General features: G+C 38.7%; 2 protein-coding genes and 1 long non-coding RNA gene across 3 annotated transcripts; all 3 read right to left on the bottom strand.

Moving 5' to 3' along the window:
* Window positions 1–16,354: 16,354 nt before the first annotated feature.
* Window positions 16,355–20,810, bottom strand: LOC116329764 (cell surface glycoprotein MUC18-like). The gene is made up of 6 exons (XM_039609886.1): window positions 20,681–20,810; window positions 20,022–20,101; window positions 18,228–18,263; window positions 17,754–18,020; window positions 16,997–17,260; window positions 16,355–16,874 (listed from the first exon to the last, which is right to left on the bottom strand). The coding sequence occupies exons 2-6, from the start codon at window positions 20,056–20,058 to the stop codon at window positions 16,534–16,536; spliced, it is 945 nt and encodes a 314-aa protein (XP_039465820.1). The 5' UTR covers window positions 20,059–20,101; window positions 20,681–20,810; the 3' UTR covers window positions 16,355–16,533.
* Window positions 20,811–31,628: 10,818 nt separating this feature from the next.
* On the bottom strand, window positions 31,629–37,851 carry LOC116329788. The gene is made up of 10 exons (XM_039609899.1): window positions 37,735–37,851; window positions 36,182–36,463; window positions 35,263–35,376; window positions 35,111–35,126; window positions 34,917–34,996; window positions 34,695–34,745; window positions 33,757–33,816; window positions 33,319–33,378; window positions 33,105–33,170; window positions 31,629–32,968 (listed from the first exon to the last, which is right to left on the bottom strand). Exons 1-10 carry the CDS (start codon window positions 37,808–37,810, stop codon window positions 32,964–32,966), a joined length of 810 nt encoding a protein of 269 aa, XP_039465833.1. The 5' UTR covers window positions 37,811–37,851; the 3' UTR covers window positions 31,629–32,963.
* A 1,886-nt stretch (window positions 37,852–39,737) lies between these two features.
* On the bottom strand, window positions 39,738–42,817 carry LOC116329773. Its single transcript, XR_005612418.1, has 4 exons — window positions 42,278–42,817; window positions 41,307–41,386; window positions 40,267–40,302; window positions 39,738–40,047 (listed from the first exon to the last, which is right to left on the bottom strand). It is a non-coding gene; the product is annotated as an uncharacterized LOC116329773 (long non-coding RNA).
* Window positions 42,818–65,495: the final 22,678 nt, after the last annotated feature.

Genomic DNA, 65,495 nt, shown 5'->3' with positions numbered 1-65,495 from the left:
CTGCTTCAGTTTAATGTTTCCTCTGCGTTATGGATTCAGCCAGACACCTCCAGAAAGACCCTTTATATTGGTTCTGATTAGTATTAAGCATGATTAACTATCAGAACCCTACTTAATATCATTTATTCTATTTAAATTCATACATGATAATGATACACAGACTTCCACACTCTTATCTTCACCACATTCCTGCAGCCAGTCTCACACACAGAGACTAATCTGCTGAAAATGAAGGTGAATGATGGCAACGCACACAAAATCTGGACATTAAAACAATTTTCAGTGATCAAACTAGGTTTTCTTATTCATCCTATTAATTAGGGTCATACTTCGATTAGAATTAAGCATGATTAATTATCTGGAGAATAGCATATAGATAAACATATAGATGTTAAATCCTCATACTCCACTTTTGACAGTGTCTTTTACATACCTTGTTAAGTCTTTGTCTCTGTGGTAGGTGTTCGTTACTTCCTGTTTTATTTTGGTAACCTTTTTCTTATATGTTAGTGGTCAGCTTTACTTTCCCCATCATTTCCCCAGTTAGTCCCAGCTGTTCTTCCACCTGTTTCCTCTTCCTATGTTACCTTTTATGCATTCATTGTTTGAGTCTCCCCTTGTTTCTCACCGCATTCACCCGTCTTTGGTTGTGTCTTCTGTTTAAGTTTGTTCTGTGAGTCACTGAGAAACTAAGAATAAAATCAAGTTTTTGTTTGTTTTTTTTAAGTTTATTACGATGTTCTGCATTTAAGGTCCTGCTCTGTCTGCCACACAGTCATCATATGACAGAAACAGAGTGAACAGATTGTTCTCTTTCTTTAAAAAATGGTATAAAAAAACTAATTTTGAATTATTACGAAACACAGATTTGAATAATGAGAAACCTGATTAAAATGAACATTTACAATAAAATTAAAATATTTACAATATAAGAAATTTTTAAAATGACAGGAGAAAGGAGTATGTACAGTTATTTGAAGTTATCTGAAGGATTAACTTGAGTGACCTATTCCAGGACTAGTTCTTTAAACAGTCATACAAGAGCTCTGGTGTTTGCCTGAATGGGAAGTCTCTGGCAGTGTCACTTTATCTGACATGGATGGAGTGCTGCAAGAGTTTGTCTTTTGGCAAGTGCAGCATCACACAGGGTGGTCTGCAGGTGGTTCTTGTGGAGTCTTCTTTCTTTTCCATTAAATAAATTTTCGGTGCTGGCTCAATCGACAATCGAAAAACAGCTGAAGAGCTGCTGTCAAGATTTTAGAGCTGTGCCTGAATTTGGATTGACATCATTGTAGTCAGAGCTCTCCTCTGGGTCACCACGTTGCCCTGTTGAGGTGATCAAATGAAAGCATTTCATGTGTAATTATTAATGATGATAATTATCAAGGTATTTTCTCATGGTCATCATCTCACATTTTGTGCACTCACTTGTCTTGTTAATGACTTTGAGCTGAATCACAGATGTGACATTGGTGTAATCACCTTCTGCTGGACCTGAAATAATAATCTGATTGACTTTCATGTTAAACACAGTTATTGTATAATCATCCAGCTTCCACAAGCTCTATATTAATGAAAGTGTAAACTTTACCATTTTCAGTGTTTTCACATCTTCTGACTGTCTCATAGACACAACGATCACCTGCAGGTCAGAGAAAATCAGTCACCTCATGTCTGTGATACTAATTTAAACACAAATATTCTTGCAAATAACATTTATATTAAAAGCTGCAGCAGATGTAATAAGTACAGTCTTGTTGCAAATAGCATCAGAATATTTAAAACTACATGAAAAACTAACCATGAAGAAGAGAGGAGTACACTTGCTGCTGATCTTCATCCTGACTCAGCGTCTGCTCATTAGCAGCATCTTTATTAAAAATTATTAAAAATGTTATTCTTGTGAACAGTTTGCATTTTATGACTTAATGCTGCATCTGTGTATTTAATCATTTAAGATATACAATATGTAATATTAGAAGTAAAAAGAAATATGAAAATCTCACCTTTGAACTTTTTACAGCAATACAACAAGAGCAGGATGAAAATAAAAGTAATAAAAGTAATTCCAGAAATTGCTCCAATGATCATCAGAACAGGAAATGGAGAGATTTCAGGACTCTGGACATCTACTGTGGATAAGAAACATAAGTTTAAAACTGAACTTAATTCATAAGTTAAAAAAAAAGTTCAATAAAATATTAAAAACTCACCCTTTTGATCAATCCTGACTGACTGGCTGTCCTCTGTGTAGTAAACTGGGTTTCCTCTTCCTCCTCTGCACCTGTAGAGTCCTTCCTGTGAGACACTGATTTGTCCATTTGAGTGGAAAACTGCATCTTGTGTGGTCAGGGCTTCAGAGGAGTTCTCATCTCTGTACCAGTAGTATTTCCATCCAGATGATGATGATGGGTTCACAGAGCAGATCAGGGTCACACTGCCCCCTACTGGAATGTCTGTCCTATCAGAAGTTATTTGGGCCTTTGGTTGATCTGCTGTTGAGTTTAAACAAAGACAGAAAGAAAATATGAATGTATACCCCACACACAGGCTGGGATTACACCGGGGTTTAAACTCCTCTCCAGTTTCCAACAACACATAGGAAGAAATAAGACCAAACTGAAATGGTATGAGTGCTCTTACAGATGCCTATAATGCATTTTATTCTTTTAGTGTTTATTTATTTTTTTCTGTTTCATTATGATTCTTCTCTGGATTTATAAAATAATACCACAACAGAAGACACAGAACTTCTTCCCAATGGAAGTTTATAATTCCCAGATCATGTAGCTGCACAGAGAAATTGAAATAGAAACACTTTATTTATGAGATTTTTAATTTCAGACTTTCATAAAGCATTTTCATTTGTTTAGATTATTTGTTCATGGTAAGTTTGCTTTGATTAGGGAAAAGTCTTCTTCCTACATGATCAGAAGAAACACATCAACATATGTCTCTTTATCTATAAACGTCCTGTTGAAAACATACACACTAATATCAAAAACTCACAAATCACTGTTCGTTCCATCAATACAACAGAATGCAATGATTTATCTACCACTGCTCATGCAAAGTTCTTAAATAAAGTCTTTGAAAGCATCAATTTCCTGACGAAAAAAGAAAGAAGAAAAATCTTCACACAGTTCACTTCGGTTGGCAAAACAAACCAAAAAGTCAGTCACTAAAAATGTTGATTGATGTCACCAAGTCACTCTCTCTCTAGGATGCCTCATCCCACAATAATACAACTGAACAAGGAAAATATTGCATTACTTCTTGTAACTCTATTAATCACAAAGACAACCAGTAATTTAAAAAAAACATCAATCTTACTATCTATTTAAAAAAGGATAATATAATATCGCTGATATACTACATCGTCAGCCCACACATTCTGTCCACTTTGTATTTCCGCAGAAATCACCTCAGTGTTTGTTTGTAATAATAATTTTTCCACCTTGTCAGTTTTTTCTGTTTTTGTATTTGTGTCATTATTGTCGTCAGGTGATGGAGCAGCAGGTCAGCATTGGCGTCTCTATACCAGCTGAAAGTTGATGACACAAAGTGGTGACAAACTGTCTACAATGAGGCTACTATCAGCTGCAGCTCTTTGTCTGACTAACAATGGAACATGCTTTGTAGACCATTGAATTCATCCTGTGCTGACCATTATGACATTTGTCAAATGGAGATCACACAACAAACATGACTTACTTGATCCTGACAATGTGAAGGCTTCACTCCACTCTGTTGAAGAATATGAGTCATCTCTCGCCGACTCTCTCACACATGTAGTCTCCACTGCTGGACTCAGAAACTCTGAATGTCACATCATTATTGTGTGTCCACTGTGTGGGTGTCCTGGGTCCTCTCCATTCATACTCCCACTCAGTGGTTTCACCTCCTTCCTGCACCTCACATGTCAGAGTGATCGTCTCACCTCTGAATATCTGAGGCCAGTTGGGTTGTTGTTTTACAACAACTTTATTGGAAACTGTTTACACATATTAACAGTTGAGATACAAATAGAAACATGAAATCAACACAGAAAACTTCACATTGTATGTTTGATAATCATGAGTGAATGTATATTTCAAACTAAATGACTGAACTCACAGGTTATCTCAATGGTGACATCATCACTTATATCAGTGTAGTAAACTGGGTTTCCTCTTGTTCCTCTGCAGCTGTAGATTCCTCCTTGAGATACTCTGATATCTCTGTTTTGTTGATCTCTGATTTTACCTTCATATGTTCTTTGGGTTCGTCTGAACCACTCATATTTCCATCCATCAGAGCTCTGCACAGAGCAGGTCAATGTCACACTGCCCCCTACTGGTAATATTGTTGTTCCTGCTGTCAGCCCTGGCTGTTATGAAAAACAAGGAAAAGAAAAAAAAACACATGTTGAACATATATTTTAAAATGTTTTAATTTGATACAAATCCCTGCTAAAATTAATGTACTTTTCCCATTTAAAGTTTAAGATAATTTGAAACTATAACTAAGGATATGCCTAGTTTTAGGTTCAGATAACATAATTCTATGAAGCATTTGATCCTTCCTCTTTTCATTATTTAAATTTTATTTCACAATTATTCATGTTACACATTAAAACATGCATGTGCTGTAATGACAATAAACAGATTCTGTCACTATTTTGGTTGTAGTGTGTACTGTGAACAAGGTAAGGTAAAATCAAATGGTCTTGGTTAAAGTTTAAGTGCATCACAAATAAAATAGCTTCAATGAAACATTAATTAATCACAATCTTTTTTTTATACTTCAGATGAGCATTTCCACATTAATCATCACATTATTGGTCACTGAGGACTTACTGAATACAGTTATAGAGGCAGTGTTACTCCTCTTTGTATAAGGGGACCACTTCCAGCTGCCAGTGCACTGATATTTACCACTGTAACCTGTAGATGAAATTTGAAATGTATAATCGTTGTAATCGCTGAAGCGGATAAATTCTCGACCATCCTTGTTAAATTGGTATTCCCAGTCAGTATCTTCTCCTCCATTCATGTCACATTTGAAGGTAACAAACTCTCCAATGAAAAAATTGGACCAGTTGGGTTCAATAGTTAGCACAGCATCTAGAATCCAACACAATCAGACCATTAGCAATCTGAAACACTTTAATATACTCAAAGCAAAATCTGTTCATAAAATGAAAATATATTGTTAAATAAATAAATGGAAATAGAAATGGGATGTGCTGAACAGTGATGAACTACCCTGAGAATAATCTTTACTGAATAAAAGAAATTTAAGGGAAAACGTTTCAGTCACCTCGAGCGTGTCCAGTGCAGAGGAGCGTACAGAGCACTATAATAAAGACAGAAACTTCAGACATGATCAAAATAAAAACACTCAAATCTAAAGTAAATCAAAGACTTGTGGTTGTACCAGTGGCTGCTATGATTTGTATGCATCAAATTATCACTGATGGAGAAACAAACCTTTCTTAGATAAACTAAACCAGCTCCACTCTGATCTGAGTCAGTGCACTAAAATCTAATCCAGTCTACAAACAACCATGTTGGTAACAAACATGAGAGTCCTCTGATCACATGACCTGAAATGGTACAAATGACTGATGCTCTGTTCTTCTTACTAAAACATGTTTATGGATCAGTATGAATCAAACAATAGAAGTCAGTGATGTACTCACAGAATAGGCCCAGCTCACAGAGCAAAGTGGCTCCCATCCTCACATCCAGCAGTGACACGTCTGAAAACTTCTACAACTTTCTGTAAAGAGAGAGAGTGAAGCAGCAGCACAGCAGATACCAAAGAGCTGTGAAGGAAACAAAGAGTTTTTTTTAACAACTTCTCTCTGCTTCCTTCCTTTTACAGAGAAATTATCAGGCAGAGTTTTTATCAAAAGCCCTGTAAAACAAATATACTGAGACTAAACAATAATAGACAGTTACAAAGTTCTGTTACATAGATGTGAGTTTCACTGAGTGCCCAAAGAGGCAAAATAATTAGACACAAGTCCAAGACAAGTTTAGTTTACTTTACAAGAACAAGAAACTCCAAAGGAGACAGAAAAAAGATCAGCAAATATATCTAAATATTAAAACCAAACTACCCTCTGACTGCATGCTGTTAAACTACTGGAACTAGTAAAAGCTGTTTATGTCCCTGGGAATTTATTTGAACACTCTGGGGCATGGAGAACAGAAAGAAGTACGTTTGTTTTTATTTTACTATTTACTTATCAGTCTTCAGATTGCTAACAAATATCTATATAACATTACATAATACATTTTCAGGTTAGTAATAAATCTTTCATGGTTGCTTAGAGGGCCCTCTATAGACTTTTTATAAATTCTGTAATAACTACATTAGAAGACCTTAAATCAATGCATTAAAATTTGACTGAGGTCTGACAACAACAGGGCCGGGCATTGTGGTCCCTTTGTCTGGTGCTCGTATGGTTGATTTGGTTGATAGGAGCTTTATCACCAGTAAACACTACATGCATACAGCATTCAAATGGATTTAAACTGCAGCTGCATAAATGAAGACCACTGATCAAACACTAGCAAGAGAATAAACTGTTACTGTTTCCTTCCTGTCACCGATGTAGTCATTGAGTTTGCTGCTGCTCCTTTGCAACGAGCTACTGATACACTAAAGACTGATCCATAAAATCTATACACTGCTTCAAATATACATTAAATACATTTGGTATGAAGCCCCGTATCAGCTGATGAACACAAATTTCATACTTACTGATGTTCATGTAAATGTTCACAGCAAGTGCTGGTAATCCATGTACTTTCACAGCAGTGAAATAATTAACCCTTTAAGACCTACCATAGAACCAAGTCCGAAAGAGCTTATATTATATTTTTACATGCTGTAGTGCCAATTTTGGGAGCATTTCAAGTTGATATACATCAATACAACCATTACAGCCCAAATTTTAATAATATGTATGCATTAAGTGCATAGTAATTACATAAATTGCAAAAAGTGCAATAAACTACAAAAAAAAATTGAAAATCGTTTTTGTTTTTTTTAACATATATTTCTAGTTAGAGAAATTTAAGAGGCTTATCCTCAAAACTGTAAATACAAAAAGTTGCACAAACTAGTTTCCCACCACAGGAAATTTATTTGAAGTGTCTTCATAGTTTTACTTTTGAAATACACCAATTTTTATATACTGCAGGAAAAACGAAAATAAATATTATAGTGCAAATTTGCAAAAAAAGCAGCATATGCATCAAAATAAACTATTTCCAGCAGTGCAATTTGAGTTCTAAGCATCCCAGAAACGACACAGAAAGTCATAAAGTCAAAGATAACTTTTAAAAACACCAGTATAGGCTCTGAGGCCCTGACAGTAAAAAACTACATTTCCGCGAAATGACGTCACTTCCGGTTTCGGGCAGGTAATGGCGGACATGCGAAAGTTCGCGCTGGACGTCTATTCCAACGTAGGAAGTGTTATGAACAGCTGATCGGGTCGGCAAAGCGTGTTTCTGGAATATTATGTTTTTGTTGCTGCAAGCGCTTTTTATGCAGTTTTTGCAAAGCTATATGTGGAAGAAAACCTTGACCTAGGACAAGCTGATGGCATAAGATGTAAGTACAACTTATCCGGTTTCATATGCAAAAAAAATTATTGCGCTAGCTTACGTGGTTGCAGTGATACAGGGATTTAAAAATAGATACGCAAATTGTAGCGGGGCGCTACGCTCGGCTCTAAAGGGTTAACTAAAAATACTTTTACATTGTAATAAACAAAGCTGAGTGTATCTAATTCAAAGTATCTCATTAAACTAATGCAGACTCCTTTAACATATCTTTCCCTTACGCTGAAATTTTAGTTTGGTCACAAGTTCACTCACAGGAAGTAAGACCGCTCGAGTTAAAAAGGAAATGGTGTCCTTAACAGGGGCGGATCTAGAAGGGTGGCATGGGGTGGCAAGTGCCACCCTAAAATGATCCCTTGCCACCCCAAGTGCCACCCCAGTTTTGCATATGACAGTGTTGTTTATTAAAATAAGATAGCATTAACAGTTTGAGCGTAGTTACAGTCAGCAGTGAATATAAATGCTAAAACTGAATATATTGCATAGTGTTCCCCCCCTCCACCATTAACAAATGGTTCACCGGCTTTTTTCTTGTTTTCAGTAGCAAGCGATGCTTATGATTGTACCAGAGCACAGTTTGAACAACACCATGGGAATTTTGGATTTTAACCTGGAAATGGAAGGAAGGTGAGTGTTATTAACCCTCTGTGGTCCACGGACACGCTGCACCTCCAAATCACATGATTGATTTAAGCTAACATAGCAACAAGCTGCAGCCACGCCGAGTCTGTATTTCAGCCCACATTTAAAGTTCGGACTTCAAAGTTTTTACATTTTAATTACAGGTCAGTAAATCCAGAGTTATGATAATATATATTAGCCACGCTTTTTTCTAAATACTGTCGTCACGTTTGTGTGTGTGTGTTTTAAGCGTTTTCTAAGGAAAGCGCGAAAACAGTCAAGAAAGGGAAAAAAGCCACCTCTTTCCTATCGGTGGAAAAATGCACCATGTCGACCAATTAAAAAAAAAAGTCAACAGGTAGGATTTGGTTGTTTAGGAAGAGGGGAGAGTTTTGGGAGTGACGGTAACGGCAGAGAGACGAGCGAGCGAGAGAGAGAGAGAGAGAGAGAGAGAGAGAGAGAGTTTTTAGATGTGGGAGATTTGTGACGTTTAGTGTGGAGTGTATACTTAGTGTGTTGTGTTGTCTTGTGTAGCTGTTCTGTTGTGTAGTCGTTTTGTTTTGTGTGTCAGTGAGGGCACTAATGAATGTCACAAAGGCACATTTGCAATGTAAACACTGTCACTAAGTAGAAAACCAGCGGAGTGATACACCTGCTGTTGTCAGGCCTGCAGGTTTATCCCTGTGCTGTTCTGTCTTTTGGTGGACAAGCTTTTTTTTTTTTTTACTGGCACACATCAATTGTGGGGCATCTTATTGCGACACCTGATTGTTCTCTCATTTTAGTTTTAGTAATATTTTTAAATGGTTGTACAAAATGCAAAAAAACTGCAGGTGTATTGGCTGCATTTTTAGATAAATAGTTGTATATGTTGTTTACAAAATGTACATTTTATATTTGCTCAACATGTCTGTGGGGTTTTTTACAGTAAAAAAATACTAATAGGATTTTAAGTTCTTTGTGTGATTTCAGATCAGTAATACTAATGCAGTATGTCAGTGAAAAAAAACAACTAAATTCACTTGAGCTGAAAAGAATGATACCAAACAAGGCAAGGGGGGAAAAATAAAATAAAACAATTTGAGGGTGAAATACAAACATAAACTAAAAAGGAGTCAAAAATGGACGGTTGTATTTCAGACCTCAGTGGGTTAATCCAACAAATCATGAAAAATTAGGTTTAAATTTTTGTTCATGACAGTGCAGATTTCTGACATTTTGTGTAATTTAAGCTGTAACAATGTGATTGTTTTCTAACAAACAACAGTGTGAAACTTAAGTTAGACTTGTGTTTGTAAATGAACCGCCCCGTGTTGTGTAGCTTTCTGGATTTTATACTTATTGGGCTACATATTTATTTATTATACAGGCTATACAGCACATAACATCAAAACTCACATGTTTTATGTAACTAAAGTGTTTAATTATGTGAGCTACAGACAATAATTAAGTTATAGACTATATTTATATGAAAAACATGTATACTTACTGCATTTGAATTATTTTAACCATATGTAACCACCTGCATATGTGTTTGAAAAAAAAAAAGGCTTCGGTTTTGCCACAACATTTGATTTCTTTGCCCCCCTAAGAAAATTTCTCTAGATCCGCCCCTGGTCCTTAACCAGAAGTGACTGTGAGACGAGATGAAGTCCTGCCCCCTCTCTCAGCTCCTTTCTGTTTTCTTACAAGTATTTGTAACTACTGTATTAATAAATAATGAAATTGTTTTGCAGTATTCAGTAACTCAGTAATGTTGCTCAGATTGTCTAACTTTATAATGACAGTCTGTTCAAACTTCAGGAGATAATCATTTAGTTAAAAAACAGAAAGAAACTCAACGACAAAAATCTGATTAAAGACATTTACAAACATTTCACTCTTGTATAAACGGTTTTCAGTGAGATCAGCTGAAGTAAATTCAGATGATGAAACTCAGTTACACAGCTACATTTTTGGATTGCAGAGCGCAGCTGCAAACACAGCAGCTGTTTATAGACTTGAATGTGTCTTACAGAATTATAGGTATAAGTATCACAGATCAAATAAAGGAAGCAATACGAGGAAGCAAGGCAGAGTTGCCATGGAAATCTGATAACGTGCAATTACTAGTGAAATACAGTTGCGCTTACTTCCCTCCTTGCTTCATAAGATGGTGGACTCCAGCTCATACTGAGGTGATTTGCCACAGAGTGTCAAGAGGAGGGAATGAGAATCAGCACCTCCAGCTCCGAGCTGTGATTTTCAGCAGAGAAACGATGAAGTTCTAACTGTGGTTTAGGGATGAGTTGTGGCCCAAACACAGGTGAGAATGGATTGAGAGATTGGCAGCAGGATTGTGTGAAACTGGATGATATACAGTGATGGACAATTTGGACACAGATTTAAATATTATAAGAGAGATTTATATAAAAGAACTGTCATGAAAAAAACAAATAATTCTATGACCTAAAACTCATTTTGAACCTTTTAAAAAGATGATTAAAAACATTTACAATAAAATTTGAATATTTATAAAAACTCAAACAAAATGACAGAAGAAAGAGTATGTACAGTTATTTACACTGCAGGATTAACCTGGTCCTGGACTAGTTCTTTTAAACAGTCATACAAGACATCTGATGTTTGCCTGAATAGGAAGTCTCAGGCAGTGTCACTTCACATAACATGGATGAAGTGTTGCACAAGATTGTCTTTTGGCAAGTGGAGAATCACACAGGGTGGTCTGCAGGTGGTTCTTATGGAGTCTTGGTTTTTTTCTTCTTTTTTTTTCTTCTTTTTTTCCATTAAATGGATTTTCGTGGCTGGGTTAATCAACCACTAATTTGGGTTTCACCCAGGACTGCATAGGCATTGGTTGAAAAGCTGTTACCTTGGAGTGTCGGTCAGAACAAGGTTATTCCTTCTTTACTGTCATTCTTTGGCACAACAACACAGTAATGCAACCACAGGCTTATGGAGTGGTGTACAAGAACTGGTAGGTATGGGCGTGAGGGGGTGTGGTCTGTGAACAGAACATATACAAAATGCTGAATATAATAAACATTCAAGTCATGAATTACGATTCATTAACTTTCTTCCGATCTAACCAGAAATACAAATGAAGATTCCCATATGATCATCCTTGTGCACAAGTTTCATACACTACTCACCAAGCCTTACAGTACATTATATTAATTGCCAATACAGCCAATAATGCTATATCACAGAACACCAAAGCTAACAAGTGTGTAACATAACAACATGAACATAACAGCTGTTTTGACTAGCCACATAGCAAACAGACATTGCATTTCTACATACACCAAAACCCTGAATGGCATAAAAGGCTCAAGACTGTCCTTTCCAGGCAGGGCTCAATGTCTACTCACAGTTCATTAGCGACACAGTCAGTCTGCAAGGTGGCTCTTACTATATGCTAGTTAAAACTCTGTGCTCTGGACCATATACCATATGCTCAATAATGCAACGGCGCTCTCTCGCCACAAAGGGGATCTCCCACACAGTTGACAGCCTTTCCAACAATTTCATTGATACATATGAAATGAAAATACACATTTGTGCTAAAAGTTCTATGTCCTATTTTACTATTTGTACATGTTTACTTTTATGGCTAAAAGTTTAGATTTTGCCATTTTCTTATGTTGTTGTTTTTTTGTTCATTTAACTCTGTTTCACAAGTCTGACAGATTTATTCAGCACGGAACAGCAACAAAAAACTGATCTATGGTATATATTTGAAAGAAATATAAACTCAGGCAATCAGGATCATTGCTTTGAATTCAAAACCTCCTTTTCACTAAAAGTGACTTCAAGTTTTTAAAAGACTTTACAGAGAAAAAGAGAAAAAAAAAACAGCCCTGCTGTTAAGATTTTAGAGCTGTGCCTGAATTTGGATTGACATTATTGTAGTCAGAGCTCTCCTCTGGGTCACCACGTTGCCCTGTTGAGGTGATCAAATGAAAGCATTACAAAACAAACACACTCTGTTTTGTCCACAAATGCATTTATTATCAGTGAGAATAATTACCAATGTATATTTTGCATTTCAAATCTCACATTTTGTGCACTCACTTGTCTTGTTAATGACTCTGAGCTGAATCACAGATGTGACATTGGTGTAATCACCTTCTGCTGGACCTGAAATAATAATCTGATTGACTTTAATGTTAAAGACAGTTATTGTGTAATCATCCAGCTTCCACAAGCTCTATATTAATGAAAGTGTATACTTTACTATTTTCAGTGTTTTCACATCTTCTGACTGTCTCATAGACACAACGATCACCTGCAGGTCAGAGAAAATCAGTCACCTCATGTCTGTGATACTAATTTAAACACAAATATTCTTGCAAATAACATTTATATTAAAAGCTGCAGCAGATGTAATAAGGACAGTCTTGTTGCAAATAGCATCAGAATATTTGAAACTACATGAAAAACTAACCATGAAGAAGAGAGGAGTACACGTGCTGCTGATCTTCATCCTGATTGAGCGTCTGGTCGTTAGCAGCACCTTTATTACAATTTATAAACTATATATTTGTTTTATGTTGTTGTGGATTATACATTCTTGTGAACAGTTCACACTTTATGACCCCATGCTGCTTATATCAGAAGAAGAAAAAAATGAAAGTTTTCACCTTTGAACTTTTTGCAGCAATACAAGAAGACCAGGAGGAAAATCAATGTAATTCCAGAAATTAGTCCAACGATCAACAGAATAGGAAACAAAGAGATTTCAGCAGTGGGGACATCTGCTGTAGTTGAGAAACATATTTCAAAAAAATAAGTTATTATAATAACATCAGAGCAACAGATAATACACCAATGTCTGCCAGGTGCAGCCCACACACTCTCTGCTGTGTAATTTACTCCCCATAGAAACGTTAAGCTTCTGTTTCAAATAATACTTGGGTATTGTGTCAGCATTGTCCTCTTTTTTTTAAAGTAATGATAATTATACAGTAGATATTGAGCCAGCTTAGAACTGGATTCATATCATCATCTATTCTAAATATTGTATAAAGAACATAAAGAATAGTGACAAATTGAAGTAATTACTCTAATCCAGGGGTGGCCAACCTGCGGCTCTTTGCCTGGTTTCATGCATTTTTAACAGAGTGGGAGAGGTTTTTTTTTTTTTTTTAAGGCTACATCTGAAAAGGCCACAGATTACGTTCCTTGTCGACCCATTTAATGCAGAGATGGACTGTTTGAAAGTCCCGCTAGTCTTAGATGAAGTTGCGGCTGAATTGGAGTCTGCGTGTGTGTGAGAGAGAGAGGGAGGAAGGGATGGGTGATGTTCATGTGTGCCCATGTGTATGATGTAGCTGTAGCTGAAAATATCTTAAAAGTTTATTTTGTGACCCAGAAAGAGTAATATTTCAAACTCCGGCACTCTGTGTTCTTCCGCCACTGCCTCGTTTGACTTTTGGACGAAATGGATTCTGGGATATTGCATTTCGTCATTTCGAGCTGATTGGAGACCAAAACAGCCAATCGGATTTTTTTGCATCCAAGTCTGTGATTGGCTGGTTTTGTGGCACAAATATAAATGTGTGCAGAAAGAGCTGAACGCGCACGGGCAGAAATGTTGAGAGCGCAAGCATTATGGGATCAGAACGATGCCACCTTGAAATGAAACCGAAAAAAATATTGAAACTGAAAAAAAATATTGAAACTGAAATAAATGTACTGCAAAATTTTTGGTATTGAAACCGAAAAAAAAAAAATTGATAGTGAAAAACTGAAACTGTAATTTTTCTGTTTTCGCTTACAATTTTTTTTTTTCAGTTTCAATCCACTTTTCGGTTTCACTCTGCTGGCACTGTTTTAGCGTCTGGGGGCGCGCTGGGGGCGGGGATTCCGACCCGCATGTATTTGCATATATTATAATGCTGACCGCGGTCACGGACAAACTTGCATGTGTCTGTTCGGGAATGGCAGATGCTGAGAGGTCCAGCGTTTACATTACCGACTATTTCAAAGTGACAGCCTGAGGTGTTCTTCAGTAAATTGGACTACCGGACAGGAGGACCTGAGGCCCCACCGCATTATTTTTGGTAAGTTAAATGTGTTTGTAAGCTAATCCGTAATTTAGGTCCAACACACATATAATTCATATTTAGCCACCCTGATGTTTCTGATTCCAATTTTAGTTCAATTATTGTCATCATTATGCCTGTTTTTGTTAGATACTATAAATGTGTAGTATGTGTGTGCCACAAATGTGTTTTAGGCGCCATTAATGCTAGCATGAATATATAATTCTGGCTAGCTTGGAAGTTGTGATGGGTTGAGCTAACCCTCTCTCCCACTGTTTGTATTTGGTTGTAGGAGCTGGAGCGAGTTATTTACTTGGAGCTTTTTCTTTCTTTTAGCTTTCTTTGTCAGGTATGTCAAATTCTGGATCCTTGGCTCTTAGTTAGCATTAGCAGCTCATGCTGCGTCAGCTGTGAAAGGGCCTTTATGCTGCGCACTGTGACTCACAGTAATGGTCCCGGGTCAGCCCTTGCTTTGTGTTAAACTAATCCTAAAGTAATAATAGAGCTGGGCGATATAAGATTTTTTCATATCACGATATGTTTTTTTCATTTCAGGCGATAACGATATATATCACGATATAAGCTAAATAACTATATTTGTAAGATTTAAATGTGCTGTTACTCACAAGTAAAATGTGAAATAATCAGCAGCTTGTTTTGATTTAAATATTTATTTCCCATAATAAGTTCAACAGGGCAGATGTACTTAAGGAACATGAGACTTTTCAGATAAATAAAGGCAAATATTGCAAACAAACTACAAAAGGCAGCCGCTAAAGCGTTTAAGTTTCAAAACAGAACAAACAAAACAGACTAAATTGTCAATTCCACTTAGAAACAAAATATTAATTCTAAAAATAAATCTTAGTTTGTTTTACAGAAGAACAGACAAAATTGACTAACTTTTATCAATATCAAATAAACTGAGAACTAAAAGGAAATTCTCAATCTCTCCTTGTTGTATAGCTTAGCTTTTCAAACAGTTTTAACAGTTACTTTAGTCTGACAAAAGCCGAATGATGAATTAGTGCTTTCAGTCAGAGATTGAGCATACACCGGTTTATTGTATTTCCAGACTTGCTTTTGGCACAATTTACAGTGCGCGCTACTCTGTTTTTTGTCAGACTTGAAATAGCCGAAATACCTTCACACTACGGAACTTCTGTGGCCCTTCCGTTCGACAATCTCTCCAGCATTGTAAAGTGTAAAGTGTGTTGTGTTAGTCCCCGAAGGGAAATTACTCCTCTGCATTTAACCCATTCACCCAGTGAAGCAGTGGGCAGCCACCAATGCAGTGCCCGGGGAGCAGTGTGTAGGGACGGTACCTTGCTCAGGGGTACCTCAGGGTAGCCATTCAGTGGAGTCGAACCCCCGACCTTCTGATCATGGGGCAGACACTCTACCTACTGAGCTATCCCTGCCATCTGTTTTTTCTTCGGTAGCCTTCGCTCACGCTCTCGGTTGATTTTTCTCTAGTTGGCACACTCATTTCCTCCATTACCCAGGCGGCGCGGTGGCTGGCTGCTTCCCAAACAAATACACATGTGCGGCTTGGCACTTGTGCTGTACGTAACAAGTCACGTGACGTGACGCTGCGGCTGTGATTGGTTCGGCTCTGCGCAACTTAATTTGGATTGGCTGTTCTTTTTTTTTTTTAAGAGGACAAGAGAGATGAGGCCTATCGCAACAGTTTATTTTTTTTGGGGGAGTTATTTCGCAATACATATCGTTATCGTTCTATCGCCCAGTTCTAAGTAATAATGGTATTTCTAACCACTGATATATCAAAACTTTATCCTTTCAACAGCTACCGAAAGTTATATTTATATAGAGATCATCCAGCTTCAAACTGTATGACCCTCATAGCTCATAGCTCAGCCCCTTTCCATCGGTGTAGAGAAAGTGCATAAACCCACCACATGCACACACCATGAAACACGGGTAGCTCATGAATGATTGGCAGGTTCAGCCCACACATTCTGTCCTCTTTCTATTCCCACAGAAATGACCTCAGTGTCCATTTGCAAAAATAATTTTTCCACCTAATTTTTCCAACAATTTTCTGTTTATGTATGTATGTCATTATTGTCCTCAGGTGATGGAGCAGCAGGTCAGCATTGGCGTCTCTATACCAGCTGAAAGTTGATGACACAAAGTGGTGACAAACTGTCTACAATGAGGCTACTATCAGCTGCAGCTCTTTGTCTGACTAACAATGGAACATGCTTTGTAGACCATTGAATTCATCCTGTGCTGACCATTATGACATTTGTCAAATGGAGATCACACAACAAACATGACTTACTTGATCCTGACAATGTGAAGGCTTCACTCCACTCTGTTGAAGAATATGAGTCATCTCTGCGCCGACTCTTACACATGTAGTCTCCACTGCTGGACTCAGAAACTCTGAATGTCACATCATTATTGTGTGTCCACTGTGTGGGTGTGCTGGGTCCTCTCCATTCATACTCCCACTCAGTGGTTTCACCTCCTTCCTGCACCTCACATGTCAGAGTGATCGTCTCACCTCTGAATATCTGAGGCCAGTTGGGTTGTTGTTTTACAACAACTTTATTGGAAACTGTTTACACATATTAACAGTTGAGATACAAATAGAAACATGAAATCAACACAGAAAACTTAACATTGTATGTTTGATAATCATGAGTGAATGTATATTTCAAACTAAATTACTGAACTCACAGGTTATCTCAATGGTGACATCATCACTTATATCAGTGGCGTAAACTGGGTTTCCTCTTGTTCCGAAACAGCTGTAGATTCCTCCTTGAGACACTCTGATATCTCTGTTTTGTTGATCTCTGATTTGAACTATAAAGGTTGTTTGGGTTCCTCTGAACCACTCATATTTCCATCCATCAGAGCTCTGCACAGAGCAGGTCAGTGTCACACTGCCCCCTACTGGTATGATTGTTGTTCCTGCTGTCAGAGTCACCCTGGGTTTATCTGATGTTATGAAAGAGGAAGAAAAATAAATATGTGTGATATATTATAACAACATAAGAACATTAAAAAACAATACAGTTTATATTTATATTAATATCTGCTGATCTCTAAATAACCGTAGTCTAAATGTTTGTCCATTCTCTAGCCCTAAATGTAAACTAATGTTGGTTAGTTGTTTTAGATAACAGAAACATCATCACTTTAAACTTTATGAAGCTTTTCATGTTTCTTATTTTCTTTTAGAAATGTAATTACATTTAATTTCATGCATGATTGTCACTGTTGTTAAAACTCACACAAATACTAATGGCAAATTTCAGAGTCTGTCAGTATTGTAGCACTGACTTTACTGTGAACAAAGTAACAGGTACAGTGGTCCTGGTTAAAGTTCAAGTTTCACTGACAAATTTAATTAAATGTACTATATTTAATGATTCAGTTGAGTATTCAAACAGGGATCATACATTTATGCTGTCGGTCACTGAAAACTTACCTAACACAGTTATAGAGACAGTATTACTGATCTTTGTATCACGTGAGCTCTTCCTGCGACCAGAGCACTGATATTCACCACTGTCACCTGTAGATATAATTGTTAATCTGTAGTCTTTGTTTGTGTCGTAGGGAATAAATTCTCGACCATCCTTGTTGATTGTGTATTCCCAGTCAGTGTCTTCTCCTTCATTCATGTCACATTTGAAGGTAACAAACTCTCCGATGAAAAAACTGGACCAGTTGGGTTCAATAGTTAGCACAGCATCTAGAATCCAACACAATCACAAAGTTAACAATCTGAAACACTTTCTGTGCCATTCAAGGCACAACCTGTGTTTATATTCATAAAATGATAAATATAGTGGTAAAAAAAACCAAATAAAAACAAAAATGTAAAGTGCTTAAGACTGAAATAGTAGTTAAGATTAATCTTTATTAAAAAAATATTAAAAAGTAAAAACTGTTCACTCACCTTGAGTGTGTCCAGTGCAGAGGAGCGTACAGAGCACTACAATAAAGATAGAAACTTCAGACATTATCAAAGTAGCGACACTCAGTCCAGTCATGGTGTATACTTATGTGATATTTGAATGTCTAAAGAGCTCGGCAAGAAACTAACTGGACTTCTTTGAAGATTTTTCACCGCTCATTCAAGAAGCTTCTTCAGTTCTAAAACAATGTGTGAGTCGTAAGAAGGTCGTTAATTCACTATTGATCATGTGCCTCATCACATGAGCCAAGGTATAAATAACAGTGTGGGCCGATATCACCAGAGGTTTCCAATTTTTTTTTTTCAATCCTGTCCTGTCTGGCAGCTTTTGCAATCTGAATGCACTGTTGTGCCAAACACATTTTCTTTTTCCAAGGTCAGCTCTATAATTTCTCTACAGGCTCCTCTTGTTCAGGGTTTATCTGTTTATTTCCTCATTTCTATTTGTGTTATTGACAATTATTATTGTAGTATTATTGCTTTATGAAAAGGTCTAAGGCAAAACAAGCAGGAGAAAAAAAAAACAAAAGAGGAGCGACAGGGGAAGATGTAATAAATGGACAGAGTACAAATAGAAATATATAATGTAACACCAACTTTGCCTCACCCTATCATGTGGTCTATGAGGTCACCTGACACAAGATGACAGGGGGGTTAAGGCTCCTGGGAAGGGATCTCAAAACTTGAAGGTGCAGACAGGGGTTTAAATTCCTGCGACTCTCCATCTTTTGGTTTTAGAACTGAAGTCGCCTCTTGGATGAGAGGTGAAATGTCTTCAAGAAACTCCTTAGACACTCAAATATCTCATAAAAACACTCTGGGTTTTAGCAGTGTCTACTATGATTGGTTACATTTTATATTAAGATGTAAAATATATCAAATTCTCACTGATGGAAAAACAGATGTCACGGTCCTGAGTCGGTGACCCAGTGTTTCGTGTTCTGTGTTATTATTAATCTTTGGTTTCATCTTGGTTTATCATTACTAGTCTTTTGGTTGATGGTTCTCTACTTCTAGCTTTAGTTGTTCTTTGTTTTGTGATTTCTAGTTCTTGGGTTTTGTTCCTGTGCCCCTCATGTTTAGTGTAGGTTTAGTTCTGTCTTCATGTTTATTTCCCCAGTCAGTCGTGTCTCATGTTGCAGTTTGTCACTCCTGTCCCTGTGTTCCCTCTGTTCAAGGTTGTGCCTGTCGTGTGTTTCCTGTTTTATTTTGATAGTCCCTGTCCTGTGTGCAGTGTGTCTAATTTTGCTTCCCTTTTCTCGTTAGGTCTGATTTGTCCCGGCTGTTTTCCCCATCCTCTTGTTATCCTGCCTGTGTGTTTAAGTCCTGTGTTTCTCTCTGTCATTTGTCATGTTGTACCCCCATAATGCTGTGTGTTTCTTTCTTCCCTGTTCCAAGTCAATTCCTAGTTTTCAGTTCCTGGAATATTTTCTAGCGTTGTAGTTTGAGTTTCTAGTTTTGCTTTTAATTTGGTTTTCCAGCGTTAAAGCTGCCGTTTTGATTTTACTCCTCTGTTTACGAGTCCTACACTTGGGTCCAACATCCTGCATGTCACACAGCAAACCATGACAACAACTCTTACTTAGATAAACTAAAGCAGCTCCACACACTAACTCAGATTAGAGTGAACCATCAAAAAACATGTTGGTAACAAACATGAGAGTCCTCTGATCACATGACCTGAAATGGTACAAATGACTGATGCTCTGTTCTTCTTACTAAAACATGTTTATGGATCAGTATGAATCAAACAATAGAAGTCAGTGATGTACTCACAGAATAGGCCCAGCTCACAGAGCAAAGTGGCTCCCATCCTCACATCCAGCAGTGACACGTCTGAAAACTTCTACAACTTTCTGTAAAGAAAATAGATACCAGATACCAAAAACTGAAGATGTTTTACAACTTCTTCTTTCTGCTTCCTCCCTTTTACAGAGAAATAGCAACTTAACAAGATCTGACAACAGCATGTTGTGACATCTTTATACTCTCCTGCTGCTGCAGAAACACCAGGTGCTTTCTTTATGAAAAGGCCTGTAATACAAAATCTAAACCGAAAAATAAATAGACATGCAGTAAGTTTTATTATACAAATATCAGCGTGACTGAGCAGCTAAAAAGGCAAAATAAGATCACAATTTCAGGATAACTTTTAAATGTGAAGTGTTTAGGTTATCTTACGTGTCAAAAACACAACAAGAACACAGCTCTGGCTGCACCTTCACACACCACACACACCGAATTCTCTTTGTTATAAACCATTAGAAGAATCAAATCACAGCATCGAAGCATCATCATACAGAAACAGACATAAGAAGCCACAAAATGCTAATGTTGCACTAAAGGCTGCTGCACAAAATCATTAAATTGCTTCAAATATCAAATTAATACATTTCCATGAACAAATAAAGTCATCTGTCCAGGGTGTTTCTCACCTCTCATCCAGCTGGGATAGGCTCCAGCCCACCTGAGACACAGAACTTTATAAACAACCAAGAAAACAGATTCATACAATAATAAGGTTTTCTTAACTGACAAGGCTGAGATTGATTTGTTTAAAGTATTTCATTACACTACAGCAGAAATAGTGTCCTTAAGCAGAAGTGGGCATGAGGCAAGAGGAAGTCCCGCCCTCTCTCTCGGGTTATACGTGCTGCTGTTTTCATTGTGATGTAAGCTGTGTCAGTGACCACACAGTGGGCTGGTTCCTGGGGAATGTGATGTTTTTAAAATCAAAACTGAAATTTAAAATAAAACACTGTCTGACTCTTTTATAAACTGTTTCCACTGAGAACTACTAAAGTAAATCCAAAATTTACACCTGTTTGAGCTGACCACATACAAAACACTGTCAGTCTGATGTTTGGAGAGCAAAGCTGCAAACAGAGCCACCGTATGAATAGGGATGGGTACCGGTATAATGGCACCGGTTCTGACATAAGTGTCAATGTTCCCTCTAAGCTGCGCACGTGTGCACTGCTGGCACGGTCTCTGCGCACAGAAAATCAGCGTTGCGCACAAAAAAATCTAACCTGAATTGAAATTAAAATTAATACTTTAACAATTCTGTTTTGCAGTGTTAGTCAGTGAGTGACTGGCTGTTCCCATATGGGATTAGAACGATGCCACCTTACCAGGGCGATCGTGGCTCAAGAGTTGGGAGTTTGCCTTGTAATCGGAAGGTTGCCGGTTCGAGCCACGGCTCGGACAGTCTCGGTCGTTGTGTCCTTGGGCAAGACACTTCACCCGTTGCCTACTGGTGGTGGTCAGAGGGCCCGATGGCACCAGTGTCCGGCAGCCTCGCCTCTGTCAGTGCGCCCCAGGGTGGCTGTGGCTACAGTGTAGCTTGCCATCACCAGTGTATGAATGTGTGTGTGAATGGGTGGATGACTGAATGTGTAAAGCACTTTGGGGTCCTTAGGGACTAGTAAAGCACTATGCAAATACAGGCCATTTATCCCATAGTCCAGCCAATAATGCGATTCACATTCGTGTATATACGCAGCTAATCAATGTGGTTGACAGGCTATGACAGCGTCCTTATGTGCCGACACCGGTTTTTTATCTAGCAAAGCGGCGTGGCTGATGTGGAGTGAAGCCACGTTAATGACAACGTGTACAACCATTGGAGATGTGAGCAGGACAGACGGAACAATTGAGGGAAAAGTGTGGACTTTATACCAGTTTTTAAATTCTGTTGATAGGCCACGTAAAACCAGAGTTATGATAAAAATATATGCAATGTTTGGTTTTCTTCCTGAATACTATCGTTGTTTATATTTACTGCGGGAAGAAACGGCAGTGGATGACGGGGTGGGTGCAGTTTTCTCTGTGGTGGGGTCGGGTGGGCTGTCCCGGGCTCTGTGGGGCCAGGCGGCGCTGCTGAACTGGGCCCCGTTCCGGATGGGCCTGGACCCCCTTTCCCTGGCGGGTTGCAGAGTATGGGGGTGCCATGCAGGGCCTTGGGGTAAAGGTGTGTCACCAGGGTGCAGAGGGAGGCATCCCCCCCTCTGTCCCCTTCTGGCTACCGTTGCCTCAATTTTATCCCACAACTTAGACATTCACATTACTCACACTCTCATTACACATACATATAGGATCTTGGGGGTGGGCACGCTACACGGAATCCAAAAGACCATCAGGGTGTACACCCTTCCTCTCTAAATCTCTCAATTTTAAATACATGTAGACATCGAGGACTAGCAGGAGGGGCTATGCGCTTACCTGCTGCTGTAGCTCCATGCCCTCCTGGGTTTTAAATGCACCTTAGAACACACATGCATCAACACTACATATGAGCGGGTGGAGGGAGGTTTGGAGTCTTCACACACCCCCGTTCTCTGCGGCCTGTTGGAGCGTGGGGGCTGGGAGGAGGAGTTTGCCGCCCGACTGGGGTCTGGAATGTGGGGCCTCCCTGCTGCTGCCGAGCCGGGGCGGTCTGCTTCTCCCCACTGCAGGGAAAAGGGTAACACTACCTGGGTCTGGGTGCAGTTTCCCCCTCCGGGGGCAAGGGTACCTAGACCCCCCCACCACTTCCTCTGCTGGTGGCAGACGCCCTCAGACATCGGTGCGTTGGTGGTTCTTTGTGTCTGGGGATGGGCGTCCAGGTACCCACCGGCTCACTCCTTGATGGCTGCTTGTCGGAGCCTGGAGCTTGGGGCTCGCTCGGGCCACTTCGGGGGTGGGGTGCCCTCAGCCTCTCGGCCTGGGGCTTGGTCACTCTGGCACAGCTGGCTGCCGGCGGAGCTCACGGGCACGTCACTGCAACCCCCCCTGGCTTCTGCTCCGCGGCTGCTGAGTGACCCCTCATCTGGGACTCTCCTCAGCTCTTTCTGGGATAGTGGCGTGGCTGCCCCTCTGTTGGTCTTCCTTGGTCTCTTGTGTTTTGGGGGCCTCTGGATGTCTGGAGCCTGGATCTCTTCCATACCTGCGTCATGCCCTGGAGGACGGGGCAGTGGCCCCCCACACCCTCTAGCAGATCATTACATGAAGGAACCTTTTAAATACAAGCGCGTCCATGCTCACAGGTGTACACACGGGTGCTCACACACACAAACTACACCCTTTTTGGCTCTGACCTCAAAGCACACTGTGCGCTGTCGATCTTACGTGCTGCACAATAATGTTTAATATTTAGTATTTACTGTTATACTCACATAGATCATCGCGATGATGTTGTTTATTATGTTGCTCTTTTTTTTTCTTCTGCTTGTTTTCTCTTTTTTCTTTCTCAACAGGTGATCCAGGTGATTGATAGATGTATTTTTTGTCTGCTTATTTTGTTGGCTTTTGTTTTTTGCCCTTTATCCCCGTCCCTCTTCCCCACTGTTTTTCTTTCCCTCTTTCTTTCTCCCCTTTCTTTTCCCCAGTCAAGTCTGTCCCGTATTTAACAAGTGAAAATAGTGTTACAGGTGTTACAGGAGTGATACATCTCCTGTTGTCAGGCCTGCAGGTATCAGGCTGTTGTTCTCCTTTATCTCAAAGTGGACAGAAATTTTTTTTTTGGAGTGGCACAAATGATTTGTGTGGCATCAGATTTGATGCAGAACAGCTGATTGTTCTGTAAATAGTTTGAAATGTTTATTTTAAAAAACACCTTGGCTGCATTTTTAGGTAAACAGCTGCAAAAAACTTTGTTGTTTGCAAAACTCAGTTACTTTTTTGAAGAAGTAACTATATAATTAATTGCCCAGCATTGGTCATTATATACTGTATTTTGCAGACAGAGAGTTACAGGACTCTCTCCCAGACCACAGACTCATACTCATAATACAAGTCAGAGCTTTATAAAAAAAAATACATTAAAATAAAAAAGAAAGTTTTGTTTTCAAAATTGGAGTTCAAGTTATTTTTACTTCCAATAGAGCTAACATACTACACAGGTCATGAACAATATTTTTTAAAATTTTCATTGTAAGTGGGCTAAAGCACTTAATTAAAAGTAGTCTAACATAAATGCTGTGATTTGATTATTTTAATAAACCATGTAACTTGGATGGATTCGATGCTGGCATGACGACAGTGCACACGTCTGATGTCGCTCACAGTGGTCCAAGGGGTCGCTCAGGGAGTTTGTGTGTTCGCTCAGACACACGAAAAATTAGAGGGAACATTGGTCTAAACTCAGACCCCGCTGATCTAGGGACTTATTCCCGTGAAGGAAAAACACAAGGCAACAGCGGTCGATCGATTTACTTGCGCAAGGGAGGCCTCATCGGTATCTCAGGAACGCACTTCAAATCCTACCACAAAATGACCCCGACTCCAGCCTCCGATCGCTGCCTTTTAATGGAAAAAACAGTTACAATACACAGGTTTGCACAAGCACCTCCCCTCGTAAAACCCCCCTTGGTTACAAAGACTTACCAAAACATCAAACAAACCTTCACATGGGATGTGCTTGTGATAAAACACTACAGCCTCCCCCCAGAACCTCGAGAGGCTGGGCAGGGGGACAAAGGAATGCCTTTGAACACAGATTTTTAAACAATGTAGAGATGGTAAGCATAAAAATGACAACATTTAACAATTCACTTTAACATAAACAGTAGTAACCAGACTGAAAAGCAGTGCACATTTCAGTGCTTTTTTTCCTGAGACGTCATACACTTTAGATTCTAGCCAATCATTTTACGTTTCCGAGGATAGTAGGCGGGGCCAGGTACGTACGTTCTTTTAGAGCAGAGCTACAGATTAAAAATGCCCAAGGCTAAGCGGTCAAAAGTCTGGCTGTACTTCACAGCAAAAGATGCAAACTCAGCAGCCTGCTTTAAAGTGCTTTAAAGTGCTTTAAGCTGATACTGTGATACTGTCAAAGGAGGTAACACCTCAAATCTGATGAAATACCTGGCGACGCATAGCGGGTTTTTTTAAAGCCGAGAAATTTGATAGCTTGCTGCGAGACCTCACACCGTGCACATCTACTGCGGGTGTGGTGCCTGTTATCGGACCCGGAGTTAGCAACATCCCCCAAGAACCCGAAGAGGAGAGTCCTGGCCCCTAGCCCTGCCAGTGTAGCAGAAATGATGAGGATGATGATGGCAGCAGCAACCGTTCTTCTCTGGGTGAGTAGCTTATTGTTGTTCGTGTGTAATTTGCGTTGAGTAGGCTAACCACATTATTACATTAATGCACGTAAGGTGAACTAGCAAACACCACCGTAGTTACATGCGGCTGTCTTCTTGTTTGATGGCAGATACTCCCTTCACCCTGGCCAAAAAGGCTAAAATGACCAAATAAAAATTGGAAAACAGTTAAACATGAGAGGTTTTTGGACAGAGTTTGTGTTTTTTCCATTGTTTAAGCACTGCTTCCAGCCAAGAGTGAAACCATATATGCCCTATAGCTGCAGAAAAGGCTAACATTGTTATCTTTTTCCAAAAAAAACCAGCTAAACATGAGGTTTTTGGACAAAGTGTGTGTTCTTCATTCTTTAAGCACCGGTTTGAGCACCGTTTAAGCACCGGCACCGTTTCAAAAGTACCGGTTTAGCACCGGTATCGGATAAAACCTAAACTATAGCCATCCCTACGTATGAATGCTATATTTGTGTTTCTTGTTTGGTTTCCTGATGCACATCTTTTTCTATATATTTTTTATATACAACGGAGCACACCCACTGCCCATGAGTTGTGCTGTTTTAGTACAAACAGCACAACTCATGGGCAGTGGGTGTTTGTCTACTACAGGTTTGTGACTGAGCTTCTTGGAGCTGAGACATGTGTCTCATGTTCAGTAGTTTTACCTGCTTTCTGCTGCCTGCATCACACCATGGAGGTCTCCGATGATGACTCAAACTGCATGGTGAAATTTAAGACTACCTTCATGAAGGAGCTATCCCACCATGAAGCTACACTCAACCATCAGTGAATCAAGATAGCTAATGTGCTTGACCCACACTTTAAGGATTTAAAGTGTCTTGCAAGGGGAGAGCGAGAAGAGGTTTGGCCCAGCCTTGAGGCCCTGCTGCAGGAACAGTGTAAAGATGCCACCACAAAGGAGCCATGAAAGACAAAGAGCCTCCTCCTCTGTCTTCAGACTCTGATTCAGATGATGAAGCACTGTGTAACGGGGCCCTAAGTTTGTACAGAGCAGAATCCACCATCAGCGAGACAGACTGCCCACTGCAGTGGTGGTCCAGTTGAGCAGGGACCCACCCACAGCTGTCTGTCCTGGCCAGCAAGTATTTGATTAGTCCTGCCACTTCTGTCCCATGTGAGAGACTGTTCTTACTTGAAGGTCACAAAAAAAAGAGCTGCCTTGAGCTCTGAAATGTGAACGGGCTAATTTGTCACTGGCTGAAAGAGACAAACAGTAAATAAGCATGACGGTATTGTGACTCCAGTGGGTTTGTTATTTTTTGCACTAAAATGTTCGATGATCACACTGTTTAAGCCTATTGTACAAAATAATGTGGCTAAGGTTACTCTGAGTTTAAAGGTGAAGTTGGTCAAATAATCTTTTATGTTTCTGCCTTATTTCTTTAAGAAGAAAAACTGCACTTTATGTTGAATTTATTATTGTTATTATTTAAAGAGTCCTATTTTGAAAATGTGCTTAAAGTACTTAAAATAGCACTTTATTTTTAAGTCTGACCAATTTTGGCCAGGGATATTATTTTTGTTTCTCTTTTTTGAATTGAAATGCAGTTTCAATGCTTTTTTTTTTTTCATAAATTAAAAGAGCTTGAGTTTACAATATTCATGTCCATGTCTATTATTTGATTCTGTCGCCCACTAAAACCCTTCTCAATTAAAAAAACATTTGCGCTTTGTGGCAAATTTTCTTGTGTGATTAAATGTAATTAATCAAGATTAATTAATAACAAAACCTCTAATTAATTAGATTTTTTTTTTTATCAAGCTCCACCCCTAGTTATTACATTTAGTAGTAATATTTCTGTATGACAATACCTAAGGGAGGACAAGCAGGAGCAAAAAAAAAAAAAAAAGAGAGAGAGAGAGAGAGTAGATAGGTGAAGCTGTAATAAAAGGACAGAGTACAAATAGAAATGCATAAAGTATTACCAACCTTGCCTTACACTATCATGTGTACTGTACTGGCTCCTGGGAAGGGATCTCAAAACTGCAATGAAGGTGCAGACACTAAGGCAGGGGTCTGCAACCTTTTACACCCAAAGAGCCATTTGGACCTGGTTTCCACGCAACAGAAAACACTGGGAGCCGCAAATACTTTTTGACATCTAAAATGAAGATAACACTGTATATATTGTTTTTTATCTTTATGCTTTGTGTGAACAACTAAGGTGTGCTGCTTATGAAATCCATGAAGTGCTACAGAGAAAATTAAATTATATTTATGTAATCAACACATTTTGAACTCTTAAAGAAATATAACAAAAGGAAAGACACCCAGCTGAACTAACGCAAACCACGGGGCGTGGTTTGCGGCACCGCTGCAGGGGAGGCGGACGCACCTGAGCGACACCTGCAATTACACCTCGCTGCCTTTACGTCTGCGCTATCTGTGTTGTGTTGTTGGTGGTGTATGTCGGGCTGTGAGCTGAAAAGCTACAGCCGGTTGTATGCGTACAGCAACCGTGTGTGAAAATTGGTCAATAAAGAGATGCTCAAAAGCATGTTCATGGAAACATCGTCGGGTCTGCCGTGATTTGTTTACAATGAGACTTCTGCTCCTATTGCACAGAGTCGCACAGAGTCCGCAAATCGGGGCTATACGAAGTCAGTTTACGCAGGACTGTAAGCTGTCATCTGTCAGGCGTGAACGGTGTTTGTCTTTAACATAGTTCACAGTGGAGAACAGCTGCTGACATAATGTGGATCCGAAGATCCATAATTGGCCTACCTGGGGTTGAAAGTCTCGATAAATGCACGGGGTTTCGGCAGGTAGGCCCTATATCGGCTTCCGCGAGTGTGACTCTTATTTTGAGCGATGAAAAAATAATAGAATATAATTTTATTTTTATATTTCAATATCACAATAATCTTCCAATTTAGAACTACGAGTTAAAAAGAACTAACATAAATAAAATACACTTCAGCTAAATACTTCTAATTTATTTGCCCAAACCACGCGGAGCCGCACTATAAGGACTAAAGAGCCGCATGCGGCTCCGGAGCCGCAGGTTGCCGACCCCTGCACTAAGGGAAAACCACCACTGGGGTTTAAATTCCTGGGACTCTCCATCTTTGGATTTTAGAACTGAAGAAGCCTCTCGGATGAGAGGTCTTCAAGAAACCCCGTAGACACTCAAGTATCTCATTAAAAAAAACACTTGCGGTTTTCTCATGATTGGTTACATTTTATATTAGGATTTTAAATACATCAAATTATCACTGATGGAGAATCAAACCTTTCTTAGATAAACTAAACCAGCTCCCCACACAGACTCAGATTAGAGTGAACCATCAAAAACATGTTGGTAACAAAACATGAGAGTCCTCTGATCACATGACCTGAAATGGTACAAATGACTGATGCTCTGTTCTTCTTACTAAAACATGTTTATGGATCAGTATGAATCAAACAATAGAAGTCAGTGATGTACTCACAGAATAGCCGGACATTTATTACAAATTATAAACGATACGTTTGTTTTATGTTGTTGTGGATTATGCATTCTTGTGAACAGTTTGCACTTCATGACCCTATGCTGCATCTGTTTATTTAGTAATTTTAAAAAATAAAATATCTAATATCAGAAGAAAAAAAAACTAAAGTCTCACCTTTGAACTTTTTGCAGCAATACAACAAGAGCAGGAGGAAAATCAATGTAATCAATGGTTAGCATGCCCAACATATTATGAACAGAAACGGTGACAAAGGGCAGTCCTGGCGGAGCCCAACACCCAATGGAAACAAATCTGACTTATTGCTGGTTATGCAGGCAAAGCTTTTGCAGTGTTTGTATAAGGATCGAATGGCTCATCAATGGGCCAGGCACCCAATACTCCCAAAGCACCTCCCACAGAACACACTGAGGAACACGGTCGAAACTCTTCTCCAAGTCCACAAAACACATGTAGACGGTTGGCTAGGCTTGATAGGGTAAAGAGCTGATCCAGTGTTCCTGACCGGGATGAACACTGCATTGACGTGTTAGTGGGACTAAGGAGGTCCTCGAAGTATTACATCCACAGCCCAACAATAATCTCAGTTAAAGTCATCAGCACTCCACCTGCACTATGTGCCTCCCACAACCAAGTTTTGCTTCAGCCAAGCTGTGTTCCACTTGACCTGTCCATATCTATCATCTGCCTCTGATGTTCCACAGGCTTGAGAGTATAGAGTATGTATGGGGAGTGTGTGTGTACTGCAGGGGTGTCCAACCTCCATTTTTAATTGGCCCGCAAATAATTTTATAAATAGAATAGAATATGGCCCGCACTTCAACTTTTGCTTGAGTGTATTGCACTTCTTAGTTTTAACACCAGGGGGAGCTACTGTTGATCAAGGCAGTTGCTCCACCAAAAAGGACAATCACAGAAAAAATTTACCCCAAGTTACTAAACATGGCAGAACCAAAGAAGCGAGAGGTAGAAAGTGAGTGCAGAAAATTTCAGACACGGTGGGAGAGTGAATATTTCTTCAAAGAATGCAAGGGGAAGTGTGGCAGTTATGAAAGAGTATAATGTACGACGTCATTATGAAACCAGTCATCAGGCCTATGCATCCTACACTGGTGCTGAGCGAGAGCAGAAATTAAAGCAAAGGGTAGCTATCCTGCAGGGTCAGCAACAGAGGACTGGACTTTGACATCCGTGCATTAGATATTTGGGAATGGCGGTGAAAGTATTGAGGCTTTCCAAGGCAAACACACACTGTTGTTTGAAACTCAGGGGGCTCGATACACACAGAGAGACTGATTATTCCACTGAAAGACAAACAAAAACTCATATAAGACAGAAGCAGAGCACGTACCTCACTGTAGCAATAATATGGCAACAACTGAGTATCTGCTTCCGTCTTAATACTCAGCTTGATTAGAAATGGTGAAGCAGGTGAATCTGATCAGCTGATCCTCAGCCAATGGGGCCGCAGAGAAAATGAGTGGAGCTCATGTCCACAAGCACACACACAAACACCAACAGGAGAGAGAGAGAAAGAGACAAAAGGCAGGTCATCACGAGAGAAACTCAGGGACCACGTCAGGAAACTGTTGGGTTTATCTGGCAGAACCATGTTACCATGGAACTACATGGAAGACAAGGTGTTCATGTCAGAGAACAACAGCATTTAACTTGACAGTGGCACTGCTGCATTAGAGTCTGCACTGGCTCTTTCTATACCTGTGTGTGTTTTCTCAGAGTACGTCTGCTTCCTCCAAACATATGCATGTTTGGTCAATCAGTGTTTTGAAATTGGCTGGAGCTGTGAGTGATTGTCTCTTCCCTACTCTGTTGACCCTCTGATAGACTGGTGACCTCTCCAGGGTACACCCCTCTGTGACTGAAGAATATGGAAATTTTAATCTACAGCAAATGGATGGATGAGTAGATGACTCACACTGGGCATTTTGTAGTTGCACAAAAAGAACAGGATATTCCTGAGAAGACCAGTAAGAAATGATAAAGTAATCAAAGGGCTTTTACACTATGAAAGTTATTGAAAACAGAAGTCTACGGGTCTACTTCAGTTACTGAGTGCAATAACTTATTGGGTGTTCTTTCTAAGCTGAGACAGTCAAAACTTTATTAGAATATTATTATAATTTTAAATTGATGTACTGTAATTATTAGTGTTTTTATCTATTAACTTTGAATCATCATATCTGCTGTCTAAACACTCCTGCTCCTTTTTTTACAGCCAAGAATGAGACAATCTTTCTATATTTATAGAATAACCAGATGATGTATTTGTTGTAAAACTGAACAAATAAACAAACAAATAAATACTGTATCACTGAGTGTGTTTGATGAACAAGTACCCTCATCAACACCCAAGGCATCAGCAGTTGCAAGACAGTAATCTGTGTATTTGTTGGTACCTCTGAATATCTAGGCTCCTATTTTTAACAGTAGAGCTATGTAGTCAGACTGTACATATAATTATTATTTCTGTCTTTCTCTTTCCATGTACAGCTGTAGTGTTTATGAACATTTCCCACTCTGAGCCATGTATGATGTGATGCCACTTAACTTACTTTATCGTTTAGAACACAAGCATTCAAGTCAATTTGAATCAATTTTGTTTATTTATCAACAATTCACAATAATAGCTGCCTCAAAATGCTTTATTTTATAAGATAATCACCTTAAAATAAAAGGTCCGCTTTAAACAAGCACCTGGTAACAGCTGAGAGGAAGAACTAAGTCTGACACTGACAGAAACTAAAATATGTGGATAATATCAGTCAGGTGTGAATTAGATCTGTCTGGAGCAATGAAGCGCAGAAACAAGACCAAGTGTGCAAACAACTTTAAATTGTTTTTCAACAAACACGACTGTAGATGTAACAATATTTGAGATTAAATATCTTATAGGAAACACATATTCATATAACACAATTGCAGCTCTCCAAGCAGCTTACATACAATAAAATTTAAAGTTGATCTTTTCCTAAAGCTGTTAAAAGAAGAAAAGCAACTTTATAGAAATATGTGAAGTGATGCTTAATTCATCCAGGGGAAAAGAAACATGTATGCTTATCATACACATCAAATGATTATAGAAACAACACAGGAAACGTCTGTAAACATGCACTGCTCAAAAAAAGGTTAAAGGAATTATTTTTAATCAGTGTTTAGCATCACATCACTCAAACTTGTCTGCTTGATGAAGTAGCAGAAAATGCAGTTAACACTAGGTACACTAGAGGGGCAACAATGAAACGACCCCCCCCAAGCTTGTTTTACAGGTAGAGTTTACTGACATTTTTTTTCCCTCCTCATCTCTTCTGACTATTTTTTTCACTATTTTTGCATTTGGCTGGGGTCATCATCATTACTGGCAGGGTGAGACGATCCCTGGATGCTACAGAGGTTGTACAGGATGTCCAACTCCTCTAGGATGCCAATTCAGTGCATGCTCAAGAGTCTGTCACCCATTGTCAGACTCTATTGTGCTGTGGGTCCTGGGTTCCTCCTTGTATGATAATGACCACCCTTATGTGTTGAGAGTATGCAGGCAGTTCCTGGAGGATTAAGGAATTGATATCACTGACTGGCCCCTACACTCGCCGGACCAAAATCCAACTGGGACATTATGCTTCTCTCCATCTGAAGCTGCCATGCTGCAGCTCAGACTCTCCAGGAGCTCAGATGCCCTGGTCCAGATCTGAGAGGAGATCCCCAGGACACCATTGTCTCATTATTCGTATGCTCCAACATTGTCATGCACAGAAGCACATGTTGGCCAAACTGACTACTGAGTATTTTTTTGAGTTGGTGCAATGAACATTTGACAAAATGGAAAAACCTGCTGCATTATTTTGTCACTTTGATGTGTCTTTGCATTTAGCCCTCTGTAGGTTGATGATTCTCATTTCCAAGTGTTGTTTATTTTTATTTTTTCATTTGTTGTTTATTTATTGAGCAATCTAAATGTAAAAACACTCTAAAAAGCATCCTGGTCTCAAAGCCAGATCATCAGTTGGTGCTATTATGATAAAAGAAAGTTTGTTTGATTTTATTTTATTTTACAAAACAGTGCATAATCTCATTTTCTCCAATGATCTCTTTACTTCTAATGGAATTAACAGTTTTGTCACTGATCCAGTTGGTTTTGCAGATCTTGTTATTAATCTGAAAGAAACGGTGCAGCATAATTCAGTCATTAAAGGTGATTTAGAACTAAATTTGCTTCCTATAAAACTTATTTGAGTTCATCATTACAGCAACAAATTACAACATGTAAGCTATTTTATTTCTGCACAGTTACCCAGAGCTGTTTGTGATTTAACTTCAGAATAAACTGTTTCATCAGCTGCTGCAGGAGCTGGTTTCCCTGCAAAGAAATGATTTGTCAAATGTCATTGTTACTGCCTCCTTGTTCAAAGTTACAACTTGATTTATCTATACAGTTTTCTTTGTTGTGTAAAACATGTAAAACCAAAGCAAAAGAAATAAGGTACTTATTTTATGACATTACTTACCTTTGTGTCTCTTAGGTTTTGCTTTACTGTAATAGACCTGTGCGTACAACAGGCTGTCATCTAAAAGAGGATGGACAGATGAGCAGCATTATAAAACTCGAGTGGCTTTAATTTCCTTTATATTTTCTGTTGGTTAACACCTACAGTAACTCATCACATGAAATGACTGAAGGAGATTTTCGCTCTAAAGACGCTCTGAAGACTAGATTTTATGACAACCTGTTACTGTCATGTTTGAAAACCTGTTTCTTTGTCTGCTGCTGTTAAATCTCATTTCAGTGTCAGATCACTTCAACCCTCCACCCTGGTTATTAAGGTCAGTGACTCTATAATACAATGATATCTAACTGATATCATTATAACCCTCTTAAAATGATGAAATAATGGTGTAGTCAATGAAGTTGAGAAAAAAGTTATATATTATATTATTTTACTCACCGTTGTCTTTCTTGGTTTTAGCTCTATCGTGGGAGACCTGTGCATACAACACACTGTCATCTGAAAGAGGATGGACAGATGATCAGAAGTGTGTTTATTTTGATTACATTTATATCTCTGTCAGTCAACAACACACTGATCATAGAAACCTATTGAAGGTCTATTAAAGATGAGACGTTTCTGTCATGTTTAAAAACCTTTTCTACGAAAACCTGTTAGCCCTCAACTCAGTGTCACATCAGCTCAACCCTTCCACTGAGCTCAAATCCAAACCTTAAGGATCACGGTTCACTTTTCCTCCATCTTTGCCATTCTATACTCCTGCACTACTGATGCCATTTATGTCCTCTTAAAACAAGATACTGTGCTCTCATCAACAGACTCCTCAAATGTTTCTTCTATTCTCTTCTCTGAAACAGTGCTGAAATTAACTCCAAATAATTCTTCTAGGTTAAAATATTAGAATAAAAATAATAATAATGATGTTTATTACATAACTTGGCATAAGAAAAATGAAAAAAAAGTAATTACATTAAAAAAAAAAAAAACTAAACCAAAATAAAGAAAAAGCAATAATCTCTGAAATGTAAAAAACAACCAAACAAAAAAAGCAGATAAGCAAAGAGTTAAAAAATGAAGACATGAGGTTGATTACTGGTTGTTGTCTCATACTGTTAGTAGTGACAGTAACACCAGCAAAAAGCAAAACTAGAGAACAATCAGTCAGGAGGAATGAGATGGATTCATAAAACAGATTCACAGTGGTTTAGGTTTTGTAGGACAGACTGGTCTTAAAGTTGAACTGACCAGAAGGACCAAATGTCCAACTTCTTTGTTTTTCTTATCTGTGTGCTGTGCAGCTGATTTCTTAAACCTCCGTGTTTAAACATAAATATTCACACAGTCTACATACTTCTGTGCTACTGAATCTACTTTACCATTTTGTGTGTCATGAAGGTCTTTGATTGATTCATAAACACAAGCATCACCTACAAAAACAAGCCAATGATAGGTTAAAAATTGAAATTCTTATGTATGGATTTGATTATCTTGTAAATCAGCAAACTAGAAATGGATAAATTGGACTTGGAGTTTAAAAAATGTCAGTAAATAAATTAATATATACAACAACAATAAAACGTGTCATGGATCAGGCTGACCTTGAAGAGTAGAAGCATGTTGACTGTGTTGAGCTTCATCCTTGATCATGTGGTTCATTGCAGAGCTCTGATTTGTGCTCCTGGTAGAACAAAAACCGAAAAACAAAAGAAAAAAACAAATGTAGTAAACCTGTAGGTTTAATAAGAAACACAGGATGTCGTTCTAGTAGTGGAGAAGAAAGATTTGAACCAACCTGGCAAAGAATGAATCTGTAAGAAAAGACAATTACATTTTTTATTGTAACCTGTTGTGGTGCAGAAATAGTACATGGAACATTCAGGATATAACTGTGATTTTTATTATTTACATCATATTCAGTTTAATATCAGATGGTTAAGGTCTCACTCTTTGATTGTTTGAAGCGACACAACAGCAGCAGAAGAAGAATCAGTAAAACTCCACAAACGAGTCCAACGATCAAAGGAGTGACAAATGAAGAGCTTTCAGGCTCAGGTGCTGCTGTAATAATAACAGGTTTTAATTAGATGTATTTATACAGATTATCAACATAATTCACATGGGAACATTTTAATATATAGTATTATTTACAATACCACTGTTCCTAAAAATAACTGAAAATAGTTGATATGTTTTACTATCATCTTTCTCTGTGGTGATTCTTTACCTGAATAGTGATACAAAAAACCTTTTGAATTTCACATCACCTGTTTGTCATTCCTTTATGAACAAAGGTCTTTAAACAAACAACATATTTTAATCATGTGAGTGGTGATAAATTCTGTGAATAGTTTTCTAATTCAAAAACATAATGTCAGCCTGACAGAGACAAAAGTATATATTGCTATTTTATCACTTTGTATTTATACTTTAAAGCTCTGTGCTAATATGTTTAAGCTCAGAAGAACATTTACGTTTGTCTGCAGACACTGTGAATTTTTCAGTAATGATAATTATTATTATAATTATACAGTAGATAATGAGCGAGCATAGAAGTAGATTCACATCTTCATCTATTCTAAGTATTGTATAAAAACCCTAATGAATACTGACAGACAGAAGTATTCACTCTAATCTGTTGAACCCTGGTGTGCTCTCTCCCTTCACACTTGTATTCTGCATCATCGGGTTTTAAAAGCATATTTAACTTCCTGAATTCATTTTTGTTGGAAGTTTGGTCGTTTTCCATTCATACATCCACTAAAGGTGGATGTACTTTTCACAGATTCACCTGCTTCACCATTTCTAATCAAGCTGAGTATTAACGTTTCACATTTTGTGTTTCTAGAAAAAGAAAAAAACTCACCCCTGTGATCAATCCTGACTGACTGGCTGTCCTCTGTGTAGTAAACTGGGTTTCCTCTTCCTCCTCTGCACCTGTAGAGTCCTTCCTGTGAGACACTGATTTGTCCATTTGAGTGGAAAACTGCATCTTGTGTGGTCAGGGCTTCAGACGAGTTCTCATCTCTGTACCAGTAGTATTTCCATCCAGATGATGATGATGGGTTCACAGAGCAGGTCAGGGTCACACTGCCCCCTACTGGAATGTCTCTCATATCAGAAGTTATTTGGGCCTTTGGTTGATCTGCTGTTGAGTTTAAACAAAGACACAAAGAAAATATGAATATATACCCCACACACATGGGTTGGGATCACACTGCCCTGATTTGTTCTGTGTTAATGTTACCTCTTGTAAACCTCCTCTCCAGTTTCCAACAACATGAAATAAGACCAAACTGAAATGGTATGAGTGCTCTTACAGATGCCTATAATGCATTTTTTTTCTTTTAGTGTTTATATATTTTTTCTGTTTCATTATGATTTTTCTTTGGATTTATAAAATAATACTTGTGCTTATTCTGTGTGATTTCTTCTTATTACCACAACAGAAGACACAGAACTTCTTACTAATGGAATTTTATAAGTCCCACATCATGCAGCTGCACAGAGAAATTTAATATAGAAACATTTTATTTAGGAGACTTTTTTTTTAAATTTCAGACTTTCATAAAGCATTTTCATTTGTTTAGAATATTTTTTCATCATAAGTTTTCTTTGATTAGAGAATAGTCTTCTTCCTACATGATCTGAAGAAACACGCCAACATATTTCTCTGTATCTATAAACCTCCTGCTGAACACATACACACTAATATCAAAAACTTCCACGTCACCGGTTGTTCCATTAATACAACAAAATGCATTAATTTATCCACCACTGCTCATGCAAAGTTCCTAAATAAAGTGTTTGAAAGCATCAATTTCATGACAAAAAGAAAAGAAAGAAGAAAATTTTTCACACAGTTCACCTCAGTTGGCAAAACAAACCAGTCATTAAAATGTTGATTGATGCAACCAAGTCACTCTCTCTCTAGGATGCCTCAGCCCAAAGTAATGAAACCGAACAAGGAAAATATTGCATTACTTCTAGCAATCACACAGAAAACTAGTAATTAAAGAAAAAAACATTAATCTTAATATCTCTAAATGTTGGCTAATTTAATAACGCTAATATGCTACATCTTTAGCCCACACATTTAGTCCACTTTGTATTTCCACAGACATCACCTCAGTGTTTGTTTGTAATAATATATTTTTCCACCAGGTCAGTTTTTTTCTGTTTATGTATTTGTTTCATTATTGTCCTCAGGTGATGGAGCAGCAGGTCAGCATTGGCGTCTCTATACCAGCTGAAAGTTCATGACACAAAGTGGTGACAAACTGTCTACAATGAGGCTACTATCAGCTGCAGCTCTTTGTCTGACTAACAATGGAACATGCTTTGTAGACCATTGAATTCATCCTGTGCTGACCATTATGACATTTGTCAAATGGAGATCACACAACAAACATGACTTACTTGATACTGACAATGTGAAGGCTTCACTCCACTCTGTTGAAGAATGTGAGTCATCTCTGCGTCGACTCTTACACATGTAGTCTCCACTGCTGGACTCAGAAACTCTGAATGTCACATCATTATTGTGTGTCCACTGTGTGGGTGTCCTGGGTCCTCTCCATTCATACTCCCACTCAGTGGTTTCACCTCCTTCCTGCACCTCACATGTCAGAGTGATCGTCTCACCTCTGAATATCTGAGGCCAGTTGGGTTGTTGTTTTACAACAACTTTATTGGAAACTGTTTACACATATTAACAGTTGAGATACAAATAGAAACATGAAATCAACACAGAAAACTTCACATTGTATGTTTGATAATCATGAGTAAATGTATATTTCAAACTAAATGACTGAACTCACAGGTTATCTCAATGGTGACATCATAACTTTTATCAGTGTAGTAAACTGGGTTTCCTCTTGTTCCTCTGCAGCTGTAGATTCCTCCTTGAGATACTCTGATATCTCTGTTTTGTTGATCTCTGATTTTACCTTCATAGGTTGTTTGGGTTCGTCTGAACCACTCATATTTCCATCCATCAGAGCTCTGCACAGAGCAGGTCAGTGTCACACTGCCCCCTACTGCTATGATTGTTGTTCCTGCTGTCAGTGTGGCCCTGGGTTTATCTGCTGTTATCAAAAAGACAAAAAGAAAACATACAGCCATTTAACAACATTTTAAAATATGTTTTCATTTTATTTAAATTCCAACTTCCAAGAAGAGATGTCTTTGCTGAGCATGCATCATTCTCAGGGACTCCTCTCATCGTGCCAATAAACTCTTCCAGCTCCTCCCCTTCAGCTGACGCTACAGGACCCTACAGACTAAAAGCAGCAGGTTTATGAACAGCTTCTTCCCCACAGCTGTCACCTTACTGAACTCAGTCCTTCACCGAACCTTTCCATCCACACCCACTTATCCCTCCCAGTGACCATGATCATGACTGTCATTCATTCTCAACATTCACCATATGCTTACATTGGTTACTGCTATAGTTTAGGACACTGAACCAGTATAGTCTCTGGTACAGTGCGTACACTGTTTACTATTATAGTCTGTTCAGAGCGCTACACTTCCACTGTGAATATATTGATAGCACTCTGTAGATCTGTTTACCATATGTAGCTCATCTGTATATATTTAGCAAAGCTTTATATTTGTTCATAGTACATCTGCATATCTGCTCATCTGTATAGCAATATAGAACATCTGTATATCTGTACATATGTATACACAGTACATAGGTCATCTGTATATTTGGTCTCTCTGTACATAATCTGTTCACAACTATCCCACCATTTATTTATACTACCCTTATCTGTATATAATTGCTCCTATTTTTAGTACTTACTACTCTCTCACTCTGATCTGATGCAAACTGTATTTCCTTAACCTGTATGTATAGATGTGTAATGACAATAAGGTTGAATGCTAATCCTAATTTAAATGTATTATTTTAGTACAGTTTAAGATAATTTTAATTTTTTCTGACATAGTAAGAGAGCTACAATTTTGAGGTTAGTCAGGTAATTCAGGTTGTAGATCTCTAAATAAGCACAGTATAAATGTTTGTCCATTCTCTAACCTGAAGAAGTCACACTGAATGTAAACTAACGAAGTTCACTGTTGAAGGAAACACAATGATGGGTTCAGAGGGATCTGCCTGGTTTCACATTTAGACAACAGAAACATCATCACCTTAAATTTTATGGAGCTTTTGATGTTTCTTTTTTCATTATTTAAATTAAATTTCATCCACAGTTATTCTTGTTATACATTAAAACATGCACATGTTGTAATGACAAGAAACATATTGTCTGAGTATTTTGGTTGTAGTGTGTACTGTGAACAAAGTTAGGTAAAATGCAATGGTCATGGTTAAAGTTTAAAGTTTCAAAACATCAGAAATAAAATATTTTCAATGAAACATTTATTAAACAGATTTTTTTTTTATAGTTCGGATCAGTATTTTAACTGGAATCATCACATTATTATTCACTGAGGACTTACCTAATACAGTTATAGAGACATTATTACTGATCTTTGTATAATGTGACCGCTTCCAAATACCAGAGCACTGATTTGTACCACTGTCACCTGATCTAATTTGTAAAGTGTAGACTTTGTATTCACTGTAGCTGACATAGTCTCGACCATCATTGTTGATTGTATAATACCAGTCAGTGTCTTTTCCTTCATTCATGTCACATTTGAAGGTAACAGACTCTCCAATGAAATAACTGGACCAGCTGGGTTCAATAGTTAGTACAGCATCTAGAATCCAACACAAACAGACAATTAACAACCTGAAACACTTGCTCAAGACAAAATGTTGATTGATAATACTTTATTTATATTCACACAAAATGAAAATACTGTGATAAATACAAAAAAAGAAACACAAATAGGATCTGCATTAGAGTCATACAGGTTGAGAATAATCTTTATTAAATAAAAAGGAAGAAATAGAAAAAGGAAAAACTGTTCAGTCACCTTGAGCGTGTCCAGTGCAGAGGAGCGTACAGAGCACTACAATAAAGACAGAAACTTCAGAAATGATCAAACTAAAGACACTCAAATGTAACATAAATAAAACACTGTTGGTAATGATGTGTCTCATTTCTTGAGGCACATGATCAATAGTGAGTTAATGACCTTCTTAAGGAACAATTCAACTAGGGTTTAAAGTCCAGTCACTTTCTTACCAAGCTCCTTAAAACACTTGGAGATTTTCAATGTCCACTCTGATCTGAGTCAGTGCACTAAAATCTAATCCAGTCTACAAACAACCATGTTGTTAACAAAACATGAGAGTCCTCTGATCACATGACCTGAAATGGTACAGGTCATCCTCTTTGGGCAACAGATGAAAGACTGGGTTCCAAAAGGGAAATGATGTCCCCAGTTTTTCCTTTATGTATTAGAAAAACATCTCAAAAATTGATATCATTGACAAATTGCAGTGGGTCACTTCTGTCAACAAGAATTTGTCTAGAAGGTGGTATTCGTTGATAATTTTTGACATATTTATGTGTCTTCTATAGCAAACAACATTCATCTGAAGTTAAACCTGCCTCCTTTTATGCCTGGACGAGCTCTAATCTTCCTTTAGGAAGCAAGTTTCATTTAGTCAGGAGTAGGATTAGATAGTACTCTTTTATACCTGGACTACGGAAGAGTATTTCTGCAATAAAATGCTGTTTAACTCTAGCACTGGCTTTAATCACTGCCCTTATGTGTTTTATCGGTGTCTACTGTTATTGGTTACATTTTATATTACGATTTAAAAAGCATCAAATTATCACTGATGGAGAAACAAACCTTTCTTAGATAAACTAAACCAGCTCCACTCTGATCTGAGTCAGTGCACTAAAATCTAATCCAGTCTACAAACAACCATGTTGGTAACAAACATGAGAGTCCTCTGATCACATGACCTGAAATGGTACAAATGACTGATGCTCTGTTCTTCTTACTAAAACATGTTTATGGATCAGTATGAATCAAACAATAGAAGTCAGTGATGTACTCACAGAATAGGCCCAGCTCACAGAGCAAAGTGGCTCCCATCCTCACATCCAGCAGTGACACGTCTGAAAACTTCTACAACTTTCTGTAAAGAGAGAGAGTGAAGCAGCAGCACAGCAGATACCAAAGAGCTGTGAAGGAAACAAAGACTTTTTATACTTCTTCTCTCTGCTTCCTTCCTTTTGCACAGGAATAACACCTTAACCATCTCTCTACAGCATGCTGCCACATGTTTATACTCTCCTGCAGAAACATATCAGACAGATTTTTATGAAAATGACTGTAAAACAAATATATTAAAACTAAACAATAATAGACAGTTACAAAGTTTTATTCTACAGAAATCAGCTTGACTGAGTGCCCAAAATGAGAAAAACATAAATCAAAGACAAGCTTTAAATGTAAAGTTCTTTAGTTCATTTTACAGCCCAGAAACACAACGAGAAACATTGTTCAGATTCAGATTGCTAACAAATATCTATCAAGCATTAGATAATAAAGTAACAGGTTAGTAAGAAGTTTTTCCTGGTCGCTTAGAGTGCTGTCTATGGACTTTTTGTATATCCTGTAATAACTCCAGACTTGTGCATTACATGCATTAAAATCTGACTGAGGTCTGACAGAGACAGCGACGGATATTTTGTTGCCTTTGTCTGCTGCTCGTATGCTTGTTTTGATTATTAGGAGCTTTATCACCAATAATAATTACCCTCATAAACACTACATCATTCAGATCGTTTTAAACTGTAGTAGATGCATAAATGAAGACGACTGATTAAACACCACCAAGATAATAAACTGTTACCATTCCCTTCCTGTCACAGATGTAGTCATTCAGTTTGCTGCTGCTCCTTTACAAGGTTATGACGATACACTAAATACTGATGCACAAAATCATTACATTGCTTCAAATATACATTAAATACATTGGAGGTGAGCCCCCATACCAGCTGATAAACAGAGATGTCATACTTACTGACAGCAAATGTTCACAGCAGGTGTTGGTAATCCACACACTTTCTCACACAGCAGTAAAATCAAGAACTGACAGTAATTTTATTTTTTATTTCATTAAACTAATGCAGATTCCTTTAACGTATCTTTCCACTGTGGTGACATCGTAGATTAGTCATAAATTCACTCACAGAAAGTAAGCGTGCAAAAGTTAAAATAGAAATGTGTCCTTAACCAGAAGTGACCGTGAGACGAGATGAAGTCCTGCCCCCTTTCTCAGCTTCTCTCTGTTTACTTACAAGTAGTTGTCACTGCTGTATTAATAACTAACGACAGTGCCTTTTAGCTACACTTGGTAACTAAAAATCACACTTACATACTTAGTTACTCATTTCCATGGCTACATGTTTAGAGAGCAGAGCACAGCTGCAAACACAGCAGCTGTTTATAGACTTGAATGTGTTTTACAGAATTAACGCTGTAAGTCAAAAGAAGGAAGCAATAAGAGGAAGCAAGCAGTTCAGCAAGGCAGAGTTACCATGGAAATATGATAACGTACAGTTATTGGTGAAATACAGTTGTGATTACTGCACCCCTAACTTAATAAGATGGTGGACTCCAGCTCATATTGAGGCGATTTGCTGCTGAGTGTGAAGAGGAGGGAAGGAGAATCAGCACCTCCAACTCTGAGCCATGATTGACAGTGGAAAATTGTTGAAGTAGTAACTGTGGTTTAGGGATGAGTTCTGGCCCAAAGCACAGGATTTGAAGTATCTTGTGGCAAGAGTGGAGTGGGAGATTGGCAGGTGGATTGGGTGATACTGGGTGACATCTGCAGTGATATGGATGCAGGACCAGTGTGTTGTGGTGAAGTGAGAGCTGAGTGTGAAAGTGAAGCTGTCTGTTGGCAGGTTGATTTATCTTCCTACCCTTGTGTGGTCACAAGCTCTGGGTAGTGACAGAGAGAATGAGAAGGCAGACATTAGCTTCCTCTAAAGGTGCAGTTAGAGAACATATCTTGAAGCAAATCATAGATCAAAATGTTATATATATATACAGGTATATATATATATATATATATATATATATATATATATATATATGTTGTCTGGGGCATTAATCAGTGGGACACCGCTAGCAAACATGTTGCATGTGTGGGGGTTCCCAGCCAGAGTTGCATGATCTCCACACTGGTAAGGCACATTCTCTGTAGCTCCTCCCCCTGTACTAACTTATAAGTTTAAGTTTGGTGTTGCTTTACTAAGTGTTAGTTCTTAGAGTTAAAAGTCCCCAAAGTGCTTTTGATTACTTTTAAAGGGAAAAAATAGTAATTGAATCTGACTTTTATCCATTATAACACCATTTATGTGTTTTTCACCTGTGCTAAACAGGGATGAAGAGAGGCCTGCTGTTGAGTGTTTCCCTGTTTTTGCTGCTGCATTTTGTCTTTTAGAGTTTGTAGAGATTTTGTTTTATGTGTATAATGAGTTTGTCATCAAAAGCTGCACGTTAAATAGTATTTTCAGCCATGTTGGGAAAATTTACTCTTGTGTCTATAGGTGTTTTGTAACTGATCCATCTTAGTGGGGATTTAAACATTATAAGTGATTATCAGTAGTTTGTTTTTGAGTATACTTCCTCATCGTATCATGTAGGATGTTAACTCGCATCCAACTGGTCTGTGTGTTTCTACATATGGGACATTCCTTGTGGTTCTTAGTTTTATTATTAGTCATGATGTTATTTATTTATTTATTTATTTCCTAAGTATCTCTAGAGCTTAGGTCTCTGTTTCAGTTTCTGTTTATTGTTACTAGTGTTCTGCTTCTGATGTATTTGTATCAATTCTTATGTTCTTAGCATCTCGTTTGTTTCCTTCTGTTTCGAGTTTGCATGTTAGGGTCTGTTGTACCTCTTGTTTACCTTTCCTATTTGTTTCTGACTTGTGGAGACGTTCTCCGCCAGGTGGACACCCAGGAATTTGTTGTTCTTGACGACCTCCACAGAGAATCCATTGGCATTAAGTTGGCAGTGATCTCTCTGTGCTCTCCTGAACTCAAAATTTATCTCTTTTGTTTTTAGATGTTCAGAGACAGGTTGTTGACTCTACACCAGTCCGTTAGCTGTTGCACCTTCTCTCTGTATGCTGACTCATTGTTCTTGCTGATGAGACCCACCACAGTCGTGTCATTGGCAAACTTGATGAGGTGGTTCGAACTGTGCATTGCTACACAGTCGTGAGTCAGCAGAGTAAACAGCAGTGGGCTGAGCACACAGCCCTGAGGGGCTCCAGTGCTCAGTGTGGTGGTGTTGGAGATGCTGTTGCCGATCCAGACTGTCTGAGACCTCTCCGTCCAGTTGTTGAGGCAGGACACTGGGGACTTATTTGGCGCGGGAACGATGGTGGTTGAGGCACGTTGGAACAACAGCAGTGCTCAGGGAGAGGTTGAAGATGTCGGTGAGGACCGGTGAGCTGGTCTGCACATTCCCCGAGCACTCTACCAGGAATTTTATCTGGATATGTGGGTTAACTCTGCAAAGAATTTTCCTCACATCAGCAGAGGTCAGACAGAGAACCTGGTCGTTATGACAGGGGTTGGACTTCCTCACCAGCACATCATTCTGGGGATCAAACCTTGCATAGAAGTTGTTCGGCGCATCTGATAGGGTGGCGTCACCATCACAGGCAGGTGTTGTCTTCCTGTAGTTGGTGATGGCTTGGATGCCCTGCCACATGCGCTGCGTGTCACCGCTGTCCTGCAAGTGGCTGCGGATTTTTCTGCCATGCGCACGCTTCGCTGCTTTGATGGTTTGAGACAGTTTGGCCCTCGCTGTTCCCAGGGCCCCCTTGTCACCTGCTCTGAAGGCAGAGTCTTGAATCCTTAGCAGGTCACGCACTTCTGCAGTCATCCACGCTTTCTGGTTGGTCCGTATTATGATATCCCTGGAGTAAGTGACATCATCGATGCACCTCCTGATGTAGCTGGTCACAGATGATGTGTACTCCTCCAAGTTGGTCCGGTCGCCATTTGTTGTAGCCTCCCTGAACATGTTCCAGTCAGTGTGCTCAAAACAGTCCTGGAGAGCAGAAAGAGCTCAAGTAGGCCAAGTTCCCACCTGTCTCAGAACCAGTTTGGAGTGTCTGATGAGCGGTCTGTATGCCGGAATTAGCATAATAGACCAGTGCTCTGAGTGTCCGAGGTGGCGGCGGGGCTTCGCGCTGGGAATGTTTGTGTAAACAAGATCCAGCATGTTTTACCCCCCGTAGCAAAGTCCACGTGTTGATGGAATTCTGGAAGCACTGACTTGAGATTTGCGTGATTGAAATCTCCGGCGATAATAAACAGTCCATCGGAGTGTGAGTTCGGGAGCTCACTGATCGCCCCGTACAGCTTGCAGAGCGCCTCCTTAGTATTAGCGCTGGGTGGGATGTACACTGCTGTAATGAGCACAACCGTGAATTCTCAAGCTAGATAAAAAAAGTCAGTCATAGGCTACGTCCACATGTACCCGGGTATTTTTGAAAACGCAGATTTTTCTATGCATTTGCACCTTTCGTCCACACGTAAACGGCTTTTTTGGTCACTGAAAATGGAGATTTTTAAAAACTCCTGCCAGGGTGGAGATTTTCGAAAGTTCTAACTGTATATGTAAGCATTTAAACACTGCAGAGAGTAAAATTTACATGTGGATGAGGAAAACGTCCACACATAAATTTTACTCTCTGCAATGTTTAAATGCTTACATATCCACACGCAGTTTCTGTCCCTCCACACAGAGGACTCAGTTCTGCTTCTATGCATCATCTTTGTTTACTCTTTCCCACCCAGGCTTCTAGACTTCTGATTGGCCAACATTTCAACAGGAATATATCGAAACCTGTTGCTTCGTTTTTGCGTTAAAGTGTGGACGGGATTTTTTTTTTTTAACGAAAACAGAAAATCTCAGTTTTGAAAAATACCCGTGTACGTGTGGATGTAACCATAAACTCTACCAGTGATGAGCAGTAATTACAAGCAAGCACAGAGTTCTTGCAGCATTTCAAGCTGATGTAGAGACCAGTGTTGGGTAAGTTACTTTAAATTAGTAAGTTAGTAACATTACTAGTTACTTCTCTAAAAAAGTAACTCAGTTACTTCAAGTTACTCGTTACTTTCAAAGTAACTAGTTACTAGGGAAAGTAACTTTGGTTTTACTCAGAATTCTCTCATTAATGTGTTACTTCCATAACTGGATACCCAGCAAGATTGCCAGTCTTCTAGCTTGCTTACTTGCCACACGTGCACTGTGCCACCTACCAATAGAAAGGAAAAAATAATGTGCACATTTCCACGAAAGAAATCCCACGCCTGGACCGTCGTTGACCGCCACCATGATTCTAGCCTGCTTTTTACATCCAACACAAAAACTGCAGTCGTGGTGCTTTTGATTGTACTCAGAACTTGGAAATTCTGCCTTCTGAATAGGAAGATGTAGGTAACACCAGACTGCAGATGAGCTGCATACAGGGCTGGACTGGGACAAAAAATCGTCCGGGCATTTTGACTAGAGACCGCCCACCATTATAGGAAAAATCATAAAGCCTTTGAATGAAAACAAACACTGTTGTGACAGTGATGTACACTGTTCTGATGGTATATATGTATCAATCTATCAATTGTTTGTTGTAAGACTCAGATAATTATTTTTTTAAAAGCGAGACATTTTAAATGAGAATAAGTAAGAAAAGTATTTCTTTGTCCCCCCTTTCCCTGTTAATGCCCTACATGGACCCCTGGCAAAACTTTGCTAGATCCGCCCCTGCACAGTTACCAGCTGTCAGCTACTTAGAAAAGGATCCTGGTGTTATTTGTCTCTCAGAAACAGTTCATAACTGCCCTTCAACTCATTCATGTCACCTAACAGGTAAACCTGTTTCTACATCACCTGTTCAGCTCTGATGATTCAGTAAGGACATCTCCTGGTTTCATCTTCATGTTTCCCTCTCACCACATATCCAAACCGATATCATGACCAGCAGCTTTACAGCTGTGGCTCCAGCAAACATCAGCTGATACTAGAAATTAATATTAAATAAATTCTAACAACAGCTGATCAAGCTTAAACGTGCTGCTGTTGTTTAACGTGACATCCGCTGGTTTCCTCTTTCTGGCGCAAAGTGGGCGATAAATAAACGAGAGAAAAGCCGATCAGCTGATCATTGATCAGTTTCAGGATTGAAGTAGAAACAGGAGAGGGAGGCGGAGAGAATGAGAGGAGAAGAAACGGCTGTGCAGCTTCAGCTTTGTGTCTTTTTCATTGTAGCTGAATTACGGGACAAACTGTGTTCCTTTTCACCTCAGTACGAAACACGTAATATTTTCTCTGAATACCAGACGATTCTGTTTTTTACGGGACGGTTGGCAACTCTAATAATTAACCTTATGAACAAAATAAAGTTCAACATCAGTAACATAGCACCCACCCAGCTGTATAGAAACTCCGTCATGCTAGCTAGCACGCAGTACGAAAAAGTCAGCATACCGAAAATAAACTCCACCTAAACTTGGTTTATATCTGACTGATAGACTGCAGGTCATAACTTCTTACCTGAAGTTCAGTTCACCTGACACGCGGACCGGCGGCCGCCTCGGGTCTCTCCTCTTGCCTCCCTTTTCCTTCATCCACCTGCTGGCTTCCACCACTTGCTAATGTTATTGAATCTGTGGAAGCTCCGCGATATCCACCACACGAAGTAACGAGTAATGAGCCTATCTAAATCCCAGTAACGAGTAACGCGTTCCTGGTTTTGGCATAATAACTAGTTACCGTGCTCGTTACCACAATAATAATGTAGTTACTGTAACGCGTTACTTAATAACGCGTTAGTCCCAACACTGGTAGATACACAAGCCACCACCCTGAGTCTTACTCAGAGGGGCTGATGGCGCGATATGGCAGCCTCGCTTCTGTCAGTCTGCCCCAGGGCAGCTGTGGCTACAACTGTAGCTTGCCTCCGCCAGTGTGTGAATGTGAGAGTGAATGAATAGTGGAATTGTAAAGCGCTTTGAGGGCCTCGAAAAGCGCTATATAAATGCAATCCATTATTATCATTATTATTATTATTATTATTACTGCACAGAGCTGCATTTCTGTCGGCACGAAATGTGGTGAGCCCATGTAGCTGAACGGCGATGTCCAGGACTCTGTCACTGAGCCATGTTTCTGTGAAAACAAGGACGCAGCAGTCTCTAAATTCCTGCTGTGTGGTAAGCTGGAGTCGGATGTAGTCCAGTTTATTATCCAGTGAGCAGATGTTTGAGAGCAAGATGGATGGAAGAGCCGATCAGCTTGGATTTGCTTTTAGTTTAGCACGGACCCCGTCCCGCATGCTGCGCTTCTGCTTCCTCGCACAGCGCTTTCAGCGACCCGTCCCCCAGCATCAGGCGACGCCGAGGACTAAGGGCCTGGTTTCGGCAGCAACCCAAGAACGCTCAGCGCTTTCAGCAGTTCCAGGTCAGTTTTTGTGTGATGATTGTAATTTAGAAGTGTTTGCCGTTGGTAAACCCGAACACCGATTATTCAACTTGTGGTGTCCATGTGGCTCAGAGGTCATGATGAAAAGGCGATAGAAAAAAACAAAACAAAAACAAAACTGTTTGGTCCAGATTGGTCGCTGCGTGCTGTTGCCGCACCGCCACCTCACATCTCATCTACTTGTAATAATAATACTTGTAAACTTGTAATAATTCTACTTGTTCCCACTGTGTTCCCCACCTGTTTCCTCATATCCTCTTGTAGTTATTGTCTCAGTCTTCCGTCGCTTTTTCAGTTTTCTGTCTCTGTTGTGTATTTGCTCTTGTTCCCCAGATACTTAGCTGTGTGTGTTCTAGTGTTCCCTGGATCATTACATCACTTGTGTGTTCATAAATCAGTTTTCTTAGTATTGATTCCTTTTGGACTTTGTAAACCTCAGCAACTGACAGCAATAAAAACTTGTCTTATTTTGATTTTGTCTACACATGGAGCTCTGTACAGTTTGTAATCTGTGCACTTAAACGTGTTTTGTCTGTTGATATAGTTTCATTATTCCTCATCCTGAACAGAACTCATAGTCTGGGCAGCATTGTTCCTCTTTGTAGCAGTCCTGTCAGCAATTTTTCTTTTTGTTTATAAAAATAGAACTTCCAAGCAAATTGTTGCTGAGGGGTCCTGTGTGTTTCCCCGTCCTTCACTCGTGTTCATTTGAAGAGGAAAAACCTTTCACAGGACTCCGATATGAAAAGATACAAACAGAAATATAATTTAGAGCATGTAAATTGTCTTACAGGAGTAATCAGGTCTAAGTTATCCTCCACAACAAACAAACTACGGTAGGAAAACCGCGTGGCTCTGCAGCGTCTTGCCTCTGCTATGCCCCAGCACCGTGTGCAGTTATTTGCATAAATCCATGATGCAGAGTTTTAAACTATAAACCTAGCCTTTAAAGTGAACATATTCAAAGTTTTACTTTACCAAGCCAAACCACAATAAAATAATTTTAGTTTCACTATAAACATGAATTTACTTATTAAATTCCTAATTACACAAAATAAGTTTAACAGCAGATATAAATTGAACTATATTAACCTGGCTCCCACACTGTGTGTCCTGCTGTGTAGACTTGCCTTTCTTAAGCTTAACATAGTTTCCATGTGTTTCTCTTCACTTATTACAGCAGTTCTGGTGAAATCACACTTCTTAGGCTGACTAAGGCTGCACAGAAAACGTGACATAGCAGGAGATCAGGGACTGTCATGGTGCTGCGTCTTCACACCCAGCTTTAAGTTACAGACCAAGATTCATATTCTTCAGTATCCTGAGTAATTGGGCCTATTTTTTGCTTCAAGCATTTATGATACCATATAATGTTTTTGTTTTTACATCATCAGGCTATAGTTTAGTTCTTGGTTATAGTTTGTTTATGTTCTGCTTCAGTTTAATCTTTCTTCTGTGTCATGGATTCAGCCAGACAAATCCAGAAAGAGCCTTTATATTGATTCTGATTAGTATTAAGCATGATTAACTATAAGAAACCTACTTAACGCTCACACATGATGACAGGCCACAGACTTCCACAATCTTATCTTCACGACACTCCTGCAGCCAGTCTCACACACAGAGACTAATATGCTGAGGTTGGAGGTGAATGATGCCAAAGCAAACAAAATCCAGACATTAAAACAATTTTCATTGATCAAACTAGGTTTTCTTGTTCATCCTATTAATTAGGCTCACACTTCAATTAGAATTAAGCATCATTAATTATTTGGAGAATAGCATATAGATAAACATATAGATGTTAAATCCTCATACTCCACTTTTGAGAGTGTCTTTCACATACCTTGTTAAGTCTTTGTCTCTGTGGTAGGTGTTCGTTACTCCCTGTTTTATTTTGGTAACCTTTTTCTTATATGTTGGTGGTCAGCTTTACTTTCCCCATCGTTTCCCCAGTTAGTCCCAGCTGTTCTTCCACCTGTTTCCTCTTCCTATGTTACCTTTTATGCATTTATTGTTTGAGTCTCGCATTGTTTCTTGCCGCATTCGCCCGTCTTTGGTTGTGTGTCTTCTGTCTTATCTGTTTAAATTTGTTCTGTGAGTCACAGAGAATAAAACCAAGGTTGTTTTTTTTTTTTTTTTCGAAGTTTATTACCATGTTCTGCATTTAAGGTCCTGCTCTGTCTGCCACACAGTCAACATATGACGGAAACAGTAAACGGATTGTTCTCTTTCTTTAAAAAATGGTAAAAAAAAAACAAAAAAACAACTAATTTTGAATTATAATATACATGACAGGAGAAAGAAGCATGTACAGTTATTTCAAGTAATCTGATGGATATAAGAGCTCTGGTGTTTGCCTGAATGGGAAGTCTCTGGCAGTGTCACTTTATCTGACATGGATGGAGGGCTGCAAGAGTTTGTCTTTTGGCAAGTGCAGCATCACACAGGGTGGTCTGCAGGTGGTTCTTGTGGAGTCTTGTTTCCTTTCCATTAAATAAATTTTCGCTGCTGGCTCAATCGACAATTGTAAAACAGCTTAATAGCTGCTGTCAAGATTTTAGAGCTGTGGCTGAATTTGGATTGACATTATAGTAGTCAGAGCTCTCCTCTGGGTCACCACGTTGCCCTGTTGAGGTGATCAAATGAAAGCATTTCATGTGTAATTATTAATAATGATAACTATCAAGGTATTTTCTCATGGTTATCATCTCACATTTTGTGCACTCACTTGTCTTGTTAATGACTTTGAGCTGAATCACAGATGTGACATTGGTGTAATCACCTTCTGCTGGACCTGAAATAATAATCTGATTGACTTTCATGTTAAAGACAGTTATTGTATAATCATCCAGCTTCCACAAGCTCTATATTAATGAAAGTGTAAACTTTACCATTTTCAGTGTTTTCACATCTTCTGACTGTCTCATAGACACAACGATCACCTGCAGGTCAGAGAAAATCAGTCACCTCATGTCTGTGATACTAACTTAAACACAAATATTCTTGCAAATAACATTTATGTTAAAAGCTGCAGCAGATGTAATAAGTACAGTCTTGTTGCAGATAGTATCAGAATATTTGAAACTGCATGAAAAACTAACCATGAAGAAGAGAGGAGTACACTTGCTGCTGATCTTCATCCTGACTGAGCGTCTGCTCGTTAGCAGCATCTTTATTAAAAATGTCAAATTAGATGTTTGTTTTATGTTGTGGTGGATTATACATTCTTGTGAACAGTTTGCATTTTATGACTCAATGCTGCATCTGTGTATTTAATCATTAAAGATATAAAATATGTAATATTAGAAAAAAAAAAAACTCACCTTTGAACTTTTTACAGCAATACAACAAGAGCAGGATGAAAATCAATGTAATTCCAGAAATTGCTCCAATGATCATCAGAACAGAAAATGAAGAGATTTCAGGACTCGAGACATCTACTGTGGATAAGAAAAACAACATTAAAAATGAACTTAATTTATAAGCTATAAAAAAAGTATAATAACATATTATAACTCGCCCTTTTGATCAATCCTGACTGACTGGCTGTCCTCTGTGTAGTAAACTGGGTTTCCTCTTCCTCCTCTGCACCTGTAGAGTCCTTCCTGTGAGACACTGATTTGTCCATTTGAGTGGAAAACTGCATCTTGTGTGGTCAGAGGTTCAGAGGATTTCTCATCTCTGTACCAGTAGTATTTCCATCCAGATGATGATGATGGGTTCACAGAGCAGGTCAGGGTCACACTGCCCCCTACTGGAATGTCTCTCATATCAGAAGTTATTTGGGCCTTTGGTTGATCTGCTGTTGAGTTTAAACAAAGACACAAAGAAAATATGAATATATACCCCACACACAGGGTTTAAACTCCTCTCCAGTTTCCAACAACACATAGAAAGGAATAAGAGCAAACTAAAATGGTATGAGTGCTCTTACAGATGCCTTCAATGCATTTTATTCTTTTAGTGTTTATTTATTTTTTTCTGTTTCATTATGATTCTTCTCTGGATTTATAAAAGAGTACCACAACAGAAGACACAGAACTTTTTCCCAATTGAAGTTTATAATTCCCAGATCATGTAGCTGCTCAGAGAAATTTGAAATAGAAACACTTTATTTATGAGATTTTTAATTTCAGCCTTTCATAAAACATTTTCATTTGTTTGGATTATTTGTTCATGGTAAGTTTGCTTTAATTAGCAGATAGTCTTCTTCCTACATGATCAGAAGAAACACATCAACATATGTCTCTTTATTTATAAACTTCCTTTTGCAAAATTACAAACTAATATCAAGTCACAAATCACTGTTCGTTCCATCAACACAACAAAATGCAATGATTTATCTACCACTGCTCATGCAAACTTCTTAAAGTCTTTGAAAGCATCAATTTTCTGAGAAAGAAAGAAAGAAGAAAAATTTTCACACAGTTCACCTCTGTTGGCAAAATAAACCAAAAAGTCAGTCACTAAAAATGTTTATTGATGCAACCAAGTCACTCTCTCTAGGATGCCTCATCCCACAGTAATGCAACTGAACAAGGAAAATATTGCATTACTTCTTGTTACTCTATTAATCACAAAGACAACCAGTAATTTAAAAAAAAAAAACATAAATCTTACTATCTATTTAAAAAAGGATAATACAATATGGTTATTGTACTACATCTTCAGCCCACACATTCTGCCCACTTTATATTTCTGCAGAAATCACCTCAGTGTTTGTTTGTAATAATAACTTTTCCACCTGGTCAGTTTTTTTCTGTTTTTGTTTTTCTCTCATTATTGTCCTCAGGTGATGGAGCAGCAGGTCAGCATTGGCGTCTCTATACCAGCTGAAAGTTGATGACACAAAGTGGTGACAAACTGTCTACAATGAGGCTACTATCAGCTGCAGCTCTTTGTCTGACTAACAATGGAACATGCTTTGTAGACCATTGAATTCATCCTGTGCTGACCATTATGACATTTGTCAAATGGAGATCACACAACAAACATGACTTACTTGATCCTGACAATGTGAAGGCTTCACTCCACTCTGTTGAAGAATATGAGTCATCTCTGCGTCGACTCTTACACATGTAGTCTCCACTGCTGGACTCAGAAACTCTGAATGTCACATCATTATTGTGTGTCCACTGTGTGGGTGTCCTGGGTCCTCTCCATTCATACTCCCACTCAGTGGTTTCACCTCCTTCCTGCACCTCACATGTCAGAGTGATCGTCTCACCTCTGAATATCTGAGGCCAGTTGGGTTGTTGTTTTACAACAACTTTATTGGAAACTGTTTACACATATTAACAGTTGAGATACAAATAGAAACATGAAATCAACACAGAAAACTTAACATTGTATGTTTGATAATCATGAGTGAATGTATATTTCAAACTAAATGACTGAACTCACTGGTTATTTCAATGGTGACATCATCACTTTTATCAGTGTAATAAACTGGGTTTCCTCTTGTTCCTCTGCAGCTGTAGATTCCTCCTTGAGATACTCTGATATCTCTGTTTTGTTGATCTCTGATTTGAACTTCAGAGGTTGTTTGGGTTCGTCTGAACCACTCATATTTCCATCCATCAGAGCTCTGCACAGAGCAGGTCAGTGTCACACTGCCCCCTACTGGTATGATTGTTGTTCCTGCTGCCAGTGTGGCCCTGGGTTTATCTGCTGTTATGAAAGAGGAAGAAAAATAAATACATGTGATTCATTATAATAACATATGAACACTGAAAAACAATACATTATATGTTTATATTTGTTGATCTCTAAATAATCACAGTTTAAATGTTTGTCCATTCTTTGGCCTGAGGAAGTCACACTGAATGTAAACTAATGCAGTTCACTGTTGAAGGAAACACACTGATGGGTTAAGAGGGATCTTCCAAGTTTCAGGTTTAGATAACAGAAACATCATCACTTTAACTTTATGAAGCTTCTGATGCTTCTTCTTTCTCTTCAGAAATGTCATTAAATTTTATTTCATCCATGATTGCTGTGGTTAAAACTCACACATGTACTAATGACAAATTTCAGAGTCTGTGAGTACTGAAGCACTGACTTTACTGTGAACAAAGTAACAGGTACAGTGGTCCTGGTTAAAATTCAAGTTCAATAACAAATTTCATTAAATGTACTATATTTTATTATTCAGTTGAGTATTTGAGTACAGATCACACATTTATGCTGTCGGTCACAGAAGACTTACCTAACACAGTTATAGAGACAGTATTACTGTTCTTTGTATCACGTGAGATCTTCCTGCTACCAGAGCACTGATATTCACCACTGTAACGTGTAGATATAATTTGTAATTTGTAGTCTTTGTGTGTGTTGTAGGGGATAAATTCTCGACCATCCTTGTTGGTTTTGTATTCCCAGTCAGTGTCTTTTCCTTCATTCATGTCACATTTGAAGGTAACAGACTCTCCGATGAAAAAACTGGACCAGCTGGGTTCAATGGTTAGCACAGCATCTAGAATCCAACACAACCACAGTTTTGTGAAACAATTTATGTACTAATTCAAGGCACAACCTGTGTTTTTATATTCATAAAATGATAAATATAGTGGTAAAAAAAATTAATCAAAAAAATGTAAAGTGCTTAAGACTGAAACAGTAGTTTAGATGAATCTTTACTAAATAAATTAAAAAGAAACAAACAAAAAAGTGAAAACTGTTCAGTCACCTTGAGTGTGTCCAGTGCAGAGAAGAGTACAGAGCACTACAATAAAGACAGAAATTTCAGAGATTAAAAAAGTAGTGACACTCAATCCAGTCATGGTGTCTACATATGAGATATTTGAGTGTTTAAAGAGCTCGGTAAGAAAGTGACTGGACTTCTTTAAATTCCTTGAAGATTTTTAACCGCTCTTTAAAGAAGCTTCTTCAGTTCTAAAACACTGTGTGAGTTGTCCCTTAAGGTCATTAATTCACTACTGATCGCGTACCTCATCACATGAGCCAAGGTATAAATAACAGTGTGGCCATTATCACCAGAGGTTTCCATTTATTTATTTTTTTTCAATCCTGTCCTGTCTGGCAGCTTTTGCAATCAGAAATCTGAATGCACTGTTGTGCCAAACACATTTTCTTTTTCCAAGATCAGCTCTATGAATTTTCTACTGGCTCCTCTTGCTCAGGGTTTATCTGTTTATTTCTTCATTTCTATTTGTGTTATTTAAAATTATTACATTGTGTAGTGTTATTGCTGTATGAAAAGGTCTAAGGCAGAACAAGCAGGAGAAAAAAACAAGAGAGGAGGGACAGGGGAAGATGTAATAAATGGACAGAGTACAAATAGAAATTTATATTGTAACACCAACCTTGCCTCACCCTATCATGTGGCCTATTGAGGTCACCTGACACGAGATGAGAGGAGGGTTAAGGCTCCTGGGAAGGGATCTCAAAACTGCATTGAAGGTGCAGACAGTAAGAGACGCAACCACTAGGATTTAAATTCCTGCAACTCTCCATCTTTTGCTTTTAGAACTGAAGTCGCCTCTTGGATGAGAGGTGAAATGTCGTCAAGAAACTCCTTAGACACTCAAATATTTTATATTAAGATGTAAAATAAGTCAAATTCTCACTGATAGAGAAACAGATGTTACAGTCCTGAGTCGGTGACCCAGTGTTTTGTGTTCTGTGTTATTATTAATCTTTGGTTTCATCATGGTTTATCATTACTAGTCTTATTGTTTATGGTTCTCTACTTCTAGCTTTAGTTGTTCTTTGTTTTGTGATTTCTAGTTCTTGGGTTTTGTTCCTGTGCCCCTCATGTTTAGTGTAGGTTTAGTTCTGTCTTCATGTTTATTTTCATGTTCCCCAGTCAGTCGTGTCTCATGTCGCAGTTTGTCTCTCCTGTCCCTGTGCTCTGTGTTCCCTCTGTTCAGTGTCAAGGTCATGTCTCTGTGCCTGTTGTGTGTTTCCTGTTTTATTTTGATAGTCCCTGTCCTGTGTGCAGTGTGTCCAGTTTTGCTTCCCTTTTCTCGTTAGGTCTGATTTGTTCCGGTTGTGTTGCCACCTGTTCCCCATCCTCTCGTTGTCCTGCCTGTGTATTTAAGTCCTGTGTTTCTCTCTGTCATTTGCCATGTCGTACCCTCATAATGCTGTGTGTTTATTTGCTCCCTGTTCCAAGTCAATTCTTAGTTTTCAGTTCCTGGAATATTTTGTAGCGTTGTAGTTTGAGTTTCTAGTTTTGCTTTGAATTTGGATGAGAGGTTTTCCAGCGTTAAAGCTGCCGTTTGAGTTTACTGCTCCGTTCAAAAGTCCTGCACTTGGGTCCAACATCCTGCCTGCCACACAGCAAACCGTGACAACAAATCTGTCTTGGATAAACTAAAGCAGCTCCACATACAGACTGAAATTAGAGTGAACCATCAAAAACATGTTGATAGCAAAACATGAGAGTCCTCTGATCACATGACCTGAAATGGTACAAATGACTGATGCTCTGTTCTTCTTACTAAAACATGTTTATGGATCAGTATGAATCAAACAATAGAAGTCAGTGATGTACTCACAGAATAGGCCCAGCTCACAGAGCAAAGTGGCTCCCATCCTCACATCCAGCAGTGACACGTCTGAAAACTTCTACAACTTTCTGTAAAGAGAGAGAGTGAAGCAGCAGCACAGCAGATACCAAAGAGCTGTGAAGGAAACAAAGAGTTTTTTTTAACAACTTCTCTCTGCTTCCTCCCTTTTACACAGAAATAGCAACTTAACGAGTTCTGACCACAGCATGTTGTGACATCTATACTCTCCTGCTGCTGCAGAAACATCAGACACTTTCTTTATGAAAAGGCCTGTAATACAAAAACTAGACTGAACAAAAATAGACATACAGTAAGTTTTATTATACAAATATCAGCGTGACTGAGCAGCTAAAAAGGCAAAATAAGATCACAATTTCATGACAACTTTTAAATGTGAAGTGTTTAGGTTATCTTACGTGTCAAAAACACAACAAGAACACAGCTCTGGCTGCACCTTCACACACCACACACACCGAATACTCTTTGTCATAAATCATTAGAAGCATCAAATCACAGCATCGAAGCATCATCATGCAGAAACAGACATAAGAAGCCACAAAATGCTAATGTTGCACTAAAGGCTGCTGCACAAAATCATTAAACTGCTTCAAATATCCAATTAATACATTTCCATGAATAAATAAAGTCATCTGTCCAGGGTGTATCTCACCTCTCATCCAGCTGGGATAGGCTCCAGCCCACCTGAGACACAGAACTTTATAAACAACCAAGAAAACAAATTCATACAATATTAAGGTTTTCTTAACTGACAAAGCTGAGATTGACTCATTTAAAGTATTTCATTACACTAATGCAAAACAGAAATAGTGTCCTTAAGCAGAAGTGGGCATGAGGCAAGTGGAAGTCCCGCCCTCTCTCTCAGATTATACGTGCTGCTGTTTTCATGGTGATGTAAGCTGTGTCAGTGACCACACAGTGGGCTGGTTCCTGAGGAATGTGAGTAATGTTTTTAAAATCAAAACTGAAATCTAAAATAAAACACTGTATTACTCTTTTATAAACTGTTTCCACTGAGAACTATTAAAGCAAATCCAAAATTTACACCTGTTTGAGCTGACCACATACAAAACACTGTCAGTCTGATGTTTGGAGAGCAAAGCTGCAAACAGAGCCACCATATGAATGCTATATTTGTGTTTCTTGTTTGGTTTCCTGATGCACATCTTTTTTTTAATATATTTTATATACATATATATAACAGAGCACACCTACTTAGTACAAACAGCACAACTCATGGGCAGTGGGTGTTTCCCCTTTTCTGGCAAGAGACAGAAGCTCAGGATCAAATAACATCTCTGTTTCAGAAGAAATACCACAGAGTGGGGTTTATGCAGCACTTTTTCGTTTTAATGAGTATTAAGAGTTAATAGTGCAACCCACATTTATAAAACAGTTTATTTTGTACACTTTAAATACTTTAAAAACCACACATCAACAACCAGTTTTAAACACTGGATATGGTTTCTCATCCACTAGAGAATCAAGAGGCTGCTTCTCCAAAAGCTGGTGACTGTCCTGGAGCCATGCAGGTAAATAAAACTATTAACTTTTAACTTGTTGTTACTGTTTCTTCAAAAAGCTCTATAGTTGACAGTTATTGTGTAGATTAATAATTCCTTTCTTGAACTACTACAGGTTTGTGACTGAGCTTCTTGGAGCTGAGACATGTCTCATGTTCAGTAGTTTTACCTGCTTTCTGCTGCCTGCATCACACCATGGAGGTCTCCGATGATGACTCAAACTGCATGGTGAAATTTAAGATTGCCTTCACAAAGGACCTATCCCAACATGAAGCTACACTCAACCATCAGTGGCTCAAATAGCTACTGTGCTTGACCCACGCTTTAAGGATTTGAAGTGTCTTGCAAGGGGAGAGCGAGAAGAGGTTTGGCCCAGCCTTGAGGCCCTGCTGCAGGAACAGTGTAAAGATGCTACCACAAAGGAGCCAACAAAGACAAAGAGACGACTCCTCTCTTCATTGTCTTCAGACTCTGACTCAGTTGAGGAAGCCCTGTGTAACAGGGCCCTGAGTTTGTACAGAGCAGAATCCACCATCAGCGAGACAGACTGCCCGCTGCAGTGGTGGTCCAGTTGAGCAGGGACCCACCCACAGCTGTCTGTCCTGCCCTGCAAGTATTTGATTAGTCCTGCCACTTCTGTCCCATGTGAGAGACTGTTCTCACTTGCAGGTCACAAGAAAGAGAGCTGCCTTGAGCTCTGAAATGTGAACGGGCTAATTTGTCTAAGTCACTGGCTGAAAGAGACAAACAGTAAATAAGCATGGAGGTATTGTGAGTCCAATGGGTTTGTTATTTTTTGCACTAAAATGTTCGATGATCACACTGTTTAAGCCTATTGTACAAAATAATGTGGCTAAGGTTACTCTGAGTTTAAAGGTGAAGTTGGTCAAATAATCTTTTATGTTTCTGCCTTATTTCTTTAAGAAGAAAAACTGCGCTTTATGTTGAATTTTTTATTATTATTATTTAAAGAGTATCATTTTGAAAATTTGCTTAAAGTACTTAAAGTAGCACTTTACTTTTAGGTCTGCCCAATTTTGGCCAGGGATCATTATTTTTTTTGTTTCTGTGTTTTGAATTGAAATGCAGTTTAAATGTTGTTATTTCCCATAAATTAAAAGAGCTTGAGTTTACAATATTCATGTCCATGTCTATTATTTGATTCTGTCGCCCACTAAAACCCTTTTCAATTAAAAAAAACATTTGTGCTCTGTTGTAAATTTTCATCTGCGATTAAATGTGATTAATCAAGATTAATTAATTACAAAGCCTCTAATTAATTAGATTTTTTTTTTTTATCAAGCTCCACCCCTAGTTATTATATTATGTAGTATTATTTCTGTATGACAATACCTAAGGCAGGACAAGCAGGAGCAAAGAAAAAAAGAAAAAAAAGAGAGAGGGGATAGGGGAAGATGTAATAAAAGGACAGAGTACAAATAGAAATGCATAATGTATCACCAACCTTGCCTTACACTATCATGTGCACTGTACTGGCTCCTGGGAAGAGATCTCAAAACTGCAATGAAGGTGCAGACAGTAAGGGAAAACCACCACTAGGGTTTAAATTCCTGGGACTCTCCATCTTTTGATTTTAGAACTGAAGAAGCCTCTCGGATGAGAGGTCTTCAAGAAACTCCATAGACACTCAAATATCTCATTAACAAAACACTTGGAGTTTTACCAGTGTCTACTATGATTGGTTACATTTTATATTAGGATTTTAAATACATCAAATTATCACTGATGGAGAAACAAACCTTTCTTAGATAAACTAAACCAGCTGCACACACAGACTCAGATTAGAGTCAACCATCAAAAACACGTTAATAACAAACATGAGAGTCCTCTGACCACATGACCTGAAATGGTACAAATGACTGATGCTCTGTTCTTCTTACTAAAACATGTTTATGGATCAGTATGAATCAAACAATAGAAGTCAGTGATGTACTCACATCCTCACATCCAGCAGTGACACGTCTGAAAACTTCTACAACTTTCTGTAAAGAGAGAGAGTGAAGCAGCAGCACAGCAGATACCAAAGAACTGTGAAGGAAACGAAGACCTTTCTGCTTCTCTGTGCCCATAAAAGTAGCTGGAACTGTCATAATCCTAAAGATTTTCTGTTTTGTTGTTTTGTTTTAGTTTGTTTTTTAGCACTTAGCAACCACTGGGCCACCAGTTCCAAAGGTTCAAAGGAAAATGCTGCTGAAAAAAACAACAACAAAATATTGGCTAAATTTAAAAGAGGAAGCTGTTTAAACTATAGGAGATAAATATTTAGTTTTATACACAGACTTTATACACAGTGAGCTACAAATGACAGAAACCATTTGATTAAAATACCATACGTCTCTGCTGGCACTGAGAACAATTGGAATAAATTCAGATTTTACAGCTGTTTTGCTGACCTCAGACTCTGTCAGTCTGATATTTGCAGAGCAGAGCTTCAAACACAGCTGCTGTACAAATACTATATTTGTGCTTCTTGTGATTTTCTGATTCATGTATTTAACTGCTGCTCAACAAAGTGACAGAGATGTAAATGTGTCAAAGCTAGACTTGTTAGTCAGTTTGTCCCTACATCAGTGTGTACCCATGTTTTAAATGTTTTATTGTACACTTCATGGGATGGACAGATTAAAAGAAAGAAGAAAAAGTATAAGAAAGGATAGAGACACATTAGAGAACCCAGCTTTGCTGTGTGGCCCCCAGTTAAACTTGATAATTTCTAAGGAAAGAAATAAGTACTAAGATTCCAAAACTTATTTACTGCCATTCATGAACAGGAAAAAAATGTTTTTAGTGGTTAGATGTTATGCCTGACTAATGTCTGACTTTTCAAAGATGTTAGCATACCCAAGTGTCCACAAAATATTATGAACAGAAACAGTGACAAAGGGCAGTCCTGGCGGAGCCCAACACTCACTGGAAACAAGTCTGACTTATTGCTGGTTATGCAGGCAAAGCTTTTGCAATGGTTTTATAAGGATCGAATGGCTCATCAACGGGCCAGGCACCCAATACTCCCAAAGCACCTCCCACAGAACACACTGAGGAACACGGTCGAAACTCTTCTCCAAGTCCACAAAACACATGTAGACTGGTTGGCTAGGCTTGATAGGGTAAAGAGCTGATCCAGTGTTCCTGACCGGGATGAACACTGCATTGATGCTTTAGTGGGACTAAGGAAGTCCTCGAAGTATTACATCCACGGCCCGACAATAATCTCAGTTAAAGTCATCAGCGCTCCACCTGCACTATGTGCCTCCCACACCCAAGTTTTGCTTCAGCCAAGCTGTGCTCCACTTGGCCTGTCCATATCTTTCACCTGGCTCTGATGTCCCACAGGCTTGAGGGTATAGAGTATGTATGGGGAGTGTGTGTGTACTGTGTTCATTTCTGTGTGTCTCCATGTGTGTGCGAGTATTTGCATATGTGTGCATAAGGGTGGGAATGCACGTTTGTGACTGTGTGTCAGCTCAGATCTTAGACCACCTCTCTCAGAACATCACCTGCTGGTGCATTGGTTGTTCTCGGTGTTTGAGGCTGGGTGCTCAGCTGTGTGCCGGCTCACACGGGTGGTCTTTCTGGGGTACAATATATCTACCTTCCTCCATCATATCTCCTTGCTGTTTCCTTTAAAAGTCAGAGTTCCATTTAAAGTTCCTACTCTCTTCTCCAAACTCTTGTCTTTCCTCTCTTGCTGTCCTCAACACACCACCTCTCTCGCCCCTTCCTTTGTCTATGGAAAACAGTAGCACAGTTTCTACTGGCACCTTGTTGGCTTGTAGCACCAGAGGAGGTCCAAACCTATATGACATGGAAATCACATTATTTATGATGCACGTGTTTGATTTGGCCAATATTTTATACTAGACCAGTGGTTCTCAAACTTTTCATAATGAGTACCACCTCATAACATCTATGGCTCTTGAAGTACCACCCTTATGACCGACATTAAAGTACAGTAGGCCTATTCATTACAATATACAGTTTACACGAGACAATATTATTTCTTATTTGAATGTTATTTATTTTAACTGTCATAAACAGGATGTGACAAGTGATAATAATAACAACTGTACTGCATTAAAACATTCACAGCAGGTGGGATATCCAGTCTTTAAGTGATGACATATGAACAAGCTACTCCGGGTCAAAACTACTCTGCATTTAATAAGGCTGTTGTGTTTTTAACATGTTTTAATGCTTTGTATCTTGTTCTATTTAATCGAAACAAGCCCCTAAAAACAGTGATCGCTGTTGGCCTCTCGGTTTTTATTGCCACTATTAATTTTAAAGCTCAGTTTTTAAAACCTTATGATGTAACTACAGCCCAGCCCATGCAGCAGTATATTAATGACTAACCTCGTATTGCCGATGGATTATATCAGTTGTTCTCCTGACTGAAGTTTGGTCCGTTAACAGCATCCTGCCATGCGATTGCATTTGTCCTTAACCATCGGGAACCCTCATGTTATGCTAACATAGCTGTGTCGCTAGCCACCACATAGCACATTATTATATATCAGCTAGCCCAACTTCAGTAACCCTACAAACACCACTGCTGTTTAGTTTTCTGTGTTCATTTATGTTGGAAGTGATAGCAGAGCTTTACGTTTTAACTTTTGCTGTGGCAGTTAAGCTGCCGCACTTTTAGGCTACGTCCACACTAGCCCAGGTAAATTTGAAAACAGCGTTTTCATCTGAAAATGCTGCACATCCATACTATCGTTTTCAGTTGTTTTCACAGAGTTGTGTGTCCACTTTGAAACAGCCAAAAACACTTACATTCCAGTAGTGCACATGCGTGAAACACAAGAAGATTCGACCTACCTCATTTCTGTCTGCCATTTATTTACTTTCCGGCTAACAACTAACAATGAGGTGGAGTTGTTGCTGCGAGTAACACAAAAGTACAAACTTGCAGAAAGAAAAGCGATAACACGAAAAACCATCATATAGTGGCGTTGCTGGATCCACCTGCCGGGTGATGACCCTCCTCTGGGATCCCCCCACCCAAGGGAAATGCACTGCTCTCAAGGCGCTGCTGCTGTGGAGCTACTCCTTTCCTGATGCAAAGCGGGCCGAAAAACTCTTCTCTGTCTCGGGCCTGAGTGATGATACCATTCTCTAGTGCGAGCTGGCCTCGCCATCTCCCCGCTGCTGGCTGCAAAGGATTACCGCTCACTCGCAGAGTGGGTTTATTGGGTTTAAGCTCCCAAGAAAATAATCTTCTTTAATATAAAAAAACAAAACAAAAAAAAAAACAAGAGGACATTAAGGGCAGTAAAGCAGAAGAGATGATTAGAAAAAAAAATGATGGTAATGCCGGAGATGATAGGAAATGGCAATGAGATTGTGAGCAAAATAAGAAAAATGAAGGACTGAGAATCAGGAGTTGTTCCTCATCTTTTATACTACAAAGACTTGCAATGGACTTAAAAAAAAACTGTGGAGAAACTGGACCTAAGAACAAGAGAAGCATTGCCAGGAATTGCTGCAATTGAATGTAAAAACAAAAGATGGTGATGTGGTACAATGTGACACAGAATGCGGCGCTCACTAACCTGACCATGTGACACAGATTATGCGCAGCTTTATATCAGCTGTGTAAAAAGACACGGCTCTGATTAAGGTCATTAAGTCCCCAAAACAACTAACATTAAGATATAATCTTGTTTGTGACACAAATAATTAAAACCATCCAACAGTTTCCACAGGAAAACAAAATAAAAAGAAACTAAAACAATCGAAAAAATACTTCAGGGGCAGAAGCTTGCAAAAAACAACCTCTACTGAAATATATTTCCTGTTAAAGTGACAGTTTGAAGGGCTGACTCTCAAAGCTTTCTCTAAACTTCCTGTCCTGCTTTGTAATCTAATAAGTCAAATCAAACACAAAGCATAAGTCACCAAGACTGGAAAAAAAAGGTTGAAAATACAGAAACGTTTAAATGTTACTGTGATAGAGTGAGTAAGGCAAGAAATGGAGCTTCCTACAACAACATTTAACTAATTTAATATTTTAGTAGAAAAGCATCCATCCATTCGCTTCTGCTTATCCTTTTCAGGGTCGCGGGGGGCGCTGGTATGGAACGCCAGGACTGCCATAATGAATTACTTAAATACACCATTAAATAATTAATTAAATGTGGCAATAATTAATTAAAATGGGAATTAATTAATTAAATACATAGTTATGACACATGTAATTAATTAATTATTGACACATTTAATTAATTATTTATGTATTTCACATTTTAATTAATTATTGACACATTTAATTAATTAATTATTGACACATTTAATTAATTATTTGTGTATTTCACATTTTAATTAATTATTGACACATTTAATTAATTATTTCATGATATATTTATTTATTTCATTTTGGCAGTCCTGGCGCCTGGCTCTCACCATGAAATAATTTTATCTGTCAGCCTCACCCATCAAACTCAGGGGCGGGGTTAACGCTGATCGACTCAAAACCATTGCTTTGGCCTGGTGGCCATTGTTTTAGCCCACAACAACCGGCAGAACTGAACTTTGAAAAACCCTGTTTGTGTGTCACCAAAAACAGTTTTAATATTTTTTTAGCCGAGAATGTAGTGGTTTAATCTTCATATGTCTGGTCGGT

Source organism: Oreochromis aureus, linkage group 3, assembly GCF_013358895.1.
Source record: "Oreochromis aureus strain Israel breed Guangdong linkage group 3, ZZ_aureus, whole genome shotgun sequence".
NCBI lineage: Eukaryota > Metazoa > Chordata > Actinopteri > Cichliformes > Cichlidae > Oreochromis > Oreochromis aureus.
The sequence above is the reverse complement of the archived record's forward strand: the minus strand, read 5'-3'. Positions and strand labels throughout refer to the sequence as shown.

Bases quoted from the DNA above. Each gene is read 5' to 3' on its own strand.
- LOC116329764 (XM_039609886.1), bottom strand. From the start codon at position 20,058: ATGGGAGCCACTTTGCTCTGTGAGCTGGGCCTATTCT. The intron at 18,021-18,227 runs GTGAGTGAACAG...GTTGGATTCTAG, and splicing joins CTGCACTGGACACACTCAAG to ATGCTGTGCTAACTATTGAA. The intron at 17,261-17,753 runs GTAAGTTTTCAG...TCATAACATCAG, and splicing joins TGTCTCTATAACTGTGTTAG to ATAAACCCAGGGTGACTCTG.
- LOC116329788 (XM_039609899.1), bottom strand. From the start codon at position 37,810: ATGTGTAAGAGTCGACGCAGAGATGACTCACATTCTTCAACAGAGTGG. The intron at 36,464-37,734 runs GTAAGTCATGTT...TAAACTCAACAG, and splicing joins CTTCACATTGTCAGTATCAA to CAGATCAACCAAAGGCCCAA. The intron at 33,379-33,756 runs GTGAGTAAAATA...ATCCTCTTTTAG, and splicing joins TAAAACCAAGAAAGACAACG to ATGACAGCCTGTTGTACGCA.